The following is a 72,089-nucleotide window of genomic DNA, read 5'->3' on the forward strand; positions in this document are numbered from 1 at the left end:
TCTGTGCCTTAAATCTGAACTAGGACACCCCTTACACCATGCCACTTTTAATGTGAAACTTTGTATTACCATACTCATTTATCACCTTCTCTTCACTAAACCCCTCTTTACTAAGCTGCACGGCAATGCTGACACAGCCCGTTCACTTTGAATGGGCTGTCACCATTAGTACATGGCAACCACTAGCGTGGCTTAGTAAACAGGGAGGGAAGTCTTTACCTGGGACTCCAAATTAATCCTAGCAAATTATATGGAACACTGAGGGATTTTTGTTTATTTTGATACTTTTGAATAGAAATTACTTTCTACAAAATTGTTTCCTCCTTTCCAAACAGTATTATGAATATCTTCCTTGTTTTGAGTGTCTTAACAATGCATATACCTAACCATACTTGGATGCGAAGTCACACCCAAGAGATATGACTTTGTTTTCTGCACAGACTATAAGTCATGGAAGAGACAGCCCAGTGCTGAAAAATTATCTTTCTGTTTCCTTGTTGTCTGAAGCTTAATTGTTATTTAAAAAATATGGCTTAAGGCAGGCGTCATGTGGATGAATTTGTACAGCTCTAGGATGACCCTTTCTTCCATATTTCTCTCTTACAAGGGATTAGAATGGTTTCTTTTGCTTATTTTGGCTCCCTCTTACCTTCTGCAGACATCAACAAGACCTTCAGCCTAACCTTCCACCCTCCCTTCTCAACCCTGCTCCGCCTTGCCACATCAGAAAAGGTCACTTCAGTGGGGACTGATGAAATTCTTGTAAAGTCAGAGGTATAGTATTGGTTTCATCAGCCACAGCAGGACAAGGAGAGGTAGAGGGCAGGACCATGTGATATGTAGAGCCAGTGAGCACATTTAGACACAGTCATGAAATCAGGTGCGCTCTGCTAGAATACTTAAGCTGTTGCCTGATGACTGGAGCTAATACTTACATGTAAGAAGGTATAAATAAAACATGGCTCCATCGCTGACTGGACAGAAAACATCTTTTTAGGTGTCAAAGTCTTTTGAGTTTTTTTGCATCAGACATGATGACTTTCTTTTGCAAAGTCTAATTTAAATTAAATCGGCACTTATATTCTGCTTTTACCAGAAGCATGTTGGTTCAAGGCAAATTCCATCATAAATAAAATAAAACATATGTAACAACATAAAACACATTTACAACAACATAATTCACAAAAATCAATCCATAATTTCCATATCTGCCGATTTACTCACTATCATCTGAGGTGTCATGTGTATTCATTGCATCCTGAGTTTCATTTGGCTTCTTTTCCATAGCATGGCCCTATCTAACCCACAATGATAACATCTCTGCAACATACCTGTGTTCAAAGATTACACCCGCAGCTATGCAAAACGTCCTATGCCTTCAACAAATATTTATAGCACACAGATTGAGAACCCAATCCTCATGGGGGGACCCCAAAGATGTTTCTCTGCTGTGAAAAAACGTTCCAAACAGGAACTAGATGTCACTGGAGACCATAACTTAAAGCCTTCACAATTCCTTTCTCAACATCTGACCCAGTCATGACACCAGTTGCCACTGTCACTTTTCAGGCCTTACTCAAAGTCAAATATAGTGCCACGAATTGTTATTCTTTTAGGGTATTGTTATATCCTGGGTCACACGAGCTGGGAGTTCACCACCTAAGTCAGGGCTCTGATCTTCTGGCCTCTAAACCAGGGTAAGATGTTACAACATTTATCATTCCTTTCGTCTCTGTGGCTGGCAAAGTGCCTCTGTGTTTTCAGTTGGTTCAAGAGAAGGCTAATGAATCTTCTTTAGTCAGGGATGAAGGGGAGAAGCAAAGGTAAAAGACTTTCTGAAACCACTGGAAGATCTTTCAGTAACAGACTCTGCTGGATATGGTGGCACAGTACCACACATTAATTTCAAACTGTAATCACATGGGCAGAAAAAAAGATCTGTCTGCATACTTATGGTGATAAGTGACAGTATCCCAGTAACCCCATCCTTTGAATTAGTGGGGACTAAATGATAAAAGGAACAGGCTGATCCAGTTCATGGTTTGACCTCATTACATGCACCCAAATGCAGATCTGATATCCCAAAGAGCAGCAGAAATGATAAATCCATGTACCATTTAGCTCTGATTCTCTCCTTTACTTAGATTTTAGATTTTGATCATGCCTTTTTCGGTTGTACATAAATATTGCCATACTGGGAAAGACCAAAGGTCCATCAAGCCCAGCATCCTGTTTCCAACAGTGGCCAATCCAGGTCACAAATACCTGACAAGATCCCAAAAAAGTACAAAACATTTTATACTGCTTATCCCAGAAATAGTGGATTTTCCCCAAGTCCATTTAATAATGGTCTATGGACTTTTCCTTTAGGAAGCCGTCCAAACCTTTTTAAAACTCTGCTAAGCTAACTGCCTTTACCACATTCTCTGGCAACGAATTCCAGAGTTTAATTACAGTTGAGTGAAGAAACATTTTCTCTGATTCGTTTTAAATTTACTACATTGTAGCTTCATCGCATGCCCCCTAGTCCTAGTATTTTTGGAACGCGTAAACAGACGCTTCACATCTTCCCGTTCAACTCCACTCATTATTTTATAGACCTCTATCATATCTCCCCTCAGCTGCCTTTTCTCCAAGCTGAAGAGACATAGCCGCTTTAGCCTTTCCTCATAGGGAAGTCGTTCCATCCCCTTTATCATTTTCGTCGCCCTTCCCTGCACCTTTTCTAATTCCACTATATCTTTTTTGAGATTCCAAGGTGAGCTACATTCAGGTACAGTAGGTATTTCTCTGTTCCTGGAAAGCTTACAGTTTAAGTTGTGTCTGAAGGAATGGAGAGTTAAATGACTTGCCCATGATCACAAGGAGTCAGAATGGGATTTCAGTGAGGCTTGCATGGTTCTCAAGCTACAACTTAATAATTAATCTACTCCTCCACTTCTAGCCTTAATCACTGCTCTCTGTAGTAGTGGGGATCTTGTTCCAGCTGTGAGCTATACTGCTTAACCTCTTGCAGGAGGCTACTCCCTGTCTTATATGTGTTTTCTGGGATGTGTAGCCAAGCCATACTGCCAGTCATGCAGGCCCTCATTAATGAATAAACAAATTGTTTAGGCTTCCTCGGAACACATGACAAGAATTTGTGATCACACAAATCACATATTTAATTTGAAAGTGGAAGATGTTTAGGATGTCAGTGAGTAGATTAGTTTACAGTCTCTGGGGCAGAAGGCAGGGAAAGGGCATGTCACATCTTTCCATTGGCATTTGAATACTTATCTCATAAAGGATAGGGTGCTACTTTAATCCAACTTCCTGTAGAAATCCGTTTTGTTATGAGACAGACAGTCTTCTTTCCTTGCATTCCTGATTCACTGGCTACTCACTCTGCCTTGTGCAGACATTGTTGAGTTAGCTAAAGGGGAGAAGCAGTCTCAAAGTGAGCTCCAGAGTATCTTATATACCTGACCCATGTTACTGTAGGATATGGGCAGGTTGTGGACTATTCCAATGACTTCATGTCCTGGGTGAATATATCAATGATGCCTTCACTGATCCAGACATAACAGATGATGGTTTGCATTTTTAAGCATTGTTAGATTGACCCAATCCTTGGTAATTAATCCATAGTACTGTCACAGTGCTCAATGAGGCTGCCATTGGCACATCAGCACCTTCCATATAGAGAGCAACACATGGGATGCATCTGTCTTTACAGGTTAGCAATGTCACCGTATTTGAGAGATTTATGTACTTTGTAAAACTGTGGGGTAAGAAAGCTTTGCTGTAACTTTTATATCACTCCAATTAAAGGTAAGCGCTGCATACATCTAGTAGCACTATAGAAATGATAAGTAGTAGGTATTATAGCTTGCAAAGAACCCATGCCTGTTTTTTGCATTTGTTCTTCAAGATGAAGTTTTTCAGTGAGAGGTGGATGTGATTCAGCTATAGGAAAGCTGACCCACAGAGAGTATTTTAGAAAGACCCTGTGGTTGTTCCCACTCTACCTACTCTTTAAACAAGGAGCCTCTAAGACCAAGGACAGAGCACCTTCTTTTTCCTTAACAAGCATGGGAATGCTGATACTGCACAGCCTGTAAAGAGCACACAGTACTCAGATCATACCAACAACACCAGAGGACAACTGTAGTAGTGCACACAGCACTGTACATGAGACGTCACATGCTTACAATTTACAAGCCTCATTGTCTTTCAAAAAATAATTCAGGAGCACAAATCAGACTGAAAAGACCATACATCCTCGAGGAGTATACAGTCTAAAATTTGAGTGTGAATGCATGCCTATTGAGAGGACTGATAGTGGAATTAAAACGTGGGACTCCCAGTTCCGTAACTTGTAGTTTTACTCATTAGGCAACACTGAAAGTCTTTCATGCAAAAGTCCTAATCTGACCCTCAATAAAAAAAAAAAAGAGGGAAACTGGGAGTCTTACTAAAGAGCTCAAGTTACTTTGAATGAACTCTAGTCCAGAAACAGGGCAAAGGGCATAAGCATGTGAGGCAACACAGCTGACATCTGAATTAGGAATTTCACAGCACAGCGCTTAGAGAAAAAAGGTTTTATACATTTTTGACACCTTCCTAATTCAATGCTCTCAACATACCTGAGAGCCAAAATTTAGCAAAGGATCATTAATCCCAGGGACCCCTTTTTAACCTTATAAATTACTCCAAAGCCAGCAGGCAGCTGTTGGAAGCACTGACCTTAGCAAAAGGATTTCACTCAGTCTCCACAGATAAAGATAATGAATTTCACCTAAAAAGGATCCCAAACAAATTTATGGTGCTGGTGGCCCCTTGCCCTCCACCTGAAATGAATAATGGGTTTTCGAAAGAAGGATTTTACGAGCAATTATAGGAAACAGCTTATTTACAGTCCCCTTTGACCAACCACATAGCTACAAAGGGTATCTGGGATGAAATGTGTCTATAGGCACTATGACACTACTTTCTGCTAACAGATCTCAAAAAGATACATTCTTAGGAGGGGATTTCAAGAAACTATGAATTGTTCTGATAACACTCCAGCAAGTAAAAACAAGAAATGAATCTATTTAGGCTGATTAATGGTAAAAAAAATTTCAAAAGTAAGTTGTTCTTACAGCCTCTCAGTTTGCTGTAGAGTTGACTGTGAGGAGGCATTTCCATCCTAGAACATCCTCTCTTTTCATTTTCGCCTAGTTGTTACATAGCCACACCCTTTTCCCCTCCTTCTTCCCTCAATTACTTCCAAGTTGCTTGATATTATTTATTTATTTATTTGTTACATTTGTACCCCACATTTTCCCACCTATTTGCAGGCTCAATGTGGCTTACATAGTACCATAATGGCATTCGCCAATTCGGTTGATAACAAATACAGGTTATGTAGTGGTCTAATGAGGGTCGAAGGGAATGTAAATTGTATATTGTCCAGTAAGATCATTGGTTATGCTGTGTTGCTGGGTGTGGGGATTTATGGTGGCTCGGTGGGGTAAGCCTTTTTGAAGAGGTTGGTTTTTAGTGATTTCCTGAAGTTTAGATGGTCATGGATTGTTTTCACAGCTTTTTGGAGTCCATTCCATAGTTGTGTGCTTATATAGGAGAAGCCGGATGCGTAACATAAATGGCTGGAGTTGGGGCTGGAAGCAACCAGGGCTTTGCTGCATTTTTAAGGGCACTTCCAGCACTCCTGGGGTTGGTGGGTGCATTTCTTGATGAATGCCTTGGGGCCAGGCTTTGTGTCCCTCAGTCAAGGATTGCCAACTCAGTGACTAGGAAGCAATGAGGCACTTCACTTTTTTTTCAAAGATGGAGAAGCTATAGAACATGAAGTAAAGGCGCAAGGAGGTAAATGCAAAAGTACCATCAGGGAATATTTTTTCATGTAGTGGATTCCTGGAATGCCCTTCTGATGAAGGCAGAGCTGGTGTTATACATGTGACGGGGATGGGGGCTCCAAAGACCATCCTCAGGCTATGCTTCCATCTGCATGAAGCAAGCTTGGGGCCTCCTGTGGCATCGGGACCCAGGGCAATTGCCCTAGTTGCCATCCCCAATGCCAGTCTTGGGTGGAGGTAGAGGGGACAAAAATTGTGTTGGAATTTAGAAAAGCATGAAATAAACATGGAGGACTCATATAGAGCAAGAGGGGGGTCAAAGGAGAACACAACACAAAACTCAGCAGAAAACTGGTGAATTGCTGTGTATCTTTGAAGGGAAGGGAATACTTTTTCTCCTCAAGTCTCGCTGAGTACTTTCATGAAACAAGAGGACATGAAATGAGATTGAAGGGGGGCAGACTCAAGAAAAATGTCAGGAAGTTATTTTTTCACGGAGAGAGTAGTGGATGCTTGGAATGCCCTCCCACGGGAGGTGGTGGAAATGAAAATGGTAATGGAATTCAAACATGCGTGGGATAAGCATAAAGGAATCCTGTGCCGAAGGAATGGATCCTCAGGAGCTTAGTCAAGATCGGGAGGCGGGGCTGGCGGTTGGGAGGCGGGGATAGTGCTGGGTAGACTTGTACGGTCTGTGCCAGAGCCGGTGGTGGGAAGCGGGACTGGTGGTTGGGAGGCGGGGATAGTGCTGGGCAGACTTGTACGTTCTATGCCAGAGCCGGTGGTGGGAGGCGGGACTGGTGGTTGGGAGGCAGGGATAGTGCTGGGCAGATTTATACGGTCTGTGCCAGAGCCGGTGGTGGGAGGCGGGACTGGTGGTTGGGAGGCGGGGAATCCTGTTGGGCAGACTTATACGGTCTGTGCCCTGAAAAAGACAGGTACAAATCAAGGTAAGGTATACACAAAAAGTAGCAAATGTGAGTTATCTTGTTGGGCAGACTGGATGGACCGTGCAGGTCTTTTTCTGCCGTCATCTACTATGTTACTATGTGGTGACCCAGCTGGATAACATCTATACCAAAACTAAGTAAGGTGACACTACTGTAAAAGTTTTGAACATATGTATAAAATGGTGTCCACCTCTGGCTCAAACATTAGGGTTAATGATGGCGGTAGGAACAGTACAAATCCTTCAGGAGAAGAAAACATCCTTGGAGCAGCCATATCCATGTTGACCTTGTTCATGGACCCACTGCAGCTGGAGATAAACCACAGAAACCAAAGAAAAAATTAAGAGGACTAAAAACTGTTTGGTGGACTCCTGAAGATAAAAAGGAGATAATACTATTATTATCTTATAAACCCTGTATTTGATTACAGGAAATACACAGAGAGCCTGCCAGAAAAAGGAGGAAAGAAGAACTATATAGAAAGAAAAGCTGCAAAAGGCAACTGATGCCAATCTAAGATGCCTGATTTGACAAATTAAGGAATGATACCTGAGTGAGGATGTTTTTAAACAGCTGAGCAGTGCCACAGAAAGGGAAATTGACAGAAAGAAAAGGGATTCAACCAGGAGTGCAGAAAGAGAGATGCCACAGCATTTAGAGGCGGCAACAGGGAAGGTATCTGTGATGGATGAGGTGGAGATGGAGAGATAAGTTCCAGAAACAAGCCCCACCCCTGATAATGCCTACATACAGATTACATAAAAATAGGTGCACTTTTTCTATGCATCTACTTTTTATAGGTGTGTGTGGCCCCTTTTTGTGTGTAAAACCTGTGTAGAAAAACCTGTATAAAATTACTCCAAATGCATACAGGTATTCACTCCCAGTCCATGAGAGCCAGCAATGGGTCAGGTTTTTAGGATATCATGAGTAAATATGAGATTTGTATATGGTAACATAGTAAATGAAAGCAGATCCAGAAAGATCTGTTAGATCCATCCAGTTTGCTCACTGTACCTATTACTTTATGCATTCAATGGAGACTCTATTAATCTTTGTGTTTGATTCCATCTGAGCAGGGATTTCATAGACGCACTGACTATTTCATGGTTACATTGTACATCTCTGCAGCTTTTGATACTGTTCACCATGAGATAATCATTACCTGTTTAATAACATTGGGGATTGGTGGTTCTTCCCTGGTTTATGCCTTTTTTTGCCACTTAGAAGTTTTGTTTTCAACTTCAGATGCAAAATGATTTTTCAGATTGGATGAGTTTACCATCAGGAGTCTCGCAAGAGTCTGCCTTGTTTGACAGTTTATTTAACACCTACATGAATCCTATTTGTTGAATTCTTTATTGTTTAGATGTACAGTTTAGACTTAATGCAGACAATTTACAAAATTTTGTTTCCAATTCATGGATCATTTGGCAAAGATTTACAATTCCTGATGATAAGTTTTCAAGTGATAAAAGCCTGGATGACTGCAAATAGATTCATGTTAAATGTTTCTAAGTCACAGATTTTATTTCTCTCTGGGGAAGAATCTCCTTCATTTGTTTCTGAGACCTTACTTGTTGACAGTTTGAAAGTCCCCATTGTTTCTAGCATAAAGTATTTGAGTATTGTGGTTGATTCATCCTTATCACTGTGTTTTCAACTTAAACATACTATTCACACAGTATTTTTCAAACTGAAATTGTTTAGAAGACATAGAGGGGCATAATTGAACGCGAACGCCCATCTCCATGGGCGACTATCTCCGAGGACGGGTACGCGAAGGGGCGGGACAGACTGTATTTTCAAAAAAGATGGGCGTCCATCTTTTGTTTTGATAATATGGTTGGTGCCGGGCAAATGCAATGGATTTGGGCGGATTTGAGCTGGGCGGTATCGGTTTTCAGCAATAATGGAAACCGAAGCCGCCCAGCTCAAAAACGAACAACTCCAAGGCATTTGGTCGTGGGAGGGGCCAGGATTCGTAGTGCACTGGTCCCCCTCACATGCTAGGACACCAACAGGGCACCCTAGGGGGCACTTGTAAAAAGTAAAAAAAAAAATTAAAATACCTCCCAGGTGCATAGCTCTCTTCCCTTGAGTGCTGAGCCCCCCAACCCCCCCCCCCAAAACCCACTACCCACAACTCTACACCAGTACCATAGCACTTATGGGTGAAGGGGGCACCTACATGTGGGTACAGTGGGTTTTGGGGGGGGGTTGGAGGGCTCCCATTTACCACCACAAGTGTAACAGGTAAGGGGGGGTGGGCCTGGGTCCACCTGCCTGAAGTCCACTGCACCCACTAACAACTGCTCCAGGGACCTGCATACTGCTGTGATGGAGCTGGGTATGACATTTGAGGCTGGCATACAGGCTGGCAAAAAAAAGTTTTTAAAGTTCTTTTTTTTTGGGTGGGAGGGGGTTAGTGACCACTGGGGGAGTCAGGGGAGGTCATCCCCAATTCCCTCCGGTGGACATCTGGGCAGTTGAGGCACTTTTTGGGGACTTGTTCGTGAAAATAAAAGGGTCCAAAAAAGGCGGCCCAAATTCTCGCTTCTGCCGCCCTTTTTTTTCCATTATCAGCCGAGCACGTCCATCTCTCCTCGGCCGATAAACAAGCCGAGTCTTGCCTTCACCATGCCTCCGACACGCCCCATCAACTTTGTTCATTCCTGCGACAGACTGCAGTTGGAGGGGTCCAAAATCGGCTTTTGATTATACCGATTTGGGCGCCCACGGGAGAAAGGCGCCCATCTCCCGACTTGGGTCGAAATATGGGCGTCTTTCTCTTTCGAAAATAAGCTTGTTGGGTCTTTTACTAAGGTGTGCTAGCATTTTTAACTTGTGCTAAAAATCAGCTGGTGCTAAATACTGAAACGGCCATAGGAATATAATGGGCATCTCAGCGTTTAGTGCCAGTTGATTTTTAGCATGAACTAAAAATGCTAGTGCACCTTAGTAAAATACCCCCATAAAGATTTGCTCTCACAATTGAATTTCAGAGTTTGATCACTCCTCTATTAGACTACTGTAATGAATTGTATCTAGGACCACCTACATATAAATTACGTACACTGCAGATCTCGTAGAATGTTGTCACACATCTTTTAGCCAATGTACCTTGATTATACCCATATCTCTCCTATTGTAAAAGAGTTGCACTGGCTACCTAAAATTTAAAATATTAACCTTGATTCACAGGGCATTGCAAATTCACCAAAGAATTATCACTCTGCACATGCCTTACCATCTCCAGATAAATTTCTGCTTGATGTACCTTCCTTCCATCACATAAGGTTAAATGAATATTGTTCCTCTGTCTTTTATATTGAGAGTGCTATGTAATGGAACACACTACCAACTGAGCTATGTAAAATTGCTTATATTATTCAGGTTAGAAAACAACTCACTGAGGCTCTTTTGCTACATCATCACAGAAAACAAAACATAAACATGAGGGTAAAATATGCCTTTCATACATCATTTCGTTTTATTGTTAGGTTTGTTTGCAATTGTATTTTTAATAAAAATAAATATGTCCTGTTTAAAGTGCGGAGGTTATTTCATTTTGCTTTGATTCCATACTCTGTGTTTATCCCATCTGTTTTTGAATTCCATCACTGTTTGTGTCACCACCAACTACATGGCCTCAAACGGAGGTAGTATGCTAGCAAACGAACTAGGGAATGATTGAAGAATTAAAGAGAAGTGCACAGAGTACTGCAGGCATGGTTTTAGAGGAAAGAAAAGTTACTGTGTGAGTCATGGAAAGAGATCTTTAGTAGCATCTAAATGGTGTAAGCAACATGCAGGATTGAACAGTAAAAGGTTCCGTCGGAGGGAGGAAAAACTTGTTTGCGAATTGCAATATTTTTGGGACTTTAAGAAGATTGTCTTTCCAACAGCAAGTCTTTTGAGGGCATCATGCATATAAACCACCTGACTTACATGGTGAACAGATTTTTCAATATTAGGAGGAGTTATGTTTCCTCTCTGGAACACAACAGTAGAAAGCACCGGCAGTTGAGAAAGACCTGATTTGATTCCAGTGTACAAGATAAGTACATTTTTAAAAATATTATTTAGTCAAGTATAAGCATAGCTGGTGGTGCAATGATTATCATCCATTAACCATCATGTTCCAGTTTTGTAATGATGGGGATGCACTGAGCACTATTTTCACATTTTTGAGGTATTAGTTTTCACAATAGATGTATGAAAGTAAAGTTATATGTAGTATATTCATTAGAGATATTCAGAAAACCTGACCCATTGGCAACCCCTGTGGACTAGAAGGGAATACCACTGGCCCTGTGAGTCCAGTTTCCCTATAAGAAACTAGGTTAAAGAAATTAGTCCTGTATTATTATTATTTTTTTTTGGAGAGCAGTGAGTATTCTTAGCTGTGGGGAAACCTGAAGAAAGCCAGAGACAGAACACAGTAGAAGATGGCAGATGAAAATAGCTGCAGAACACCATAGAGAGGGTCCAAAGTACAGAACAAAGTCCAAATTGCAAAAAGAAGCACCAGGAGCCTTGCCTATAAAACTATTTTGGGCAATCATTCCTAAACGTCTTCTGGGTAACTCCCAGCCAGTCCAATTTTCAGGATATCTACAATAAATATGCATGAAAGAAACTTACATGCAATGGAGAGTGTATGCAGATCTAATTCATTCATATTCATTGAGGATATCTTGAAAACCAGACTGGCTCGGTGTCTTCCAGAAGGGATTTATGAACCATTAGTTTAGAGCACTGTTTCCTAAATCGGTCCTTGATTACCCCCTTGCCAGTCAGATTTTCAGGATATCCACAATGAATATGCATGAAAGAGACTTGCATACAATTGAGGCAGTGTATGCAAATAAATCTCAAGCATATTCATTATGGATATCCTGAAAACCTGAGTTGGAATGGGGTACTCCAGGACTGACTTGGGAAACACTGGATTAGAGCAGGGATTCTCTATCCAGTACTTGGAGCACACAGAGCCAATCAGATTTTCAGGAGAGCTGCAATGAATATGTATGAGAATACATTTACATGCACTACCTCCATTGTATGCAAATCTATCTCATGCATATTTATTGTAGGTGTCCTGAAAACTGGCTGGGTTGAAAACCACTGGAGTTTTAACTGCTGCTTTATGCAGGGTTATTTTATTTATTGGGATGTATTAACTGTCTTTATGAAGAAATTCACCCAAGGTTACTTCAATGCCTTCAAGAAGAGTCTGCAATATTGCCACTGGTGAATGGTGAACAGGAATGGGGTTATGAAATGGGTCTTCCTGTAAATTTTTTTTTTTTTTTTAATCAATTACTTCTCCTATTCAGAGATTCTTGATGTTTGGACTGCTCCTGAACATAAAATCAAAACTAAAGCTTTACAAAAATGAAACCGTGAGATTACCACCCACCAGGTGACAGGTGACAGCCCAGACTCTGCCCATAACATGTTTCAGTCCCTCTTCCCTAGCCAATCAGTTGCTCAGAACGTCACCGCTCCTTGTGTTGTCGCCTCTTTGTTACTGTTGCCTTATATGGAACGTGTGGCCTTATTAGCTGAGAGTCTCCATGACCGCACTGTAACTGAATGTTATAGTAGAGTTGGACGGCTGCCACGTGATCGCAGTAACATTCTCTCCCACCTCCCGTTCTCCAAAAAGGGGCGGGGCAGGTGCAACAGGAAAAATCGCGAAAGTTTTCTTCATTTTGTGGGTGTATGTGCATGCTTTGCAAATTGATTTTATTCCTTTAACTGATACATTCAAGAAATATTCCAGGTAAAAGGAGAGCAGCCTCATTTCTGTTCATAATCTTCCGACCGGGGTGAAAAAGAAGGCAGGTCTGTACAATTTGTGTTGATGAGTAATTCTGCTACTATTTGATTACGTTCCTTGCCGAAAGCACTGTCCGGTTCTTTTGGTAGGACGACTCTCTCTCTCTCTCTCTCTCTTTTTGTCGTAGTGGGAGATAATTTCAGAGAAGTGCAGAAAGTCCAGCCTGATTCATTAATGTAATTATATTTTAAATCGAGGAATGTTTTCTTTGTCTTTATGAATGAGACTAAAGTAAAAATTCCACTGATGCTCAGCTTTTGCAAAGACAACTAAAAGAAGCGAGATTAACCTCCGTTCCCTCCAGTGTAAGAATAATCATAGTTTTATTTTCCTGCTAGCAATTGGTGCCTAACGTTTGCATGGCTACTCAAGAGCTTCTAAGAGGGGAGGATCTGATCCGACCCGACAATGTGCTCCACACATGAGGTTAGTGTATACACTAATCTAATATCACCCAAAACTTCGTAAATCTTTTGTGAGACACATTCTGCCCAGCAACCGGGCATGACTCGATCATCTGTATAGATTAATAATTGTTCCGATTTAGAATAATAAGTGTAAATGTATTAATTATGCATGCTTCCCAGAATTGTATTTGATTCTCCTTTTATTCTTTTTGTTTGTTCGTTTGTTTCATTTTTATAGACTCAAATGTAAAACTATTGGGATGCTTTTCTCCTTCTGCCAACTTTTAAAGAACCGGCGGATCTCGAGTTTAGCTCCAAAACTGCAATCTCATGTTTAATATTTTTAAAGAACAGTGGGAGATGTTTTTCAAAATAATTTGCCTTTGACTTGATTTTGCTGCATTCCTTCAAAATAAACTTTGCCGCACCTCTAGACCATTTAACTCTTGTTCCCTCATCAGAGGACCACACTTGTTGAACGCAACTGAAACAAAATCACTCTGCAGACAGAATAAAAACGAAAAATATATGTTATAACCTGCTGAATCCAAGCTGTACCGTTTTTTCTACATCAGTAAGAACTTTTTCTGCGTGCTCAATTCATTTTGTCCTCTCATCTCTGGATCAGTTGTGGAGAAAGAAAATTTAATTTTTGGAGGTTCCATCCCCAGATTTGGCTTTCTTCTTCTTTTTCTTATTATGGCAATGGTGGTGAATCCGTGGCAGGAGGATATGCCGGGGAATAACCAGGCAGGGCTGTGCAATCAGGACCCCGGGGGGACTCCTCAGCCTCCCGGCACTCCTAAAGGCTCTGGCGCCGGAATGGATGCGGTCCATTCGGGGGATAAGGGCGCCCCCAACGTGGACTGCATGGTATGTGGAGACAAGTCCAGCGGCAAACACTACGGCCAATTCACGTGCGAGGGCTGTAAAAGCTTCTTTAAGCGATCGGTGAGGAGGAACCTGAGCTACACCTGCCGGGGAAATCGGGACTGTCCCATCGATCAGCACCATCGCAACCAGTGTCAGTATTGCCGCCTGAAGAAGTGCCTGAAGGTGGGCATGAGAAGGGAAGGTAAGCCCGCGGAGAGATCTGGGGCAAGGGAGAACTATTCCTTGCCTTCAATGATTCTGTATGATTTCAATATTGGTAAGATCTCTCGAGATAGACAGAAAAAGTCAGAGTTAACAACCCTGTGATGGGTTCTGGAAGCTGGAGAATTGAGCGGAGTGAAAATATACATCTGTACATTTATATGCTAATGGAGAGGGGGGGGGGGGATAACTGTTAGTTTTAATAGGAAATGATTTTAGGGGAACTAGGAACATCCACTGCTGATGGATGGATTGTAAACATTTGCTTTGCCAGTTTTGCTTTTCCACCTTAAACTTTCAAATGGTTCGCACTCTAATGTATACAGAATAAATAAATTAACAAAATATATCAGTTTCAAATCGGAATAGCATTAATCGGATTTATTAGCAAACAGGCTTATTTTACAATGTCACCACTTCCTAACAGACTTTACCGATGTGTCCGAATCAATCTAAACCAGCAGCCCGTATGTAGAAGTTTGAGAACGGCTGGAAACCGTACATAGTGGATAAAATGTTCAAACGATACACTTTTTATCATGAGCACTTTACAGCATGTTCCTGAAACAATTTTAGGTTTGTATATATTCAATAAATAAAACTTAAAATCAAAGACACTTAAATAATTATTGGTGGAAAGGATAGGGTCTGACCTAACAGGATAACAAAAGAAGGCTCCACTTTGTATCCCATTTCATGTAATAATGTAGCTGTCATCTTTAGCTGGCACTTGAGATATTTCCTAACATATATGAGATTGGATACTCTACCCAACTCACAAAATAAATTTCACTGTGTAGATGTATTTTGAGTCATATAGAAGTTTTACCTGCTTGTCTCTGGATAAAAATGTAGTTTCGGACCAGGAGCCACTTTTCATCTGGAAAAAAAAAAAGTGAACGGGAGTTTTTTTTTTTTTTTAATTGAACTGTACACTTTATCATTATTGCTTTTATGATTACATTTCATTTCAAATGTTGAACATGTGCCCCCCCCTCTGTTCCTGAAATTCATTGGTATTTCTCCTGGGTGCCAGGTTTCTAAAATCTGGTTTCTTCTCCAAGTTCTGACTTTTCTAGGTATTTGAAAAGAAACTAGCAAATGCTCAGCTTCCCTGTCGATCTGAGTCTTTTGAGTGTTTTTTTCCCTGTTTTTTAAAGAAATTGAAAGTGGAGTGAGAAAGAGATACTTTAGCTTTGTTTTGTATGCTTCCTGCTCTAATAATATTATATTTGGATTTGACGACTTCCTATCCTCTCCCCCCCCCCCCCCCCACTATCTGGTTATTTTGCTTGCCGTCTAGTTTTAGGATTGCCAAAAAAGTACCATAGTTGATGTCTGCTTTTTAAATAACTTCCATCTCGTGCCTCCACCTACCCCCAAAACTCACAACTTCTCAGCAGAAAAAAAGGGAACTGAGGTACATCAAAGAGGGTTACATTAGTCACTAGATTAATTCAAATTACAGGCAGAGTTTTTACACAATTTTTAATCTGAGGATCAAATTTCGTTATTAGGTCAATTGAATTATTACACAACATTTCCTATTTTTAATGTAATCTGATTAAATATTAATAGTAAGGGAAATCTCTAATGGACAATTTGCAGAAATTATTATGAGCAAGAATACTAGGGAAAAGTACCTTATCAGGGGTATGGTGTATGTCAGGAAGGAATACATTTCTCATTAGCTTCTAAGCTAATGCCACCTACACTAAGTTCAGTCAGGTATATATATCTTTCACCTGTTTCATTTCCTTTACTACCCTGATAAGCTAGGTTTCTTTCTTTATTTATAGGGAATAGATTAAACAGCTAAGGTATAAGGAATGTTTCTACTCCACTAACAGTGGAATCCAGCTATTTTCCCACTTGTTTTTGAAATTTCCTCACAGATAACAGATGTAATTGGGGAGTTCACCCTGGGCATTGTGATAGCCAAACTACTTCTTTTTGTTTTCAACTGGGTACAGGCTCTTGGGATATAAATAGGAAGTATGTGTACAAGATAAAATTATTCTATTTCTGTCTGTATATCTCTCTGTCTAATATTCAGATATGTGTATGCATTTGTATGTATGTCAATTACGTACTCCAGATGGGAAAAAAATAAATGATTCCTATATCTCATACAAAAAATGAGATTAAATTCTTGGATCAATTTCAGTCTACCCAAATCCGATTCACCAGTAAATCAGAAAATGTCTTTAATATGATTTTATCCCATAAGCACCTTGATCACAATTATTTCAAATCTTGCTTGCACTTAAATACACACAATGTTAGGAATTCCTAAAATCTACTCTTTTGTTTCTTTTTAAACACTGTTTTTCTCTTTGCCTCAGAATAACCTGGAAGATCTGAAGGCTATTTCATGCTGACATTCTAAAGCACAAGATCTGAAGGGTTTTTTTTTCATGCTGATATTCAAAAGTACAGTTGGCAGCAATGTTCCATAAATTTTATTTTAATTCATGACAGGTAAATGTGTAACTTTGACTACTTTAATTACAAAACAGTCAACATTATATGTTTATGAAGGGGGTATGATTTTGGAGTGTGGGAAGTGTGGCAAAAAAAAAATCATACATTCAGAGGTGATGGATAAATAAATAGCATGTCTAACTTTAAAAGGATATGTACTTTCAAAGCAGCACTTTTATGTTTTTTTTCCACCATTGCTTTTTTATCTTTTTAGTGAGTAATTTTATAAAATTCTCCTGTGAATAAAATGGCTTTTTATAAAATTACCCCATGGGTTACCTCTGTAAAAGTAGGCACAGTTACAAGAAGGCATGTACTTCTTTGCGACACACATGTAATCATGTTCTGAACAGAGGTGGGGGTGGACTATGGGCAGAGTCACCAAGCGCATACATTCTTTACAATATATACATGATTGTGCAGATTATACACACTCCCATGTACACCTGTTCCCAAACTGCTGTAGATGTTGCTAGTTTCAGGTTACCGTTAGTATTTTGTAAAAATGGATAGACATCTGTGTGACTTTATAAGATAGGCTAAAAATAAGCACCTGCTTGGCCTTCATACATAAACAATCTGTTATAAAATTACTCAGTATTGAAACTTTGTTTTTTTTAAATTTCATACTAATTTAGAAATTGATGATATACTTTGAAACTGATACTGGCTGAAAATGATAATACAAACTGGTGACTTTACTGATTCTGGCAAACTTTCCCAGTATAAAAAAGCTTTTTAATCATTTAGGGCCCTGTTTACTAAGCCGCGGTATAGGCATGTTAAGATTTTTAACGCGCGTTAATGTGCGTTAACTCTGTACGTGCCTACAATATCCCTACAGGCGCCTACACAGTTAGCACGTGCGCTAATTGTAGGTGCATTGAAAACGCTAACGTGCCTTAGTTCCCAACTGTTATAATTCCATGCAGCAAAAATCTCTTTGTGATGACCCAGTGATGGGTGGCAATTGTTAGTTGACTATTCAAATGGGGAAAAAAATTCCTACATTTCTCTTTTGCTATAAATGAATAATCAAACAAAATTGTGAACAGCCAAGCAAGGCGGCATTATAAATACCTATATAATGCTCTTTGTTCTTACAGCCTTTACGTGTGTGTGTGTGTTATATTTTGGGTATTATTCAAAAAGAACTTTTCCACCATTTTGTGCCTGTGAAAATAATCTTTTTTTGAACAAGGCTTCTTCTGCTTTCTGCAATCACACACCACAGTTCAATCTAATAATGAATTAAATGCATTAATTCATTTTGACTCCATAGAATACCACAAATCCCCAATGGACTGTAGGAGCTGCTCTTTAGTACTGACAACTCTTCTAAGTATTATCGTGTATCAATAAAGCAGATTACATGAGCGGATTTGCTTTCCATTCTCAGTGATGCCTTTCAGAGGATCTATGCCAGACTTCCAATAGATACTTGGTAAACCCCTGATCCTTACACTTATTTGAGTCACTTTTTTGTTGCATGTAATCCCGGTGCTATGAACTAGTTCTATCGCTATTTTAGTGACCTGCTGTTTTTAAAGAGTACATGCAAAAACAGTACAAACTAGAATTTTAAGACCCTTGTTCTTTCTGTGATGTCTTAGGAACCCCACACCCCCTCAACACCTGCAAGATACCATGGGGCACATTTTCAAAACAGAAAAACATCCAAATCACTATTTTCAAAACTCATTTTTAAGACATTTTACTATGCAGTTTGTCTAAATCTCAAGGAGGCATGTTTTCAGTGGGATTAGGGTGGGTTTATGATTTGGATGTTTTTGGCTGGACCTGTTTCAGTAATTACTAAGTGCAAAAATGATACCCAAACTGACCAGATGACCACTGGAGAGATAAAGGCATGAACCCCCCCTTAATCCCCCAGTGGACACTGACCGCCCTTGCACTCCCTGAAGAGGTGAAAGTGACAGTACATACCAGGCTCTACGACAGCTGCAGATATAATGGCCATTCCTCTTACATCAGCAAGCAGAGGGCTTTGGAGTAGTCTAGTGGTTAATGCAGTGGACCGTAGAGAAGGGGACCTGGGCCCCTTTCTCAGTCTAACTGGTACACTTGTGGTGGAAAGTGTGAGCAGCCCACAAACCACAAAATACCTACTTAACCCACATATAGGTGACACCTGCAGGCATACCAGCTATTGCAGTGATATACAGTTGGGTACAGTACATTTTTTGCTATTCCTGGAGGGCTCACTTTACAATGTAAGGGGATAATGGTGAGATTTGTACTGGGATCTTTTATGTGAAGTTCACTGCAGTGCGCCCGTAGGCTGCCCTACTGCAGTGGAGGAGTAGCCTAGTGGTTAGTGCAGCGGACTCTGATTCTGGGGAACTGAGTTCGATTCCCACTGCAGCTCCTTGTGACTCTGGGCAAGTCACTTAACCCTCCATTGCCCCAGGTACAAAATAAGTGCCAGAATATACTATGTAAACCGCTTTGAATGTAGTTGCAAAAACCACAGAAAGGTGGTATATTGAGATTCTGTTGCTACTATTTGAGATTCTACATGGAATGTTGCTATTCCATTAGCAACATTCCATGTAGAAGCCTGCCCTTGCGGCCACGCAGGCTTCTGTTTCTGTGAGTCTGATGTCCTGCATGTATGTGCAGGATGTCAGACTCACAGAAACAGAAGCCTGCGCGGCCGCATTGCTGATCTGCAAGGGCAGGCTTCTACATTGAATGCCACCAGTGGAGGAGCAGCCTAGTGGTTAATGCAGCGGACTTTGATTCTAGGGAACTGGGTTCAATTCCCACTGCAGCTATTTGTGACTCTGGGCAAGTCACTTAACCCTCCATTGCCCCTGGTACAAAATAAGTACCTGAATATATATAAACCACTTTGAATGTAGTTGCAAAAACCTCAGAAAGGCAGTATATCAAGTCCCATTTCCCTTTCCCTCTGCTGGAATGTCTGTGTGGCCAGCTAGTAGGACTGCTAGCCCTCCAGACATCCCAGTGGCTTGTTTTTGGGTGTTTTCCCCTTGGACATTTTTTGTTTGAAAATGACCCTTAAAGAGAGATACACTGAGCATAAAAATATCTAAAATATGGTGATTTTTGAACCTAGAAATTTTTCTGATTCAATAATGACCATGTTTGACACTGGAGTTTTGGATGTTTTTTTTGCAAAATGTCCAAAATCAGATTTGGACAACATATCGAAAATTCCTTTTCAGACTGTATCTTTTTTGCGAGTCAAGATCTGATTCAACTGACACCTGATTCTGGACTCATTACTCTTTACTTTCTCTTCTTTTTGATTTCTTTTCCCTGCCTACTGTTTATTTGTTTAAATAATGTATTTATCTTCCCTCCCCTTCCCTTCTGCCTTCAACTGTCATTGTAATTGTTTTCTTTAGTTCATTGTAAGCCGCTTTGGGGCTGCTCTACGTGGCAAAAAGTGGGGTATAAATGATCTAAAATAAATAAATAAATAAATAAATATAGTAGCCATATCTTATTTAGGCTGCTGTTTGTGTTATTGTACTGATATATATCAACATAGTACTCTGTTCTTGTTTTTTCCTTCTTTCGTGTTTGTTGTAAACAACTAAAATCTCAATAAAAACGATTTGAACTAAGAAAATGCCCCTCCACTATTTCAAGAAAACCAAAAAAGGAGGTTGGGTAGGGCTGATGTTTAAGAATTTATGGTGTTGGGATTCCTATGATTGTTTCAATTCACGTGAGTGTGGTAAATCATGGTATTCTTCCACATTCCAGAAAGAAGGAAGACAGCACCATGCTAGCCCCCTTCCATAAAAGCAAAGCTCAGAGCCACCAAGTAGATAAGGCTAATAGGTGCTTATTTTTAGGACAACAGAAGAGTAACATTGGTGAAAAAGGGGAATGTTGTAGGTTAGAGTCTTTCAGTATTCATTTTCTAACTGCTTCTGTTGCTTCTCTATGAATCATTTTAAGTTTTGGTTGACCAACATGGTACTCCTTTTCTGTGCCATAGTTAAAAAAAAAAATCAAATTCATGAAGAAGAGCACAAAATTCTGGTCAGGAATTCAAGAAAGTGCGTTTTCTTTTCCATGGAAGCCTATTACTGGTTTTACGTGAGTTGCACGGGCATCCTGTTGAGCTGTGTTGTGAGTTTAAAACACTCTCTTTGGCACAGGAGTCACTTTAGAAAAGAATGCTGCATTATTTGGCAAGACTGTAGTGCCTAGTCACACCTCGCAATACTCGTACAGCTATAGGTCAGATGTAACAGTTTGCTGCCCATAGACATGACCAGACAGCAGATCTTAGAGAGCAGGAATGGGGGAGGTGGGGGAGAAGGTTGTTAGAGATCCCACAGATTGGAAAGCCAGAAGATTAAAAGAGAAAAGTCATAGTGCCACAGAGGCACTCCTTTATAAATTACAAAATGGATTAAAAACATTCTATGCACGTATGCTCCTCTTTGGTTAGGCGTCCTAGGCAGTTGGCTGTGTTGCCTCTGCCTATATCCGGACCTGATGCAGCTTCCTTATCTGTTATTCCTCTAGCCTCCACTCATAAAAGTTTCTTTCCTGTGTCTCAAGAGTTGAATGAAAACAACTTTCTGCACTGGAGGAAAGACCTAAATGCCTTTTCTTGCCCAGTGCTGTAGCCATTGTAATTGAGCATATCAAATGTGTTTCTAGTGTGGGTCTTCTTGCAGACTATGATCCTTCTTCTGGGTAAACTTGTTAAGAAGGATTACTGAACAAGTTTTTTTGTATTGTATTTTTTTTTATTAGTGTTGGGTTTACGCATTGAAGTTGATGTAATAGTACAATTGTACTTTTATTGTAAACTGCTTAATGCTTCTCTGAGAAGCATTTTATCATGCAAAACAAATTTCTTAAGGTCACGTTACATTACAGGGCTGACTCCACCTGTATTGGGGGTGGCTAGTGAACTGTCTTACATTTTAGGCCAGATTCTACGTGTATATATGGCACCTAGAAACTCCGCACGGAAAACATTACTGCCTAAGTGTATTCTATAAGGGGCGCCTATATTCAGGCATGGTATACAGAACACAATTCATATCCTAGCGCCTAAAACTATACATCTCCATTTAGACCAACAAAAAAACGTGGTGTTAATCCCGGCGTATAGATTTAGATGCATTGGGCTGTATTCTGTAACTTCATGTGTAAATTTTGGAATGCCTATGATTAAACACCCATTTCCCTGCCCATAACCATGCTCCTTTTTGCCTGCACGCATTAGAATTAGATATGGTGAGTTACAGAATACGCTTTGCAAGTTATGCACATAAATTCTAATTATTGCTAATTAGTGTTGATTATTGCTTGTTAAATGCTGTTAACAATGCTGATTGGCTTGTTAAGCCAATTAAGTTATGTGCATTGTTACAGAATACACTTGGATTTTGGCGCGGAACGCTAGGCGTGCTTTATAGAATCCGTGGGTTTATGCTTTCCCATATTGTTAAGCTTTCCTTCCTTTCTGCCTCCCACCCTCCCCAGATAATTTTGAACAATTTTGACAATTGTAACTCTTCCAGCAGAGCAGCGAAATATAATTTAGTCATGCGAGCTTTATCTTGAAAAGCCAAGCGATGTATATGAAGCGACAAGCTGGACAGCTGCCTGAGGCCCCAGCACAACAAGGTACCCCACTCTAGTTCCCGCACTGGGCTCCAATGCCTCTAAAGCCAGCCTGATGGTGTTGTTTTCTTTCCATGCTTCTTGCCTCTAATAAGATCAAGGGAACAACTGAGGCACATCTTTCCATCACCCTTGACCAAGCTAATACCACCTGATTGTTTATTTATTTATTTTAAAATATTCCTATCTCATCCAATTACCATGGTTCTAGGAGGGTTACAAGAAATGTAAACATTAAAAATTTAGATAAACAATACACGAGTAATAATATACAAAAAGGAAAATAAATCACTCAAAAATATGCCTATAAGCAATCAAAAAAAGAGCGAGAGACCAACTCACTTAGGGGTCCTTTTACTAAGGTACGCTGAAAAATGGGCTGCACTAGTGTAGGTGTGTGTTTTGGGCATTCGCAGATCCATTTTCAGTGTGCCTATAAATAAGGCCTTTTTAAAATTTTTGCTGAAAATCGACGTGCAGCAAAATAAAAATTGGTGCGCATCCATTTAGGGTCTGATACCTTACCGCTACCCACTGACTTAGCGGTAAGGTCTCACACGGTAACCGTGCAGTAATCATCTATGTGCATAGAATGATGATTACCACCCGGTTTCCGCCGCACGCAGGAAAATAAAAATGATTTTACGGCACGCGTAGCGGCTGCGTGTAAAAAATGAAATTACCACTCAGGCCACGCAGTAGCCAGGCGGTAACTCCAAATTGACATGCATTGGGCGCGTGTAGGTGCCTACGTGGTTTAGTAAAAGGGCCCCTTAAATAAAGCAAAAGAGAAACAGAATAATGGAGGAAAAAAGACTGAATCCCAGACAGCATAGTGTCACTAAGTTGGCAGTAAACCAAATCCCCTGAGGAAGCCGAGTGGTGCAACCGGTCCATGTTGGGATTATTCGGGGACTATCCAATTGCCTCAGATTGCTTTAAGATAAGTTCAGCTGTTTAGTAACATATCTTTATGTCCTATATGGAAGTTGTGCATATTGAAGAAAATTGACCGTACCATAAAGCGAAGATACTTACCTGTAGCAGGTATTCTCCGAGGACAGCAGGCTGATTGTTCTCACATATGGGTCGACATCCGTGTTGGCCCAGGAATCGGCATTTTGCAAACAAAATATTTAAAAAGTTTTGCCAGAGTCTTCTGGCGCGCGTGTAGTGCGCACCGCGCATGTAGCACACACCGCGCATGTGCGGACTGATTTCCTGCCCATTGCATGAGCACTTCTCCTCAGTTGAATCCAAAAGCATATAGAGAAATAAATAACAACTCCAAAGGGGAGGTGGGCGGGTTTGTGAGAACAATCAGCCTACTGTCCTTGGAGAATACCTGCTACAGGTAAGTATCTTCGCTTTCTCCGAGGACAAGCAGGCTGCTTGTTCTCACATGTGGGGTATCCCTAGCACCCAGGCTCACTCAAAACAATGAACATTGGTCAATTGGGCCTCGCAATGGTGAGGACATAACATAGATTGACCTGAAACCATAAACAACTAACTGAGAGTGCAGCCTGGAACAGAACAAAAATGGGTCTAGGGGGGTGAAGTTGGATCCTAAACCCCAAACAGATCTTGCAGCACCGACTGCCCAAACCGACTGTCACGTCGGGTGTCCTGCTGAAGGCAGTAGTGAGATGTGAATGTGTGGACTGATGGCCATGTTGCAGCCTTGCAAATCTCCTCAGTGGAGGCTGACTTTAAGTGAGCCACTGACGCAGCCATGGCTTTAACATTATGAGCCGTGACATGGCCCTCTAGAGTCAGTCCAGTTTGAGCATAAGTAAAGGAAATGCAATCTGCTAGCCAGTTGGAGATTGTGCATTTTCCAATGGCGACTCCCCTCCTGTTGGGATCGAAGGAAACAAACAACTGGGCGGACTGTCTGAAGGGCTTTGTCCGCTCCATGTAAAAGGCCAATACTCTCTTGTCCAAGGTATGCAAACTGCTTTCACCAGGGTGGGTATGAGGACGGGGGGGGGGGGGGGGGGGGGGGGGGGAATGTTGGCAAGACAATTGACTGGTTCAGATGGAACTCTGACACCACCTTTGGCAGGAACTTAGGTTGCGTGCGGAGGACTACTCTGTTATTTATTTATTTATTTGTTGCATTTGTACCCCACATTTTCTCACCTATTTTATGATGAAACTTGATATAAGGTGCATGCACTACCAAGGCCTGAAGCTCACTAACCCTATGAGCTGAAGTAACAGCCACCAAGGAAACAACCTTCCAGGTCAAGTACTTCAGATGGCAGGAATTCAGTGGCTCAAAAGGAGGCTTCATCAGCTGGGTGAGAACGACGTTGAGATCCCATGACACCGGTGGAGGTTTCAGTGGGGGCTTTGACAAAAGCAATCCTCTCATGAAGCGAACAACTAAAGGCTGTCCAGAGATAGGCTTACCTTCTACACGACGATGATAAGCACTAATCGCACTAAGGTGAACTCTTACAGAGTTGGTCTTCAGACCAGACTCTGATAAGTGGAGAAGGTATTCAAGCAGGGTCTGTGTAGGACAAGAAAGAGGATCTAGGGCCTTGCTGTCACACCAGATGGCAAACCTCCTCCATTTAAAAGAGTAAGACCTCTTTGTGGAATCTTTCCTGGAAGCAAACAAGACTCGAGAGACGCCCTCTGAAAGACCCAAGGAAGCGAATTCTAAGCTCTCAACATCCAGGCCATGAGAGCCAGGACTGGAGGTTGGGATGCAGAAGTGACCCCTCATTCTGGGTGATGAGGGTTGGAAAACACTCCAATCTCCACGGTTCTTCGGAGGACAACTCCAGAAGAAGAGGGAACCAAATCTGACGTAGCCAGAAGGGTGCAATCAGGATCATGGTTCCCCAGTCTTGCTTGAGTTTCAGCAAAGTCTTCCCTACTAGAAGGCCTGTCCCCCAATGCAGGAGAAAAGCATCTGATGCTAGTCTGTCATGGGCCTGAAGCCTGGAACAGAACTGAGGGACCTTGTGATTGATCTGAGTGGTAAAAAGATCCGCCGAGGGGGTGCCCCATGCTCAGAAGATCTTGCGGACTACGCCTATGTTCAGTGACCACTTGTGAGGTTGCATTATCCTGCTCAACCTGTCGGCCAGACTGTTATTTACGCCTGCCAGATAAGTGGCTTGGAGAAACATGCCATGATGGCAAGCCCAAAGCCACATCTGGACGGCTTCCTGATACAGAGGGCGAGATCCGGTGCCCCCCTGCTTGTTGGTGTAGCACATGGCAACCTGATTATCTGTCTGAATCAATATAATTTGGTTGGACAACCGATCTCTGAAAGCCTTTAGAGCGTTCCAGATCGCCCGCAATTCCAGGAGATTGATCTGAAGACCCTTTTCCCGAAAGGACCAGGCTCCTTGAGTGTGAAGCCCATCTACATGACCTCCCCACCCCAGGAGGGATGCATCTGTCGTCAGCACTTTTTGTGGCTGAGGAATCTGGAATGGACGTCCCAAGGTCAAATTGGATCGAATCGTCCACCACTGAAGAGAATTGCGAAAGTCGTTGGAGAGTTGGATCACATCCTCTAGACTCCCCGCAGCTTGGTACCACTGGGAAGCTAGGGTCCATTGACTAGGGTCCATTGAGCCGATCTCATGTGTAGGCATGCCATGGGAGTCACATGAACTGTGGAGGCCATGTGGCCCAGAAGCTTCAACATCTGCCGACCCGTGACCTGTTGAGATGCTCGAGCTATGGACACCAGGGACAGGAGGTTGTCTGCCCTTGCCTCGGGAAGATAAGCTCAAACTGTCTTTGTGTTCAACAGGGCTCCAATGAATTCCAACTTTTGGACTGGACTGAGATGGGACTTGGGGTAACTGATTATGAACCCCAGTAGTTCTAGCACCTGAATAGTCATTTGCATGGACTGCTGAACGCCTGCCTTCGAGGTGCTCTTCACTAGCCAATTGAGATAAGGGAACACATGTACTCCCAGTCTGCGTAGCGACGCTGCGACTACCGCTAGACACTTTGTGAATACTCTGGGTGCAGAGTAATCTTGAAAAACCTTGATTGATTTGCCCTGGTATTGCAGTGAATCACGTTATTGAGATGTGTGTGTAAGCATCCTTTAAGTCCAGAGAGCATAGCCAATCGTTCTCTTGAATGATGGGAAGAAGGGTGCCCAGGGAAAGCAACCTGAACTTATCTCGAACTAGAAATTTGTTCAGGCCCCTTAGGTCTAGGATGGGACGCATCCCCCTGTTTTCTTTTGCACAAGGAAGTACCTGGAATAGAATCCTAGCCCTTCTTCCCCTGGTGGAACGGGTTCGACCGCTTGGGCCTGTAGAAGGGCGGAGAGTTCCTCTGCAAGTACCTGCTTGTGCTGGGAACTGTAAGATTGAGCTCCCAGTGGGCAATTTGGAGGTTCAGATTCCAGATTGAGCGTGTATCCTAACCAGACTGAAGAACCCATCGGTTGGAGGTTATGAAAGGCCACCGGTGAAAAAACATCAACCTTCCCCCTACTGGTGAGTCATCCGGAATGGACACTTTTACTGAGGTTATGCTGAACTGGAGCCAGTCAAAAGCCCGTCTCTTGCTTTTGCTGGGGAGCAGAATGGACCTTAGTCGCACACTGTTGACGAGAACCAGCGCACTGGGGTTGAGCCTGGGCAGGCTTCCGAGAAGCAGGAGTGTACCTATGCCTAGAGTAGGTATAGGGCACTCCTCCTCCCTCCTAAAAACCACCTAGATGAGGAGGCAGTAGCAGAAGGCGCCCGGTGGGAGAGAGAATCCATAGCATCATTATGCTTCTTGATTTGATCAACTAGATCCTCTACTTTTTCTCCAAAAAGATTGTCCCCCCCCCCCTGGCAAGGAACATCCACCATCTGCTGCTGGACAGAATGATCTAGGTCAGAGACACGCAGCCATGAGAATCTGTGCATCACTATACCTTGAGCAGCGATTCTGGATGTCATGTCAAAAGTGTCAAAAGTACCCCTGGCCAGGAACTTGTAACACGCCTGACCACCTGGCGAAAAGGCTCGGCCAGCTCCGTAGGGAGTGTGTCAACCAAGCTGGACAGTTGAGTATCGAGTTCCGCAAGTGTACGCTCGTGAGGAGCTGGTATGACTGGATCTTGGCAGCGAGCATAGCGGCCTGATACGTCTTCCTCCCAAAAGGATCAAGAGTCCTAACTTCTCTGCCTGGGGGCGCTGAAGCATAGTCTCTAGTACTCCTGGTTCTCTTTAGGGCGGAGTCCACCACCATGGAATTCTGGGGTAACTGAGACCTCATCAACCCAGGTTCACCATGGATCCGATACTGGGATTCAGCTTTTTTCGGGACCACGGGGCCAGACAGAGGGGCTGACCAGTTTTGCATAAGGACTTCCTTCAGTACCTTATGCAGAGGAACTGTCACAGTCTCTTTAGGTGGAGAAGAATAATCCAAGACCTCGAGCATCTCAGTCCTGGGCTCATCCTCAACCTCCACAGGGAAGGGAATAGCCATAGCCATTTCCCGGACAAAAGAGGAAAAGGACAGATTCTGCAGTGAAGACAGTTTCCTTTCTAGTGGAGGGGAAGGATCAGAGGGAATCCCAAAGGACTCATCAGAAGAGAAGTACCTGGGATCCTCATCTGACTCCCACAAACGCTCCTGCTCAGTGTCGGATAAAACCTGAGTTAAGGTGCTTCGACACTGGACCTGCCTCGATGCCAAGGAACGATGTCCTCTATGGCAATGTCGAGATGTTGATGCCCTGTCCGACTGCGGTGACGCTCCCTCCACCGATGTTGAAGGGGAGTCAACCTGGGTGGCAGCCGATGCCGATGTCGCAGGTGGCATCGCGGTCGGGGACCTCACCACAGGTAAAGGGTAGACACCGCTGCAGCAGATGGTACAGAAGGCGCAAGCACCCTGACACCGAAGCTGACTGACGTAGCAGGTCCTCCAGAAGTGCACTTACTGATGGGGTGATGTAAGCCCTACAGTGAGTAGCCCCACAGCCCGCAAAGACATGCCAGAACTTACAACTGGTGAATGGACAACTTGCCCTGTTGAACCTCCAGCACAGGTCTGCAGGAGCCGTTCTACCGACAGCTTTGGCTCCACTGGCTATATGAAATGAGCGCTTACCACCCAAAATTGGAGCCCCAGGGAGCCGCATAGTACCTGCGATGCTCGATACTTTCTGCATGTGGGTTAGCCAAAGGTTAATATCCTACGTACCCCAGGACATATGGAGACTTTCCTCTATACAGTCTCAGAACTCGTCATAGTTAAGCCAGCACCAACTCCCATATCGCTGATGGTGTCAGGGTAGCACAGCAATAAACCATAGTGCTGCGCAGGTGTGTGGTACTCCCACACACTGGCCAAACGCAGGAAGGAATGCAGATGGTGTTTTAGTGTTAATAAAGTCCTGAGCAGCTTCGAAGGATTCATAAGCTTGCCACTGTCTGTTCACAAAATCCTTCAAGGTAGGTGGATACAGCAACATAAACCTGTAATTTTTCTCATGGAGAATGGCACATAAAGGTGTGAACTTTCTGCGACATTCTTGCAGCACCATCGAGTAATCTTGAAAAACCTTGACTGATTTGCCCTGGTATTGCAGTGAATCACGTTTCTGAGAATATCCTCTAAGAAACTCTACCTTAAGAAGGTAGTTGTGGACTTTGATGATCACTGGTCTTGGTCTGCAATGGCCATCTTGCAAACAGCCTATGTGGTGCGCTCTTTCCAGGCATATGGGACCCATATGGTCTGAGAGGGTAAACTCTGCCACAAGACAGTGTTCTAGCTTAATGGGGAAAGTCCGCTACGCAACACTTTCTGGTAAGCCGATTATACACAAGTTATTGCGGCGGGACCTATTTTCTAGGTCCTCTAGCTTCTCTAAGTGTTGTTTCAAGTGTTGCTCATGAGCTAAAAGGGTTTGCTGGTATGCAGAGCCACATCTTCAATATTCCAACTCTCTTGGATGCAGAGTTGTATCCACCAAAAGTGTTTCCAGTTTAGTCAGTTGATCTGCAATTTGCCCAAATTTAGGTTCAAGGGCTCTGCTGACAGCATTAGTAAGCTGCTGCAATTGTTGCTTGGTGAACTTCAGGGCTGGAAGCGATGGCTCCTCCATTTTGGTCTCAGATGGCTTTATTTTTTCTCTTGCTGCACGGTGTCCCTTGTCAGTCATTTCTCCACCCGATACCCAGAGAAATTTGTCCCAGGTGTAAGGAGGAGGGGATTTTGTTGTAATCTGGGAGAGTTTTGTTTAAAAAAATTAAAGGAGAGAGACGCAGGTCCCCAGAGAGGAGAAATCTAATCTGACTCCTCTCACTGCATTGCGTGGTCTCTTCCCCCGTGTTAAAAATGTATTTGCAGTCCCGCCAGCCAAAGAGATTTGCTGCTGGAGCCACCCCCGCTCCTCCTTGTGTTGCAGCAGAGCAGAAGAAATTGGTGGCATGCCTCCAGTCAATGATGCTGGGACTCCTTGCACATGCCCAATTTGTACAGGAACTGAGCATGCGTGAGGAGTCATGGCAATGGCAGTTGGATGCATGCTGCTGACTTCATCTTTCCTGCAGCAACACAGGGGCAGAGGAAGAGGAAGACTTGCCATGAACCTACAAGAGAGAAAACACTTTTAGGGAGTGTTTTTGTATAAACCTGAATGTAACTCACCTTGAGCTACTACTTGAAAAGGTGTGAGCAAAATCAAATAATACATTATCTCTTCATCAAGCAGTTTTATGTGCTGAAAAGGCCTTTTATAAAGTGCAGTAATTTGCCTGCATGTATATGTGCCTATAGATCATACATAGGCATTCCCAGGGTCGTAGTTTGAACAGAGCACAGGCAGAGCAGATGTCAATGTGTGCACTGGCATTTGCACACTATAGCTGCCTATGTTGCTTGCAACATTTTGCTACTTGGACACAGGCATTGTCTTGTAAAATTACCTCTGACAAGTCTAGTTCTTGAAAGATAAATGGCTGCCTGGTTCTTCAGCTTCATGGTTGGGCCTCACTTATTGGGAGTATAGGGCACAGCCCTGAAAAGAAAAAAAAAATAGAATCGATAATGAGGGTCCATGATAGTGGATAGCTCAGGGGAATAATGAGGGAGCCTTTCACCTCTGGGTCATCAGTTCAAATCCAGCTCAGTCACTAGTTGGTGAACTCAGTACAGCTCCAGGTCCTAAAGCAGAAAAAGCATGTCACAGCCCCTCTCAGACATGCACGAAGCTGGGAATTCTGCTGTTCACTGATTATTCATACTATATTCTTCTTTTTACTATTAAAGTACCATGTGATGCTTCAAAAGTGAAAAAGACAAATGATAATGGATTTCCTGAATTGATTTAAATTAAAATAGTGATGCATATTTTTAAAACTCTTTTAGCTGCTTCAACCTAAAAACTGACTGGGAAGTGGTAGCTATGGGGCCCTTTTACTAAGCTGCCTTAGGAACTAAAGCATACTTAACACAGCAAAAGTGATGAAATGCATGGTGCGCTAAAGCGTTCTGTGTTAGTGTGCTCTTATTTATTTTTTCTTTTTGAGGGGGCATGTCAGGAGTAGAGAATGGGCCTGATTAATGATGCATTAATCAGCTGGTGTGCTGACATTACCACCACTCTAACTGGTTAGCGTGTCCATAATGTACGTGTCCATAATGTATGAGCCCCCTGTGCCTCCTAAATAGGAGGTGGTAAATGCTCCCATAATATTTTTTTACATGGCTGCGTGCTAATGCTAACATTAGGGTATGGCCAGAAATAACACAAATAGAAAAAAATGCTTTTTGATGGTCACACTAGAAATGGGCTGACCTCATGGGAAAGGCCGCACTCTAAGCCCATTTACTAGCACAGCTTAGTAAAAGGGCCCTTATATTTGGAACAGGTAAACAATGGCCTCACTATACTAGTATCTGATAGGTTTATACTGGCTATGATATCATGAGTTCAGTTTTGGAGGCCGTATCTTACTAAAGATGTAAAAAGACTGGAAGCGGTGCAAAGAAAAGCTACAAAAATGGTATGGGATTTGCGTTGCAAACTGTACAAGGAGAGACTTGCTGACCTGAACATGTATACTTTGGAGGAAAGGAGAAACAGGGGTGACATGATACAGACGTTCAAATATTTGAAAGGTGTTAATCTGCAAACGAACCTTTTCCTGAGTCAGGAAGGTGGTAGAACTAGAGGAAATAAATTGAGGTTGAAGGGGGGCAGACTCAGGAGTAATGTCAAGAAGTATTTTTTCACGGAAAGGGTGGTAGATACGTGGAATGCCCTCCCGCGGGAGGTGGTGGAGATGAAAATGGTAATGAAATTTAAACATGCATGGGATAAACACAAAGGAATCCTGTTTAGAAAGAATGGATCTACGGAATCTTAGTGGAGATTGAGTGGTGACGCCGGTATTTGGAGAGTAAAACCGGTGCAGGGCAGACTTCTACAGACTGTGCCCTGATGGGAAAAGAATGGGACAACACTTCAAAACCTTATATGCTACTGGATCTGAGTCTTCTGATGGACCTTCGCGTATTGTAGAGTACTTGTCCTGGTCTGGTATGCCTACTCTGTCAGTGGAGTTGATATCTCATCTGAATGCACCGTTGACAGCTAAGGAGGTTCAAGGGGCTATTCACGCATTAAAACTATATTATGCCCCCGGACTGGACGGGTTTACAGGAGAATTTTATAAGTTGTTACATTCGCAGCTGGTTGGGCCTCTGGTGGTTTATTTTGATACTGTAGTGAATACTGGTTGCTTCCCTCCTCAAATGAATTTCACCCTTATCAGCTTAATTCCTAAACCAAGGTGGGATTGCACCCTACTGGACTCTTATCGCCCAATGTCTTTAATCAACGTTGATGTGAAGATTCTTTCATGTATTTTAGCTGACAGATTGGCAATGGGTCTGCTGGCGCTGGTTGCTGATGATCAGGTGGGATTCATTTGGGGCCAACACTCAGTGGTTAATGTGAGGAAATTATTACTAGCAATTATACGAAAAACAGTATGGGCTGTTAATCTTCCTTTAGTAATCTAATACCACAAAAAACAAGAAACAGCCAACCACAATCTCAAAGGGTTATATAGAGTGAACAATGGTAAATAGGTGAGAAATACCCTCAGAAACCCAGGATTTCACCGAGGACTCATCATCAAGACACTATCATCTATATAAGATTTTGTGTCAGTGATCTCATCTCTTTCATTGGGTAATTTCTCCCACCTGTTCACAATCAAAACTGTTCAAAAATAGAACCAATACTCCAAAACCTTTTACGAGTATGAAATCTTTGCAAGCTGCAACATAGCATAAATACACTTAGTTTTTCTCATTGTTGGCTTGAAAACCCCACATTTCAACTGTTATTCAACGGGTCCCAGATCGTTTCACCCACTTTAGGGCTTCATCAGGAACCACACATTTTCACCATAATTTTAGGGGTATGAATTTTCAGCTAACTAGACTTTTCCAGGAGCAGTGCCTTTACCACATTCTCTGGCAACAAATTCCAGAGTTTAATTACACATTGAGTGAAGAAACATTTTCTCCGATTCGTATTAAATTTACTACTTTGTAGCTTCATTGCATGCCCCCTAGTCCTAGTATTTTTTGAAAGAGTAAACAAATGATTCACGTCTACCTGTTCCACTCCACTCATTATTTTATAGACCTCTATCATATCTCCCCTCAGTCATCTTTTCTCCATGCTGAAGAGCCCTAGCCACTTCAGCCTTTCCTCATAGGGAAGTCGTCCTATCCCTTTTATCATTTTCATCACCCTTTTCTGCACATTTTCTAATTCCACTATATCTTTTTTGAGATGCGGTGACCAGAATTGCACACAATATTCAAGGTGTGGTCGCACCATGGACCAATACAAAGGCATTATAACGTCCTCACTTTTGTTTTGCATTCCTTTCCTAATAAAATATCTAACATTGTATTTGCTTTCTTAGCCGCCACCACACACTGAGCAGAAGGTTTGAATAGCTTCTCCTAAAATAAAAGTCCATAAACCATTATTAAAATGGACTTGGGAAAATCCACTGCTTATTTCTAGGATACACAACTAAATGATGGATGGAGCACAACCTGCTATATGTATCGTTATATAATTAAATGGAAGTGTCTCATACAGTCACTGAAGCACCATTGCAGTGTGCTGTATCAAAGCGTATGCTTATGTGACGTTTTCTAATCATAGACAACCTCCAACCTCCGATAGTGCACACTATTGCTTAATCAGTGCCCTTAAAGTCTTAGTCCAAGTGAAAAAAAACGAAGAAAAAATTTTTTTTTGTTATTTTTTTAAGCACTATTGGTATACATAAAGCTTAAAAAATATATCAGCAGGAAAACACACTTATCTTGATATTAGAAGTTCTGTAATCTTGTTGTGGTTTAAACTTCCTGCGTTTTCAATTCTCATTAATCATCTTTCTGTTCTAGTCCCGGTATATGCCAAGTCCCGACAGGACAGGTATTTCTAGGATAAGCAGTATAAAATGTACTGTTTTGGGATCTTGCCAGGTACTTGTAACATGGATTGGCCACTGTTGGAAACAGGTACTGAGCTTGAAGGACCTTCGGTCTGTCCCAGTATGGAAATACTTATGTACACGCATCCATTTACACCAACGAAAATGTGGTGTAAATCCCAGCATTTAGATTTAGGCGCACTGGGCCATGTTCTATAACTAGGCGTGCAAATTTGGAACATCCATGAAATGCTCATTTCCCCACCTATAACCATGCCCCTTTTTGTCTGCACACATAAGAAGTTTGGTGCATATCGTTAGCAAGTTGTGTGCCTAAATTCAAATCAGTGCCAATTAGTGCTCATTATTGCTTAAGTGCTGTTATCAGCACTGATTAGCTTGTTAAACTTGTTAAATTACGCGCATTGTTATAGAATCCAAGGCAATTTTGGAACTAATCTCTAGGTGCGCAATTTAGAATCTGGGGGATTGCGAACAGTGCGAGAGGTATTGGGTGTCTGTTTGAAACTGGCCTATGTGGACGACCTATTGTTGACTCTAGGAGATCTGCATAGATCTTTAACAGCATTGTTACATTCAATATGGTGAACTAGCAGGGTTTAAGCTTAACCTGTGGAAGTTTCAGACTTTCTCGGTGCCCCCAGCAATGCGTGAGACCTGGAGATTGTCTTCTTAGCTGGGCGGAAGTCCCTATTAAATATTTAGGTGTGTGTATACATCTCAACTTTACAGTTGTAACGTGTGTGCGCTTCTGCAGGACACAACCTGCCTTCTGCAGCTCTGGCTCGCCTACTCTCTTGGGACAAATTAATCTGTTTAATATGATGTTAGCCCCTCATTGGCTGCATGTCTTTCAGCTGCTTCCATTGTTTTTGAAGGCTCAAGATGAGTGGTTCCTACATTACCTTTGGCATGGGCGGTGTGCCAGATTGCCGATAGCTGTCCTTCAGAAGCCTAGGGTACATGGGGGCCTGGGCTTATTAAACATCCGCTATTTAACAGTTGCTTGTATTATATGTGATATTAAGAGCTCATGTTTTTTCTCTGCCACCCCGTTAGAAGTGAGATTTAATGGCTCTAAACATTTTAGCTGGCTGCTTTGCACGTTGCCCAAGTGCTCTCCAACAGCTTTATGACATAATCCCTTTCTATTCACTGCATGAGCAGCATGGATATGGCTGTATAAATGACATAATTTCTCAGCAGCGGTGACGTCTTATCTTTCTATTCATCATAACCTGGACTTTCCTCCTGGCATTGGTTCGCCAGTGTTTGCTCGCTGGTGTTCCTAGGGACTATGTTATTTGTTTCAACTATTGACTGACGATAGTAAGCTACAGCCCTTTGAGGAGTAGCCTAGTGGTTAGTGCAGTGGACTTTGATCCTGGGGAACTGAGTTTAATTCCCACTGCAGCGCCTTGTGACTCTGGGCAAGTCACTTAACCCTCCATTGCCCCTGGTACAAAATAAGTACCTGAATATATGTAAACTGCTTTGAATGTAGTTGCAAAAACCGCAGAAAGGTGGTATATCAAGTCCCATTTCCCTTTCAGTCTAAATATTCTTTCCCATCCATGGATTATTTTGCATGTTTTCAACTACAACACTATGTGCAGTTTGGGCTGCGAAAACCTCAGCAAGGATGTCCAGGACACATTGAATGAAGCACTGACACTTGGCTCTCAGTCCTCGTTGCCACTGGCATATCATCATTGATTCCTGAAAGACACAATGGAGTATCTTGAATATGCACAGCTAGTCTCCCTCTGGTTGGAGGACTTAGCGGTGGACATTACAATGGCTCAAATTCAAGATGGCATCCAGAGTATACAATGTTGGATGAAGAATGTCACGCTCTGAGAATTACAATATAAATTTATGCTTTGATTGTATATTGCACCCGCAATGCAGGCTTTGCTCATCGAGATTATGCGTAAAATGTACAGCTTCTCCTGCTACCCTGAGTTATATGTTTTGGCATTGCCCGGAGATTCAGTCATTTTGGTTGAAAGTGGTTCAACATGTCATGCATCACTCAGGGCCACTGAGAGTCTGAGCCGGGCCCAGGGCAAGGCTGCTGCCACCCCCAGCAGTTCTTGGAGGAAAAGCCCATAATCTGTTGTTGAGATACACATGAGGGAAGTCACTGCTGGGATTGGTAGAATGGAATGTTGCTACTATTTGGGATTCTATCAGGTACTTGTGACCTGGATTGGCCACTGTTGGAAACAGGATACTGGGCTAGATGGACCATTGATCTGACCCAGAATGGCTATTCTTATCTTATGTTCTAGAAACAGGAAAACACCCCCCTTCCCTACTACTACTACTACTATTTAGCATTTCTATAGCGCTGCCAGGGTTACGCAGCGCTGTACAAGTTTAAACACGGGGAGGGACGGTCCCTGCTCAAGAGAGCTTACAATCTAACGGTAACAGACTACGTAGTCAGTGTAGGTAACAGGAATGGGGAAGGTGTTAGGCGCCAAAAGCAAGGGAGAAGAGATGGGCCTTGAGTAAGGACTTCCCCCTCCAATTATTCAGGAAACATACTCTCCCACGTTACACCTTTCTATTTTAAGTCTTAGAAAGGTAGTAAACTGAATTATTTCCATGGATTCTTATGGGACTAATATAAAAATAACCCAGAAATGTTATAGTATGAGACCTGTCAAGATTTCACTAGTCTCTTCTTCAGATGTGACTTACTCCTCAGAGTAAGTCACATCTAAGAGGAAACCATTATGGAGTCATAAGGTCATGTACTACAGCTTCTTTGGTTAACTTGTGGAGGCTGTGCAGTGCTGTATATATTGTTTTTGCTTTAAAAATAATCATTGCTATGCAACTAGGAATGACTTAATAATGACCATATAGTTTTCACACACACAATGTGGGCTTGATTTTTATAACTGGGCACATATTTGGAATGTCAAAAAGAACCAGTTCCCAACAGCATGCACATTTTCTTGCACAAATTTACATGTGCTCTAAAGCACATTCTCTATGCATGTATCTACACATTTTATAAAATATGCATGTATATTGCAACTCCACCTAAGCATGCATACTTATATGTACCAATACAGCTACACAGTTTTTTAATAGCTCTTTTTCTGGTGTAAAACGTGCTTTACTTGTAGAAAATGCTCTATAAAATTATCCTTGATATGTTCTGGTAAGTAATGTATAAGCTTCAATTAATCATTACCCTTCCTAGTCATGTAAATGGTTTATGATTTATTAATTTATATTCTGCCTGGACCAAGGTAATCAAAAAATAAAACACATAAAAACATCACAAATAGTGACAAAATATAAATGAGCCAATGGTATCTCTTTATATCAATGAAAAGCGTACACATCTCCATGAAAAATTGTTTCATTCATAAAATAGTATCCCGCTAATTCTCTAAAAAGTGTTAAAGGAACTACCAATGATGTCACTTCTGGTACTGGGAGAACAGGGCTAGTACAGTTCTGAAGTCTGGAATCCACAGAAGTGAGCTGATGACGTCACTTCTGGTATTGGGCAAATGGGGCTGGTACAGGGATAGTTTATAGAATACTGCCAGTATTTTTTATGCTGATTTTTTAGGCACAATTTATAGAATTCCCCCCCCCCCATATGTCCTGTGTAACATAGTAGATGATGACAGGTGAAGACATGAATGGTCCATCTCCCGGTGCTACCATTGAGATAACACACAGGTCCGCTATACCAAATTTTCAAATGCTTAGGCAAATAGAAATCTCTTCAATGATTTTTATAAATTCCTGTCAGAAATATCAGTCTAATTTGTGATGGGAGGTGATTCCATACATCCTGTCCCGCAATAGAAAAGTACTCTTTCTGTTTTCCTCAAAATGTATTTTTCATAAAGTAGGAATTATCAGAAAGTATGCTCTTTCTAATCTCAATGATCTGAAGTAAGTATTTGAGGAATGGCATAACATGCCCAGATTACAGCTTTCTAAATAACCTGTAATGATTTCATGCTTGTCATAGATAAACCAAGATATGAGTTACAATATTCCATTCCACTAAGAATGCATAACTGTTCTAAAGTCTTCTGCTAGGATAATGTACTTCAGTTTATTTAGTAGCCATAATTTGAAAAAGATCTTGATTATTGCATGAATTTGAGCCTTAAATGAAAGGCTGAAGTCCAAATGATTCCCTTCCCTCATGTTGAACCTACTGAGCAACTGAAATCTGTTGGCCACATAATTCGATTTTGTAAGGCAAATACTCATTCATTCTAGAACTTCGCACCTATATTTAGGTGCTGAGTATGCACATTATAGAATACTAGCACTTATGTATATGACTATTACAGTTACATATGTAAGGGCTGGTTGAGCGCTAAACAGTATTCTATAACTTTAGCAAGCAAATGCAAGGGGTGTGCATAGGAGGAGACACATGGGCAGGTCATTTACTAAGTTATATGCTAAAGTACTGCATTTAGAGAAAAAGTCTGAAAAATGTCATAAAGTGGCAGAAGGACATTTTTCTCACAAAAACCTCTAAGTTGCGATTTTCATAACTCTGATTTGGGATGATTTTCTTCAGTTCATCCAAATTTCAAGAGGGTGTGTTGGGGGCATGTTTTGGGTGAGACTTGGACATTCCCAAAAGTTAGAAGTTTTTCTGCCATAATGGAACAAAACCAAAATGTCTGGAGAACAAATTGAGATGGTTTTGTCTAGACCTGTTTCAAACACGATTAAGAGGCAGATGCACTAAAGCTAAATGAGCCTTTAATGACCCTCCAACGAGGAAAATTTGATCCATTGCATGCATCAAAGGGCTTTTACCGAGGAAGCCAGCAGCTAACGAAAACGGAATGGAGATGAGCAATTAGTGTGAAAACCCCATTGAAACGACATGCACTAACCTTTTCCGATTGCATTTACTCAGGAAAAAGGCAGGAAATCTAACGAGAGGTCTGGACCTCTCGTTAGGACAGCTCTGTGCCAGGAAATATCATTAAGTGAAAAAATAAACAAACTTTGAGCCAATCCCAGCGCATTAGCAGAGCTAAAAGCGCTGTGATTGGTCCAAAGGACGTCAGAAAACACATCAAATAAAAAAAATAAAAAAAGGATCAGGAGGGGGCAAGGGCGCTCATCAGGAGCGTCCTGTATGGATGGCCTTGCCCCCCCCGCTGCTCCCCACTTTCCGCCGCTCCCCCCCCCTGAAAAAGCAAAATTCTAGCAGCCCCGGCCCCCCTCCCTTCCTCACTACTCTGTCTCCCCCCAGCTCCCGACATCCTCCGCCCTGTGACCCGCCCCCTCTTGGGGTCGTCACCGCCATTCCCCTCCTCCATCGGGCCCCCCTCCCTCTTACCGGGCCCGTGCAGCGCCTCTCTCCTCTGTCTGAAGGCGCTGCACGGGCAAGAAGAAAGCTGATGCCTGCCTTCGCCCAGCTTCTGTCGCGCATCTCTCTCCTCCTGCGCCCGCCCCTGTCTGACGTCAGTAACCTACGTAGGTTACCGACGTCAGACAGGGGCGGGCCCAGGAGGAGAGAGACGCGCGACAGAAGCTGGGCGAAGGCAGGCATCAGCTTTCTTCTTGCCCGTGCAGCGCCTTCAGACAGAGGAGAGAGGCGCTGCACGGGCCCGGTAAGAGGGAGGAGGGGAATGGTGGTGACGACCCCAAGAGGGGGCGGGGCACAGGGCAGAGGATGTCGGGAGGCGGAGCTGAGGGGAGACAGAGTAGTGAGGAAGGGAGGGGGGCCGGGGCTGCTAAAGGTACGTTTGCTTTTCTTCTTGCTTTTTAATTTAGAATGCAGGGGGAAGTGGGGTGGGGGGAACGGCGACCACGGGTGGGGGGGGCAAGGACGGCCATACAGGACGCTCCTGACCAGAGCCTTTGCCCCCTCCCGACCCTTTTTTTAAATTTTTGTTTTGATTTGGGAGACATGTGCTTGTGATTTGACTGTGTTTTGACTGTTTGTGGCATGCGCAGAGCAGCTAACATAACGCTTGGCTGCTCTGCGCATGATTTGGGGGGCCGATTAACGATGTGTATTGTGATTCTTTGATACATTGTACGTTTCAATACCGATCTCAGCATGTGTGACTTTTTTTTTTGGTGCATTTTTCGTTATTTTAAATCGTTAGGGACTTTAACGATTTAGATTTTTTTACGTTTGGTTGCTGCATCTGCCTCTAAGTTCCAAAAAGGTTCCCTAAATAACCAGATGACCCCCCCCCCAATCCCCCAGTGGTCACTGACCCCCTCCCACCCCACAAAAATGTGACAGTAAATACCTGGCTCTATGACAGCTTCAGATATAATGGCAATTCCTATTAGAGCAACAAGCTTGGAGTGGACTGTACAGAAGGGGGCCAAAGAAATGCACAAGATGGGAACAATGATACAATCTTTAATGGGGACCCAGGGCCTTATCCCACTCTAACTGGTACACTAGTGGTGGAAAGTGTGAGCTCTCCAAAAACCACTAAATACCTGCTTTACCTACATATAGGTGGGCACTTCTAGTTAGGTGTGCTGAGTGACAAGATGCCATTACAGAATGTTAGTGCAAGTCAGCATCACTGGTCTAGAGCTGGCATATGCACACTACCCGAATGCGGCACTTTATTGTATACTCTCAGTTTTCTCTAATGACACACATAAAAGGGAGTCACCACCTAAGCCTCTCTCATTCTCCTCCCCTGTGAATGCCCCCCTTGCATTTACATGCTAAGGCAATTGTGCACATACTTTATAGAATACTGCTGAGACCTCTGCTAGCACTTACACGCGTAAATGTACATTTACCCACATAAGTGCTAGTATTCTATAAATTGAAGTGCATATATGGCGCTTAAATTTAGGTGCCCTATTGTAGAGTGAGGGGGACAGTTCCCACACAGTGCTTCTTTATGCTCAGGGCCAGTGCACGAGGAGGTAATGAGCTGGCAGCAGCATGCCCAGTAGGAGGAAGGCTCTTGTACATGCCAGAGTTGTGCCACTACTGCTCAAATTCTGCCACCCTAGGCAATATCTAGCTCGCCTAGTGGCAGGGTCAGCCCTGTCCATAAACATTTCTATCTCTTGTATTGCACTGTATTCACACACTGCAGGGAATGAAAACCATCTCCAGGTGTTTTCTATCCCTTCTATTTCAATTTATTACACAATGCAGTGAAGAAAGACAAGCCCTCACCTCTTCTGTTTCTTTATTCCTCCTATATCACACAGTGCAACGAATAAAGACCAGTCCTCACCATTTCTGTAGCTTCTGTTTTGCTGTATCCTGTGTACCTGTTTGGTGAGCTTCTGCGATTAATCTTGAGCTTTTGTTTCTTCACAGCAGTCCAGCGTGGACGCATGGCTCATGCTCAGACCAGCCCTGGCCAGTATCCATTGAATAATGGAGATCCTTACAATGGTCACTCCTACCTGACAGGATTCATCTCTTTACTTCTCCGGGCAGAACCATATCCTACCTCCCGCTATGGTGCCCAGTGCCTGCAACCAAACAATATCATGGGCATTGAAAACATCTGCGAGCTTGCTGCTCGCCTGCTCTTCAGCGCAATTGAGTGGGCCAAGAATATTCCATTCTTTCCTGACTTCCAACTCTCAGACCAAGTGACCCTGCTGCGCATGACCTGGAGTGAACTGTTTGTCCTTAATGCTGCCCAGTGCTCCATGCCACTCCATGTAGCACCATTGTTGGCAGCTGCAGGCCTGCATGCCTCGCCCATGTCAGCGGATAGGGTGGTGGCTTTCATGGACCACATTCGGATCTTCCAGGAGCAAGTGGAGAAGCTGAAGGCTCTTTATGTGGATTCTGCTGAGTACTCCTGCTTGAAGGCCATTGCCTTATTTACACCAGGTGAGTGAATGCTATGAAGCAAAAACACCCATTGAATGCCACAGAATGAACATCACTATATAACAGAGTAAGCATCCACTGTATTCATATTATGGCACTATATCTTATGATATATGATATAATGTATACATTAACAGGTGGATGACGGCAGAAAAAGACCAAAGAGTTCATCTATTCTGCACAGGATATATCCCAGCTGCCAGCCATAGATTGTGCCTGCCTGTAGGATAACACTTGTTATCCAAAACAGATTTTGTCATCTTCCTTCACTGAATTCCATTCTCTCGGGTAGCTGAATACACAAGATTGTTGTTTAGTTTGCATCCTTCAGTCCTCCCCTCCCATTCCAATCACATAGTCCTACAACAATGCACACAGCCATCAACAAGACTGTGACTGTCACCTGCACATCTGGCCTTGTAGGTCCCCAAGGCCTTTCCATGATTTGCATCCTTCAGTCCTCCCCTACCATTCCAATCACATAGTCCTACAACAATGCACACAGCCATCAACAAGACTGTGACTGTCACCTGCACATCTGGCCTTGTAGGTCCCCAAGGCCTTTCCATTAAAGTTTTTTTTTAGGTCTTTTACAACATCCAGCTATAACATTATGTCACATTGTTTCTGCATATCATAAGAACAAACCAGTATACAACTTAACAATCTAAGAGCACACAAAACTCCCCTATATCTCCCACACCTCACTCCATCTATCCTCCATAGCCTTTCTATATGATGGTCTGCTACCACCAGCTCAGTGCTCTGATCTGGCCAACGGAACATGCATGTTGCTTGCCACACAGACCCAACTATGACGGTACTTGAGTTTCCACTAGGACTTACAGTTATTACCATACTAGAAGCTTGCCAGACATATCAGTCTAGGAAATGGTGACAGAAAAAGACCAAATTGATGCATATAGTTTGCCCAGTTGCAATTCTTTTACAATGGGTAGATAAGCATATAAATTTCCACACCCTTTCTTTATGGGGAATTCTATAACATGGCACCTCAAGTTAGGTGTCTCATTGCTGCACACTGAGCTACAATTCTAATGGCATCTTGGTGCCAAGATTCTGTTATAGAATACTTGCAGTTACTTGCGTAGTGAACTTGCACTCATAAGTGCCAATTAAGGTTCCACTTATGCATGCCAGGTTATAGAATTGTCCTGTGTATCTTTTACCTAAAAATTTCAACCCTTTCTAATCTAGGCAAATTAATGGCTCTCCTATATTTAACTGCTTTCAGGCCGCAAAATTTAGATGACTCTCAACTGAAAATTTAGGGGTTGAGTCCTCTTGCTTGGTTAACTGGCGCTGAGCAAGTTTTAAGGGACTATTCAGTGGTATTTACCCCAGTAGTGCTGCTCAATATCCCCTCTAACTGCTAACACCGAAACCAGCTATTGTGTGGGTGGTCTGGGTGCAGAGTTGGCATTTAACCAGATAAGTTCTGATATTCAGCCCTTAACCGGTTAAGTTAACTGGTCAAGTAGGACAATATAAATAGCAGTCCTATCTGGTCACTTTAACTTAAGCTGAATATCAACACTTATCTAGTTAAATACCAGTAATATAGTAAATGACGGCAGATAAAGACCTGTACAGTTCATCCAGTCTGTCCAACAAGATAAACTCATTTTACATGGTATGTGTTACTTTATATGTATACCCGAGTTTGATTTGTCCTTGCCATTCTCAGGGCACAGACCTCAGAAGTCTGCTCAGCATTCTTCTTGTACTAAAAGTTCTGAAGCTAACGTCGAAGCCCCTTAAAATTTTCACTCTACCCATCCCTATCTATTCAGTCATGATCAGGGCGTAGACCATAGAAGTCTGCCCAGCACTGGTTTTGTTTCCCAATTACTGGCGTCACCACCTAATCTCCGCAAAGATTCCGCAGATCCATTCCTTCAAAACAGGATTCCTTTGTGTTTATCCCATGCATGTTTGAATTCCATTACCGTTTTCATCTCCACCACCTCCCGTGGGAGGGCATTCCACATATCCACCACCCTCTCTGTGAAAAAATACTTCCTGACATTACTCCTGAGTCTGCCCCCCTTCAACCTCAATTCATGTCCTCTAGTTCTATTGCCTTCCAGTCTCCAGAAAAGGTTTGTTTGCGGATTAATACCTTTCAAATATTTGAACGTCTGTATCATGTCACCCCTGTTTCTCCTTTCTTCCAAGGTATACATGTTCAAGTCAGCAAGTCTCTCCTTATACAGTTTGCAGTGCAAATCCCATACCATTTTTGTAGCTTTTCTTTGCACCGCTTCCAGTCTTTTTACATCTTTAGCAAGATATGGCCTCCAAAAGTGAACACAATACTCCAAGTGGGGCCTCACCAACGACTTGTAGAGGGGCATCAACACCTCCTTTCTTCTGCTGGTTATGCCCCTCTATATGCAGCCTAGCATCCTTCTGGCCACGGCCATCGCCTTGTCACATTGTTTCTTCACCTTCAGATCCTCAGACACCAACACCCCAAGGTCTCTCTCCTGAGTCGAGCTTACTAATCTCTCCCCTCCTATTCGGTATCTCTCTTTAGGGTTTCTGCACCCCAAGTGCATCACTCTACACTTCTTGGCATTACATTTTAACTGCCAGACCCTTGATCATTCTTCTATGGTTCGGAGATCCCTTCTCATCGTTTCTACTCCCTCCAGGGTATCCACTCTATTGGCTATTTTCATGTCATCCGCAAAAAGGCACACCTTTCCTTCCAACCCTTTAGCAATATCACCCTATCTGTATCCCTGGTGGTCCAACGGAGTCATTGGGGGCAGGAGCACAGCCCCTCATTCTTGCCCCTTGTGGCACCTGTGCCAAGAGGTCACAACATCCATTTTGGACAGGTGCTGCAAGGGCCAGGAATGAGGGGGCTCCACTCCTGCCTCCAACAACTCCACTGGACTGCCATGGATACAGGTAGGTTGAGAAGCACTGCCCTATTTCACCTTTGCTCTAAAGCAAGGGTTCTCAACTCGGTCCTTGGGGCACACCTAGTTAGTCAGGTTTTCAGGATACCCACAATGAATATGCATGAGATAGATTTGCATGCACTACTTCTATGGTATGCAAATTTATCTCATACATATTCATTGTGGGTATCCTGAAAACCTGACTGGCTGAGTATGCCCCAAGCACTGCCCTATTTCACCTTCACTCTAAAGGCATATGTATTTAGACCTGTAACCATATACTATAGAGTAGGGCTTCCCAAACTTGCCCTGGTAACCCAGCAGTCAGCTGGATTTTCAGGGTATACACAGATAAATTGCCTATATATGCATATTCATTGTGGATATCCTGAAAACCTGACTGGCTGTGAGATCACCATAGTAGGTTTGTGAAGCCAAGCTATAAAGTAAGCATTCACTGTATACCACAGAGCGCACATCCTGTTACATATGTAGCTACTATATAACACCACTAGGGATCAGGCACTGCCATTATACAAGATAAGGGTGCCAGGGACAGAAGTGAGTGGGTGTGGCTCCTGCCTCCAAACTTTTGGAGGTGGGAGCTCCAGGAGGTCTTGAAGGGGGAGGGGTGGCCACTGGGACCACTAGGGCCTGGCACCAGGTAAGGGATGTGGAGAGTTAGGGAGGGAACCCATTTAAGTCACCAGGGTCTGCTTTTGTGGAGTCAAGGTGAGGTTTCACTTGGGCCACCACAGCCTACTTTTGTAGGGTCTGGGGGTGGGTGTCCAGGGATCTACATGGGCCACCAAGGACTGCCTTTGTATGGTCAGTCCTGAGGTTCACTTGGGTGATCTGAGATAAGGAGCTGCACTTCAGATTATCATTTGCTCCTACACTGCAGCTTCAAATCAGCCTGAACTGGCATAAAGTTTCAGTGCTACAAGAGGAGTGAAATGCGCTAGGTTTTAGTGAAGTTTTTTACACTGGGAGCAATTTTTAATTTAGTGATTTGTATGCATTTTCCACGTCTACTGCACTACCCTTTAGTACGGTGGTTTTATGCTGATTTTCCTGCACTAATCTTTCTTCCTGCATTGGAAGTAATATTAGTGCTGCAAAATCAAGAGTAAACCACTGCACTAACGGTTAATGCAGCTTTCTATATCAGCTTTTCAGTGCTTGGAAAGCTTCAGGGCTGTGTTTATAAAACTCTTGGTTACATTCTGGCATGAAATAAGTGAATGAAGATTTTCATTTTTAAAGGCCAGAGTAGTATCTAGATCAGTGGTTCTCGACCCAGTTCTCAGGACACACCCAGCCAGTTTGGTTTTCAGGATCCACAATGAATATGCTGAGATAAAATTGCATATATTACCTTCACTGCATGCAACTCTATCTCATGCATCACGGGTATCCTGAAAACCAGAGGACTGGATTGAGAACCAATGATCTAGATATTTCTGTGGATCACTCTACAGAAAGAGCTACCTTTTTGACCTTCTCTTTTGGTTTTCTATAGACTCGGTGGGATTGTCTGACTTGGGTCATGTAGAGAGCATTCAAGAGAAGTCCCAGTGTGCTCTAGAGGAGTATGTTCGTAACCAGTACCCCAATCAGCCCAGCAGATTCGGACGACTCTTGCTACGCTTGCCTTCCCTACGCATTGTCTCTGCCCCAGTCATAGAGCAACTTTTCTTCGTCCGTCTTGTAGGCAAGACACCTATTGAAACTCTAATTCGGGACATGCTTCTCTCAGGGTCCAACTTCAACTGGCCATACATGCCAATACAATGAGAAGACTGGGACTTTCAGCGGACTGAAGAAAATGCAGTGGATTAAGAAAAGCCTTAGAACACGGCTAGCAAAACCTCCTCAAAATACATTTATCCAGTTTTGTTTGAAACCATTGAGATTCTTAGGAGCATCACTTAATCCATGGTAAAGTTGAAAATGTACTTTTTTTCCTATGGAGCTGAGTCTGCAATTGGCCTTCATGAAAAAAAGCATTAAGGACCATATTCATACCATGTACAGTAAGTGAAAAATAACCTTCAATTTATTCCAGCCAGCATCTTTATCTTCTCTGTCTGTGTCCATACTGAGATCTAATGACCAGGATAAAATGCTACCCAGTCTTCACAGAACTCTGTCCTGATGACTGTTTGTAATGTTTTCATTGGTCTAGCAGCCACTTAAAATGGCCTTTGTTGAAGGGTTTCATGCCACTGATATCCAATACATGCCAGGATAAGTTCATCTCATACTTTTGATGTTCAGAAACTAGCACTGAAAACATCATCACAAAGCACTGACTTAGGGCCAAATTTTCAAAGTCTAAGCCACCTGTTTTGCAAAGTAAAAACAGAATAATGTAAGTTGCTTATGAGCATACTTTCATTATGACCACAATCTTGCCCACATGAAAATAAGGCATGTGCAGATGGCATGCCTCTGATGCTCTTATCTTTATACCTCCACTTCTCTGCATTATTTTACTTTGGACCCCATATTCAGCCTGTAGTAGTCAGCAGTTTTTAAGGTGCTGACCACTTCGGACAGAATTTGACCTAGAAATTCAACGCTGGGCCTAATCCGGGCACTGGCACTGAATATCCAGGTCTTGCCTGTCTACCAAACATTATCTGGGTGCCAGCCAATATTCAGACCAGTACCCAGATAACCACCTGAATAAAGTTAGGACAGTCTTACCTAGTTAGTGGACTGAAAATTGCCACTAGCAGGGTACATTCCAGCTCTGCCCAGACTGTGCTAACATTTACCCACAGAACAACCTGATTTTCAAATGTGGAGGGCAATTCTATAGGGTGCCTATGTGGAGCCTACTCTATAAAGGAAAGTAAGCACTTACTTTCCTTTATAGAATACTAGCATAACCAGGTATACATGCACATACATGTTAGGTGTGAGTAAATATGTTAGTCAAGGAATTGGTGTAAATACTCATGCCTAGATTGTTACAAAATGCATATAAATTATAATATTCTATAATTTATGCACATAACTATGTGCCTCACTCATGTCCCACCCAGACTCCACCTATATGTACACCCACCTTCAAACTACGAGCCATTGCATTTAGGCACCAGGTTATAGAATAGTACATAGCTGTAATAGTTTTATGCGTGTATGTGTACATGTATATGCTGATTTTATGATCATTTACGCATGTTCCTGGTTCCTAAATATTGGCACCTTCTTTGTAGAATTATTCTCTTAGGGGTCTTTTTACTAAGGTGTGCTGAAAAATGGGCTGCGCTAGTGTAGGTGCGTGTTTTGGGCATGCGCAGTTAGTGCGTGTCCATTTTGGGTCTGAGACCTTACTGCCAACCATCGACTTAGTGGTAAGTTCTCAAGTGTTAACCATGCGGTAATCGTCTATGCGTGTAGAATGATGATTACCGCCCGGTTTCAGCAAGTGCAGGAAAATTAAAATTATTTTCCGGTGCACGTAGTGGACACGCATAAAAAAACAAAATTACTGTCTGGGCCACGCGGTAGCCAGGCAGTAACTCCAAATCTGCGCACATAGGACACGTGTATGTGCCTACGTGGCCCCTTAATATCTATAGTATCTTGTATTTGAAAATGATCTTGTACTGGGCTGGCTGAAAATTACACATGTATCTTTGCAGTTAGGTGCTTTACTGAAAAATTTATCCCTTTGTGATCCCATTGAAGGGATATTTATAAAACATAAACAAAGTATAAACTAAGCTCTTTTTCCAGAATGTTAATGTATTATTTTCACTTTTTTTTCTTGTTGTTGTGGTTTTTTTTTTTGTAAGTGTGTAAGATACTTTTGGTGTGAATTGTGGACTTATGGAAGCAAACAAGGAAACCATTTCTTGAGGTGGATCTGTGTTATAATAATAATTGTTATTGTTATGAATAAACAAGATTGTTAAAATATTTTTCTTGCCCTTTGCTTGAGCTTTGTTATCTTGGACACATTTTTGCTGCCCCTACTGTTTGGTGGATGCGTGCCCCTGCTGTGGTTTGAGTTTAAAAAATGGAAGCAGGTGTGCTATGATGGGACTAGCTCCCTAACTGACTTTCCAAAGCAAACATCTCCTTATTGAGAAGGATTTTCCCAGAGCAGCAGCTGCATAGTAAATAACCTCAGCCCCAGGAATGTCTGTGTGCTCAGAGTATATCAGCAGTAGCCATGCCGGAATGCTACTGGTGATTCCTTCTCATGTTGCATTGATCTTCCTCTCTTCCTACCCCCATCTACCACAAATTTGTGCAAGGGGCTGACATAGTCCAGTACTATCAGGCCAAATGCACTGAACCACAGATCCTTGGTGTAGGCAAATCTTGATGTGAAATGACTCCCGATTTGGCCTCACAACTCTTCAGCATGGTTTAGATCCATGCCCTTCACTCAGCTGTATAGTTAAAATATCATGGGATTGATTCAATGGTGGTTTATTCTGTGAAGGAGGTGAACAGGGTACCCCCATAAGTACATAGTACATAAGTGATGCCACACTGGGAAAAGACCAAGGGTCCATCGAGCCCAGCATCCTGTCCACAACAGCGGCCAATCTAGGCCAAGGGCACCTGGCGAGCTTCCCAAACGTACACACATTCTATACATGTTATTCCTGGAATTGTGGATTTTTCCCAAGTCCATTTAGTGGTGGTTTATGGACTTGTCCTTTAGGAAACCGTCTAACCCCTTTTTAAACTCTGCTAAGCTAACCGCCTTCACAACGTTCTCTGGCAACGAATTCCAGAGTTTAATTATGCGTTGGGTGAAGAAACATTTTCTCCGATTTGTTTTAAATTTACTACACTGTAATTTCATTGCATGCCCCCTAGTCCTAGTATGCTGATAAAACTAAAGGCCCTGTTTACTAAGGTGTGCTAGCATTATTAGCATATGCTAACTGTCCATACAAATATTATGGGCATCTACACGATTAGCACACGCTACAATCGCTAACGTGCCTCTAGCACGGTTTAGTAAACAGGGCCTTAACGTATGAATAGTAAACCAGATTCTATTCCAGATTCTATCTATATTAGCCAAACTGAATATAAGCTGTTTACTTTAATAAAGATCATGGCTGTACTAGTAGATAGCGCTGCCTCAATGGAAGCACAAGTTGCCTCCTTAGTGAAAAAAAATCTTTTTTTCTTATGAGAAAACCACACTGTCTTCATAGTTATTTTGAGACAGCTTCATTTTGTCTACTGATACAGGCTCTTCTCTTTTCACAACTAGATTATTGTAATATAGCATATTTGGGATGTACTAAATCTCAATTAAAAAGAAATCAAACCATTCAGAATACTGCGGTACACTTGATATTTGGTCTAACCAAATATGTTCATTCTTACTATATCAAACTTCACTGGCTGCCTTTTGAGGCCAGAGTTCTGTTTAAATTAGCCTGTTTTCCTTGTAAACTATTGCACAGCTTAGACCCCAATTATTTATACTAGCACTTTCAATTTGTAATTATTTGTTCTCTTTTCCTTCACCCAGAGGAAAAAAGAGGTTAATGCTAAAGTTCACCTTAGCACTCCAAGCTGCTCAGCATTGAAAAGAGTTTGCTCAGATATTTTTCTCTTTTAATTTGTATATGATGTTTAGGAGAAAGATTAAGACCTTATTGTTTCAGAAATTTGTTTCAAAATAATTTTTACTTTAATTTGATATGCTTTCTTTTAATAATTTCCCAGAGGTCTGCTCTGGTTTGCCTTGCTTTGTTACCCACTTTCAACTGTAAGGTATTAGCAGGATATAAGCTTGTATGGTATGGTATGGTGTGGTATGAAATGAGGTAAAGCGAGGACTAGAACAGCCTTTTCTGCTGATCTGGGGTGAAATGGCAATGCTGATATATGGGGAGATATTTCAGAGACACTGTTTGATGCGACCTGAGGATATTATGACAATGAAAAGGGAAATGGTGCAGTCTGGCTAATCTCTTTCTGTCTCGTATAACTCTTCACAATGTAATCCATAACCGAATTGTAACAAACTGTATTTCCATCATTCATAATGTATTGTAAGCCACACTGAGCCCGCAAAAAGGTGGGAAAATGTGGGATACAAATGCAATAAATAAATAAATAAATAAATTATGTGCTTATATTTATACCTGCTCTTTGGGGCTAACAGTTTTTCTGGATAAACTAAACGTAGATTCATTTTCAAAAGTGTGCATAAAGGCAAACCCTTCACTCACTCTGCTGTCGGGAACAATTCTTCCAACAGGTATATATACACTGTACATTTATAAGTTTACCTGCATATCAAACAGATACTTTTCTAAAAGCTATTTCAATACATTCTTGTGTTGTAAGCCACCCTAAGTCCATCTTAGAGAAGAAAGGCATATAAATCAAAAATCTTAGCATAATGTGACAGAACAGCTATATACTGGTCAAAATCTCCTTGCCTTAATCCTTATCAGAAAATTTTTTATTTAAATCGAATCACTGCACAAACATTACTGATCACTGCATAACATGGCCCTTTGTATGCTATTAAACTGCTGAATAGAATAAAAGTGGGAGAGCGACCAAGGATAGCAAAGTCTGAGAAGATGTATAATAGTAGAGAAATGTTTATTGAAGTATATAGACTCGACACAACATTGTGTTTCAGCCTTTAGGCCTGCATCAAGAGTCTAAAATAAAATTTAATACACAGATAATAAAGAAACATGATAAAAATATAAATAAGTTACTTACATACATTTATAGTATGTAAAAATTGAATATATATATATGAAAAAATGAATATATAGATATGTAAAAATTTGAAATTTTTTGAAATATACCTATATTTTACTTAAAATAAATTTAAACACATGTATATAAAATAATATAAAATAATAAATAGATATCAGAAAGTGAATGCATAAAAAGACATACAACCTGTATCCTATATATTAAAATGACATCACATACTTTTAAAACATATTGAAAAAAATATTTAGAGCATAGCAAATAAATTGGTGTGCATGTGCAAGTTTTGAAGTGTATATTATTTTGGTATTTTAATAAAGATAAAAACAATTACATTTGTTTGCCACCAACACATTCAAAGATAAATTTAAAAGTAGTCTTATTTAGATAAATGAATAATGTTTATCTAATACAAAAAGAACCATATAAAATAAAAAAAATAAAAAATATAAATAAATAATATAACTGCGAATTTTGGTAAAAGAAGACGATAAATGGCTTATTTATGGATGAGGCAGACATAGGTGTAAATATGATAACACTGACCTTATTTTTCAAAAAAACCTTCTTAGACAGAAATGATGTAAAACCTTCTTGAAGCAGGGATGGTCTAGTCAAAAGATAAATTGATGAGCAGGCATGAAACGGGTATAGATAGGAGATATATAATTATATGATAAAAAATTATAGAGATTAAATAATGTTGTGGAAAAATAAAAATGAATTGAATAAATTGAAGTGAGAAATGGAAAAAATAATAATAATAGACCAAAATTTTTTTTATAAAGTTTCAAAGTTGTATATTTGAAAAAAATGAAAGAAACTTACTAAACAATTGTCACAGGTAATGGGCAAAAAAACATAATGTCAACTACAAATGAACAAAAAATAATTTTGAAGTTGCGTGTTTTAAATAGGACAAGAACTCAAAATGTCAAACTAAATGCAAATGTGCAAACCATAACAATAAATCATATAATACAGGGATACTATACCTTTAAAAAGCCCGTTGTTGAATAAAGAATGCTTGTTTGTCACGTTGCACTGAACGCTCGTAGCGCAATGCTTAAATTTGCAGAAGTGGCTTGCGTGGACAACAGATTGTTATAAAGAGGAAAAGGCGCCAAAAGGGGAAAAAAGGGGAAAAATATAGTTACCACGAAAATCTATATATTTTCTAGATCGCCCTTTAACTAAGACGTCACTGCCTCTCTGTCAGCGGTTTTTTCGTGCCGTTTTTCATGGCGTTTTTTCCCCTTTTGGCGCCTTTTCCTCTTTATAACGATCTGTTGGCCACGCTGGCTTTGTCTCATTAATCCATGCTTTGAATATGCTCTGTAATTTTGTTCTTTAGGATCTGGGCGACATTCTGGGAAAGGGGGAGACTGTTCCAAAAGGATGGGCTCCACCTTAACTGGGATGGAACCAGGCTGTTTATGCTAAGTTTTAAAAAGGAGATAGAGCAGCTTTTAAACTAGAATGGGGGAGGGGGGGGGGGGCGACAGTCGCCAAGGAGCACATGGTTCAGTGTGGAGTATCCTTGAAGGATACTATTGAAACAGGACATTTTTAGGGAATTACAGTAGAGAGGTTTCAACAATGCTTAAAGTTAGGCAGTTGTGCTTAATGAGAGAGCAGGATAAAGAATGCACATTATCTCTTTCAACTTCTAAGAAGCTTATAGATCAAAAGAAAAAGTACAGTTTGAAGTGCCTGTATACAAATATTAGAAGCCTAAAAAATAAGATGGGAGAGTACAGTGGTGGAAATAAGTATTTGATCCCTTGCTGATTTTGTAAGTTTGCCCACTGACAAAGACATGAGCAGCCCATAATTGAAGGGTAGGTTATTGGTAACAGTGAGAGATAGCACATCACAAATTAAATCCGGAAAATCACATTGTGGAAAGTATATGAATTTATTTGCATTCTGCAGAGGGAAATAAGTATTTGATCCCCCACCAACCAGTAAGAGATCTGGCCCCTACAGACCAGGTAGATGCTCCAAATCAACTCGTTACCTGCATGACAGACAGCTGTCGGCAATGGTCACCTGTATGAAAGACACCTGTCCACTGACTCAGTGAATCAGTCAGACTCTAACCTCTACAAAATGGCCAAGAGCAAGGAGCTGTCTAAGGATGTCAGGGACAAGATCATACACCTGCACAAGGCTGGAATGGGCTACAAAACCATCAGTAAGACGCTGGGCGAGAAGGAGACAACTGTTGGTGCCATAGTAAGAAAATGGAAGAAGTACAAAATGACTGTCAATCGACAAAGATCTGGGGCTCCACGCAAAATCTCACCTCGTGGGGTATCCTTGATCATGAGGAAGGTTAGAAATCAGCCTACAACTACAAGGGGGGAACTTGTCAATGATCTCAAGGCAGCTGGGACCACTGTCACCACGAAAACCATTGGTAACACATTACGACATAAGTACATAAGTACATAAGTAGTGCCATACTGGGAAAGACCAAAGGTCCATCTAGCCCAGCATCCTGTCACCGACAGTGGCCAATCCAGGTCAAGGGCACCTGGCACGCTCCCCAAACGTAAAAACATTCCAGACAAGTTATACCTAAAAATGCGGAATTTTTCCAAGTCCATTTAATAGCGGTCTATGAACTTGTCCTTTAGGAATCTATCTAACCCCTTTTTAAACTCCGTCAAGCTAACCGCCCGTACCACGTTCTCCGGCAACGAATTCCAGAGTCTAATTACACGTTGGGTGAAGAAAAATTTTCTCCGATTCGTTTTAAATTTACCACACTGTAGCTTCAACTCATGCCCTCTAGTCCTAGTATTTTTGGATAGCGTGAACAGTCGCTTCACATCCACCCGATCCATTCCACTCATTATTTTATACACTTCTATCATATCTCCCCTCAGCCGTCTCTTCTCCAAGCTGAAAAGCCCTAGCCTTCTCAGCCTCTCTTCATAGGAAAGTCGTCCCATCCCCACTATCATTTTCGTCGCCCTTCGCTGTACCTTTTCCAATTCTACTATATCTTTTTTGAGATACGGAGACCAGTACTGAACACAATACTCCAGGTGCGGTCGCACCATGGAGCGATACAACGGCATTATAACATCCGCACACCTGGACTCCATACCCTTCCTAATAACACCCAACATTCTATTCGCTTTCCTAGCCGCAGCAGCACACTGAGCAGAAGGTTTCAGCGTATCATCGACGACGACACCCAGATCCCTTTCTTGATCCGTAACTCCTAACGCGGAACCTTGCAAGACGTAGCTATAATTCGGGTTCCTCTTACCCACATGCATCACTTTGCACTTGTCAACATTGAACTTCATCTGCCACTTGCACGCCCATTCTCCCAGTCTCGCAAGGTCCTCCTGTAATCGTTCACATTCCTCCTGCGACTTGACGACCCTGAATAATTTTGTGTCATCGGCGAATTTAATTACCTCACTAGTTATTCCCATCTCTAGGTCATTTATAAATACATTAAAAAGCAACGGACCCAGCACAGACCCCTGCGGGACCCCACTAACTACCCTCCTCCACTGAGAATACTGGCCACGCAATCCTACTCTCTGCTTCCTATCTTTCAACCAGTTCTTAATCCATAATAATACCCTACCTCCGATTCCATGACTCTGCAATTTCTTCAGGAGTCTTTCGTGCGGCACTTTGTCAAACGCCTTCTGAAAATCCAGATATACAATATCAACCGGCTCCCCATTGTCCACATGTTTGCTTACCCCCTCAAAAAAATGCATTAGATTGGTGAGGCAAGACTTCCCTTCACTAAATCCGTGCTGACTTTGTCTCATCAGTCCATGTTTTTGTATATGCTCTGCAATTTTATTCTTAATAATAGCCTCCACCATCTTGCCCGGCACCGACGTCAGACTCACCGGTCTATAATTTCCCGGATCTCCTCTGGAACCCTTCTTAAAAATCGGAGTAACATTGGCTACTCTCCAGTCTTCCGGTACTACACTTGATTTTAGGGACAGATTGCATATTTCTAACAGTAGCTCCGCAAGTTCATTTTTTAGTTCTATTAATACTCTGGGATGAATACCATCAGGTCCCGGTGATTTACTACTCTTCAGCTTGCTGAACTGACCCATTACATCCTCCAAGGTTACAGAGAATTTGTTTAGTTTCTCCGACTCCCCCGCTTCAAATATTCTTTCTGGCACCGGTGTCCCCCCCAAATCCTCCTCGGTGAAGACCGAAGCAAAGAATTCATTTAATTTCTCTGCTACGGCTTTGTCCTCCTTGATCGCCCCTTTAACACCATTTTCGTCCAGCGGCCCAACCGACTCTTTGGCCGGTTTCCTGCTTTTAATGTATCTAAAAAAATTTTTACTATGTATTTTTGCTTCCAACGCTAATTTCTTCTCAAAGTCCTTTTTTGCCCTCCTTATCTCCGCTTTGCATTTGGCTTGGCATTCCTTATGATCTATCCTGTTACTTTCAGTTGGTTCTCTTCTCCACTTTCTGAAGGATTGTTTTTTGGCTCTAATGATTTCCTTTATCTTACTGTTTAGCCACGCCGGCTGACGTTTAGTCTTTTTTCCCTTTTTTCTAATACGTGGAATATATTTGTCCTGAACCTCCAGGATGGTGTTTTTAAACAGCATCCACGCCTGATGCAAGTTTTTTACTCTGCGAGCTGCTCCTTTCAGTCTTTTTTTCACCATTTTTCTCATTTTGTCGTAATCACCTTTTCTATAGTTAAACGCTAGCGTACTTGATTTCCTAGTTTCACTTCCTTCAATGCCAATATCAAAACCGATCATATTATGATCACTGTTATCAAGCGGCCCTCGTATCGTTACCCCCTGCACTAGATCATGAGCACCACTAAGGACTAAGTCTAGTATTTTTCCTTCTCTTGTCGGCTCCTGAACTAGCTGTTCCATGAAGCTGTCCTTGATTTCATCAAGAAATCCTATGTCCCTTGCGTGTACAGATGTTACATTAACCCAGTCTATATGCGGGTAATTGAAATCCCTCATTATTATTGTGTTGCCCAGTTTGTTTGCGTCCCTGATTTCCTTTAACATATCCGCATCCGTCTGTTCGTCCTGGCCAGGCGGACGGTAGTACACTCCTATCACTATCCTTTTCCCCTTTGCACATGGAATTTCAATCCACAGTGATTCCAAGGAGTGTTTTGTTTCCTGCAGAATTTTCAATCTATTTGATTCAAGGCTCTCGTTAATATACAATGCTACCCCTCCACCAATCCGATTCACCCTATCACTACGATATAATTTGTACCCCGGTATGACAGTGTCCCACTGGTTATCCTCCTTCCACCAGGTCTCAGAAATGCCTATTATATCTAATTTTTCATTTAGTGCAATATATTCCAACTCCCCCATCTTATTTCTTAGGCTCCTGGCATTCGCATATAGACATTTCAAACTATGTTTGTTGTTCCTAAGTACATCATGCTTAGTACTTGACAGTATTAATTGGCAATCTTTTGTCTGATTTTTATTGTTATTTAAAGATACCCGATCTACTACAATCTCTTTTGCAACCTCACTATCAGGATACTCTATCTTCCTTGTTATGGTGATATCTTTGAAAGATACCTTATCCCGAACCATGCTCTTTTGAGCGACTGTCGGCCTTCCCCCCATTTCTAGTTTAAAAGCTGCTCTATCTCCTTCTTAAATGCCGATGCCAGCAGCCTGGTCCCACTCTGGTTAAGATGGAGCCCATCCTTTCGGAATAGGCTCCCCCTTCCCCAGAATGTTGCCCAGTTCCTAACAAATCTAAAGCCCTCCTCCCTGCACCATCGTCTCATCCACGCATTGAGACTCTGGAGCTCTGCCTGTCTCTTGGGCCCTGCGCATGGCACAGGTAGCATTTCAGAAAATGCTACCCTGGAGGATCTGGATTTCAGCTTTCTACCTAAGAGCCTAAATTTTGCTTCCAGAACCTCTCTCCCACATTTTCCTATGTCATTAGTACCCACATGTACCAAGACAGCCGTCTCCTCCCCAGCACTATATAAAATCCTATCTAGGTGACGCGTGAGGTCCGCCTCCTTCGCACCAGGCAGGCAAGTCACCAGGCGATCCTCACGTCCACCAGCCACCCAGCTATCTATATGCCTAATGATCGAATCACCAAGTACAACAGCTGTCCTAACCTTTCCCTCCCGGGCAACATTTGCCCGCAAGGTCCCCCTGCTCCGGAAGGCACATGTGACGGCCCGTCTGAAGTTTGCCAGTGAACACCTGGATGATGCCGAGAGTGATTGGGAGAAGGTGCTGTGGTCAGATGAGACAAAAATTGAGCTCTTTGGCATGAACTCAACTCACCGTGTTTGGAGGAAGAGAAATGCTGCCTATGACCCAAAGAACACCGTCCCCACTGTCAAGCATGGAGGTGGAAATGTTATGTTTTGGGGGTGTTTCTCTGCTAAGGGCACAGGACTACTTCACCGCATCAATGGGAGAATGGATGGGGCCATGTACCGTACAATTCTGAGTGACAACCTCCTTCCCTCCGCCAGGGCCTTAAAAATGGGTCGTGGCTGGGTCTTCCAGCACGACAATGACCCAAAACATACAGCCAAGGCAACAAAGGAGTGGCTCAGGAAGAAGCACATTAGGGTCATGGAGTGGCCTAGCCAGTCACCAGACCTTAATCCCATTGAAAACTTATGGAGGGAGCTGAAGCTGCGAGTTGCCAAGCGACAGCCCAGAACTCTTAATGATTTAGAGATGATCTGCAAAGAGGAGTGGACCAAAATTCCTCCTGACATGTGTGCAAACCTCATCATCAACTACAGAAGACGTCTGACCGCTGTGCTTGCCAACAAGGGTTTTGCCACCAAGTATTAGGTCTTGTTTGCCAGAGGGATTAAATACTTATTTCCCTCTGCAGAATGCAAATAAATTCATATACTTTCCACAATGTGATTTTCCGGATTTAATTTGTGATGTGCTATCTCTCACTGTTACCAATAACCTACCCTTCAATTATGGGCTGCTCATGTCTTTGTCAGTGGGCAAACTTACAAAATCAGCAAGGGATCAAATACTTATTTCCACCACTGTATATAGCACTAAATGATGAGGTAGCTATAATAGTCATCTCAGAGACTTTGTGGAAAGAGGACAATCAATGGGACACTGTTAACAGGGTACAAATTGTATCACAATGATAGAGAGGAACAAATTGGATTGGGGGGGGGGGGTTGAACTATATGTTAAAGAGGGAATTGAGTCAAATAAAGTAAACATTCCACATGACACAGATAGCAGCGTGGAATCATTATGGATAGAAATTCCATGTGTGAAGGGAAGGAGCATTCTTTTAGGGCTGTACTACTGTCCGCCGGGACAGAACGATCAGATGGATGAAGAAATGTTTACAGAGATTAGAAAAGCTAGCAAATTGGGCAATGCTGTAATAATGAGTGATTTCAATTACATAGTAACATAGTAACATAGTAGATGACGGCAGAAAAAAGACCTGTACGGTCCATCCAGTCTGCCCAACAAGACAACTCATATGTGCTACTTTTTGTGTATACCCTACTTTGATTTGAACCTGTGCTCTTCAGGGCACAGACCGTATAAGTCTGCCCAGCACTATCCCCGCCTCCCAACCACCAGCCCCGCCTCCCAACCACCGGCTCTGGCACAGACCGTATAAGTCTGCCCAGCATTATCCCCGCCTCCCAACCACCAGCCCTGCCTCCCACCACCGGCTCTGGCACAGACTGTATAAGCAGTGCTTTTTTGGTAGAAAAAAAGGTGCCGGTACTCATTGTGGGCGGGGCCACCACATATGGCTCCACCCCTATGATAGCCACACCCCTTATACCAGCCATGGCGCATATAAACAGATATCATTGAAAATATATTATACTAGTATAGAAGAAAAAAAATAACATGATTATTTTCATTATAAATAATTTCTGTAAGCTCTTACAGCTCCAGTATACCCAGTGCAAAATAAGACAGCAGATGTAAATTCTCAAATTGGACATATTCCAAACACTAAAATGAAAATAAAATGATTTTTTTCTACCTTTGTTGTGTGATGTCTTTGTTTTTTTGATCATGTTGGTCCCAGTCTCTGATTCTGCTGCTCTCTATCTGTTCTCTTAACTCCCTTTCCAGGGCTTCCTTTCCATTTATTTCTTTACTTTCCTCCTTTCTTCTTCATTTCTTGTCCTGCATCCATAAGTAAAAGCTGGGTCCTCCTCCGTGGAATTGACTGGAGGAGGTATAACGTGGATCCAGTTTTTGCCTATTTTCTCCATCCATGTGCAGTTTTTCTCCTCTTCCCTTTCCCTCATCTCCATCCATGTGCATCTTCTTCTTTTTTCTTTTCTCCCCTCCACCCATGTCCAGCACTTCTCCTCTCTCTTCCCTCCCCTGTATCCATATAAAGCAATAATTCTTTCTCCCCTTTCCTCCATCCAAGTCCAGCATTTCTCCTCTCTCCCCGCCAACCCCTCCATGTCCAGCAATTCTCCTCTATCTTCTGCTCTCCCTCTCCATCCATTTCCAGCATTTCTCCTCTCTTCCCTGCCCTCCCATCCATGTGCATCTCCTTCCCTCCCCTCTATCCATGTCCAGTGATTCTCCTCTGTCCCGTCCTCCCCTGCCATCCATGTCCAGCGATTCTTCTCTGCCCCCTGCTATCCATGTCCAGAAATTCTCCGTTCCCTGCTCTCCCCTCCCAGCAATGTCCAGCAATTCTCTGTTCCCTTCCCTCCCATGTCCAGCAATTCTGTTCCCTTCCATGTCCTCCCATGCCCAGCAATTGTTCCCTGCTCTCCCCTCCCAGCGATGTCCAGCAGTTCTCTGTTCCCTGCCATGCCCTCCCCTCCCAGCGATGTCCAGCAGTTCTCCATTCCCTGCCCTGCCCTCCCAGCAGTTGTCCGTTCCTTGTCCTCCCCTCTCCCATGTGCAGCAATTCCTGGACTAGTCAGCAGCGCGAACGATGCAGGCAGCGACTGAAGGAGGCTGTTTGCGACGGAGCTTCCCTGTGCGAGTCCCGCCTATGCGGAAACAGGAAGTTGTAACAACGTAGGCAGGACTCGCACAGGGAAGCTCCGACGCAGACAGCCTCTTTCAATCGCTGCCTGTATTGTTTGCGCCTCTGCGTCTTAAAAAAAAAAAGTAAGTGCAGGTCTTGTTGGGAGGGTTGCCAGAGGGGGGCAAAAAAAGGTGCCGGTACGCCGTACCGTTGCGTACCGGCACAAAAAAAGCACTGCGTATAAGTCTGCCCAGCACTATCCCTGCCTCCCACCACCAGCTCTGGCACAGACCGTATAAGTCTGCCCAGCACTATCCCTGCCTCCCAACCACCAGTCCCGCCTCCGACCACCGGCTCTGGCAACAGACCGTATAAGTCTGCCCAGCACTATCCCCGCCTCCCCGATATTGAATGAATAAATGTTACATAAGTAGTAGTAGTAGTAGTACATCAGGGAATGCCAGAGAGATAAAATTTACATCAGCTTCTTGGAGCAGCTGGTCCAGGAACTGACGCAAGGGGGAGCTATTTTGAATCTGGTCCTTGGTGGCATGCAGGGCATAGTGCAAGAGGTGGTGGTGTTGGGTCCCCTGGGAAACAGTGATCATAACATGATTAAGTTTGAGCTACTATCTGGGATAAACCCGCAAAATAAATCTACTGTAGCTGCATTTAATTTTTGAAAGGGTGACTATAATAAAATGAGGAAAATGGTTAAAAAAGAAACTAAAAGGATTGGCTGCAAAGGTTAGGACACTCAATCAGGCATGGACATTATTCAAAAAGACCATCTTCAAAGCCCAGTTCAGATGATTTCCATGTATTTGCAGAGGTGGAAAGAAGAGAAAATGTCAGCCAGCATGGTTAAAAGGTCAAAGCAAAAGAGGCCAATACAGCCAAAAGATTGAAGAATGGAAAAAGGACCCAAACGAAGAAAATAAGAAGCAACATAAGCACTGGCAAGTCAGATGCAAAGCATTAATAAAGAAGGCTAAAACAGAATATGAAGAGAAACTTGCTGCAGAGGCTAAAACTCACAGTAACAACTTTTTCAGGTACATCAGAAGCAGAAAGCATGCGAGGGAATCCGTGGGACTGCAAGATCACGAAGGAGCAAAAGGGGCTCTCAGGGAGGACAAGACCATAGCGGAGAAACTGAATGAATACTTTGCTTCTGTCTTTACAGAAGAAGATGTAAGAGATCTGCCTGTAGTGGAAATGGCTTTCAAGGGTGATGATGATGAAGAATTGAAAGAAATATCGGTGAACCTGAAAGATGTACTGAGCAAAATTGACAATTTAAAGAGTAGTAAATCACCTGGACCGGATGGCATACATCCAAGGGTACTCAAAGAACTCAAGCATGAAATTGCTGATCTGCTGTTAGTAATATGTAACCTGATGTTAAAGTCATCCGTAGTACCTGAAGATTTGAGGGTGGCCAATGTGATGTCGATTTTTTAAAAGGGTTCTAGGGGTGATCTGGGAAATTATAGACCGGTAAGCCTGACGTCAGTGCCGGGCAAAATAGTGGAAACTATTATAAAGAATAATATTATAGAACAAATATGGTTTAATGGGACAAAGTCAGCATGGGTTCAGCTGAGGGAAGTCTTGCCTCACCAACTTGCTTCATTTCTTTGAAAGTGTGAATAAACATGTCGATAAAGGTGAGCCGGTTGATGTAGTGTATCTAGATTTTCTGAAATCTTTTGATAAAATTCCTCATGAGAGATTCCTGAGAAAAATAAAGAGTCATGGTATAGGAGGCAAGGTTCTTGATTATTGGACAGAAAACAGAGGGTAGGGTTAAATGGTCATTTCTCTCAATGGAGGAGACTGAACAGTGGAGTGCCACATGGATCTGTACTGGGACCAGTACTATTTAATATATTTATAAATGATATGGAAATCAGAACAACGAGTGAGGTGATCAAATTTGCAGATTATACAAAACTATTCAAGGTTGTTAAAACATGTGCGGACTGTGAAATATTGCAGGAAGATCTTAGGAAATTGGAAGACTGGGTGTCCAAATGGTAGATGAAATTTAATGTGGACAAATTCAAGGTGATGCACATTGGAAAGAATAATCCGAATCAGTTACCTGATGCTAGGATCCACCTTGGGGGGTCAATGCTCAAGAAAAAGATCTGGGTGTCATTGTAGATAATACGCTGAAATCTTCTACTCAGCATGCGGTGGAGGCCAAAAAAGCAAACAGGATGCTAGGAATTATTAGGAAAGGGTTGGTGAATAAGACCAAAAATACTATAATGCCCTTATATTGCTCCATGGTGCGTTTGCACCTTGAGTATTGCGTTCAGTTCTGGTCGCCGTATCTCAAAAAAGATTTAGCGGAATTAGAAAAGGTTCAAAGAAGAGCGTACTAAAATGATAAAGGGGATGTAACTCCTCTCATATGAGAAAAAGCTAATGAGGTTAGGGCTCTTAAGCTTGGAAAAGAGACGGATGAGGGGAGATATGATTGAGGTCTACAAAATCCTGAGTGGTGTAGGACGAGTAGAAGTAAATTGATTTTTTTACTCATTCCAAAAGTACAAAGACTAGGTAGACACTCGAGGAGATTTCATGGAAATACTTTTAAAACAAATAGGAGGAAATATTCAGCGAATAGTTAAGTTCTGGAACTCTTTGCCAGAGGAGGCGGTAACAGTGGTTAGCGTATCTGGGTTTAAAAAAGGTTTGGACAAATTCCTGGAGGGAAAAGTCTATAGTCTGCTATTGAGACAGACATGGGAAGCAACTGTTTGTCCTGGGATCTTTAGTATGGAGTGTTGCCACGATTTGGGTTTCTGCTAGGTACTTGTGACCTGGCTTGGCCACTGTTTGGTAAACAGGATACTGGACTAGATGAACTATTGGTCTGACCCAGCATGGCTACTCTTATGTTCTTGTGTTCCCTACTGCATCATAGCTCCCCCTCTCTCTATCCCCCTTATATGGATTTTGTGCACCCTACCTTATACAATTTCTCTCTTTGTTACTCTCTCCCTACATAGCTTTGCGTGTTTGTAAACCACTTTAATATCTATGTATAGGCCCATAGCAATATAATGATTTTGCTGAAGTGAATAAATAAGTAAGTAAGTAAGTAAATAAATAGATAGATAAATAAATAAATAAATAAGTATTATCCTCCCAGAGATCCACAGAGGCAGTAATATCTATTTTGATCAATATTTTGTGGTTTTAAAACAGGAAATGTAGAAAAGGCAAAAGTGGAGGAGTAGCCTAGTGGTTAGTGCAGAAGACTCTGATCCAGAAGACTCTGATCCTGGGGAACTGGGTTGAATTCCCACTTCAGCTACTTGTGACTCTGGGCAAGTCACAACACTCCATTGCCCCAGGTCAGTGGCGTAGGAAGGTGGGGGGGGGGGGGGGGCGGGAGGGGCGGTCCGCCCCGGGTGCATGCGCTCGGGGGGTTCTGGCCCCGCTGGTTCCCTGCTCCTTCTGCCCCGGAACAGGTTACTTCCTGTTCCGGGGCAGAGAGAGCAGGGAACCAGCGGGGCCGACGCAGCTTCGAGTGACGTGCACTCGGAGCGGATCGGCCCTCCTGCAGGTAAGAACGCGGTCCGGGGGGGGGGGGGTTGCACTCCGGGGTGGGGGGTGCGCCGCAGAGGGGAGGGTCGCGCCGTGCTGCACCAGGGGGGGGGGTGTGCGCAGCGGCGATCCGCCCCGGGTGCCGTTAGCCCTCGCTACGGCACTGCCCCAGGTACAAAATAAGTACCTGTATATAGTATGTAAACTGCTTTGATTGTAACCACAGAAAGGCAGTATATCAATTCCCATCCCCTTCCCCCTTTTAAAAAAAACCCCAAATAAAGATAAACAGGTATTATGCAGCAAAGCGTTATGCATGTATAAAGTAGATAAGTACATAAGTGTTGCTATACTGGGACAGACTGAAGGTCCATCAAGCCCAGTATCCTGTTTCCAACAGTGGCCAATATAGGTCACAAGTATCTGGCAAGATCCCAAACCAGTACAATACATTGTTTGCTGCTTATCTCAGAAATAAGTCTGCCCAGCACTATCCCCGCCTCCCAACCACCAGCCCCGCCTCCCAACCACTGGCTCTGGCACAGACCATATAAGTCTGCCCAGCACTATCCCCGCCTCCCACCACCGGCTCTGGCACAGACCGTATAAGTCTGCCCAGCACTATCCCTGTCTCCCACCACCGGCTCTGGCACAGACCGTATAAGTCTGCCCAGCACTATCCCCGCCTCCCACCACCGGCTCTGGTACAAACCTTATAAGTCTGCCCAGCACTATCCCTGCCTCCCAACCTCCAGTCCCGCCTCCCACCACTGGCTCTGGCACAGACTGTATAAGTCTGCCCAGCACTATCCCTGCCTCCCAACCTCCAGCCCCGCCTCCCACTACCGGCTCTGCTATCCAATCTCGGTTAAGCTCCAGAGGATCCATTCCTTCTGAACAGGATTCCTTTATGTTTATCCCACGCATGTTTGAATTCCGTTACCGTTTTCATCTCCACCACCTCCCGCGGGAGGGCATTCCAAGCATCCACCACTCTCTCCGTGAAGAAATACTTCCTGACATTTTTCTTGAGTCTGCCCCCCTTCAATCTCAATAACTAACCCTCTAACTAAACTTACAATAACAACAACTCTGTCCATATCCACATTCTATCCTAAGTCTTACAAACATGTTATATGATCAGGATTTCATGTTATGCTGTTATTAGTAATCATACCTAAACCTCCACTACCCAAGCAGCAAAGGACTCAAATACAAATCCACCTATGCATCCAGCTTTTCCTACTTAAGCGCATAACTAAGGAACGCACTGCTAAAAGCAGTAAAAACTACGCTTGACCACCTAAATTTCCGGAAAGCACTAAAGACAGACCTGTTCAGAAGAGCATACCCCACTGACCCAACATAAAAAGACCTGTATACCTGCGACACAACATAACCATAGACCGTAATGGACATTACCTGACTCTTTCTCTCCCTTTCTAAGTTCCCCCTAATTATACCTACTATACATGAACCTCATTCTACCAAAACATCACCTTGTATTCATTATACCTGTATTTGTTCAGACCGGAATTGGCTAATGCCGTTAACGGATATATGTAAGCCACATTGAGCCTGCAAAAAGGTGGGAAAATGTGAGATACAAATGTAACAAATAAATAAAAAATATATATCTATACTTTGTTCTATTGTTCTATGTAATCAGAATGCCTTGTCAGTTCTACTTTGGTTATATTGTAAGCCACACTGAACTTGAATCCTATTTGAGATAATGTGGGATATAAATGTAAGAAATAAATAAATAAATAAATAGATTTCAAATCAAGTCCTATATACATTTTGCTTTCCTTTCCTAATAATACCTAACATTCTATTTGCTTTTTTAATTGCCACTGCACACTGAGTAGAGGCTTTCAAAGTATCATCAACGATGACACCTAGATCCACTTCCTGGTCAGTGACACCTAATGTGGAACCTTGCATCGCGTTTGTATAGTTTGGGTTCCTCTTTCCCACATGCATCACTTTGCACTTGCTCACATTAAATGCCATAGGCCATTTGGATGCCCAGTCTCCCAGTTTCATAAGGTCGTCTTGCAACTTTTCACAATCCTCTTGCGATTTAACAATTTTGAATAACTTTGTGTCATCAGCAAATTTAATTACCTCACTAGTTATTCCCATCTCTAGATCATTTATAAATATGTCAAAAGCAGTGGTTCATTCCAGTACAGAGCAGTCCCATTACAGACCCCTGAGGAACCCCACTATCTACCCTTCTCCATTGAGAATACTGACCATTTAACCCTACGTCGACACTAACTTTGACCCCAATGATACATTTGACCTTATTCACTAATCCCCTTATATTCAATCTCTTATCTTCTCCCCTCCATCCTTTACCATTTCACTCCCAATCTTCTTTTTTTTTCTCAGTTCATAATATTCTTTTCACATAACCTTTGTAAAACTTTTCACAATGTAAGTAGCTATGATCATTACAGTTTATAATACCATGTAAAATGCTTTCTTTTTACTATGTAAGCCGCACTGAACCTGCTGTATGTGGGAAAGAGCAGGGTACAAATGTAATACATAAATAAATACACACATGATGGATTCTTGCTCTCAAGAACGTACAGTCTGAGTCAGAAAATAAACTGGATTAATGTAAACTGACATTGTTCAAGGTAGAGTACAGCATTGAAAACAACAATAAAATGAATAAAATGATGTTATTTCGGTGCTCACCCACTTCTTGTTATATTTTCATTGTCTACTGGTACGCTTTCTGGTGTTCTTCATGGACCCTGCCCCCTATAAAGTTGCATTCACTTTTTATTATCATGATTTTAATTAATAAAGCCAGCTGGAACTGTGAAGATGGAGGGTCCAGTGAGATACTGTGACAAGCTGATAGCAGCAGAGCTGGGATTAGAACCCATGATACCTCAGGTATCAGTTCCAGCATCCAAGGAGAGATGGGTAATTGCAATTTGGGCAGAAGGGTAAGGCAAATGCTCCAGCCTATCTACCATTCAGATATTTACCACTGAGGATTGTTTTTTTTTTGGGGGGGGGGGGGTGGTGGTGGTTAGGGGAATAACATAAAGTCCTCAGCTCTATCTTACTGAAATTTGTACTTCCGCTTCTTTCTTTGTGCATAGGGGAAGAGGGATAGGGCCTCAAAATTCCTCCCCACCTCCCTTAAATAACTGGCCAGTTATGCAGCAGCCCTTTTCTCCTTCTCATCTCTCTCCTGGCCCTCTCAACCCCTACCTCGGGCATCGTTCTTTCTGTCCATTGTTCCCAGGCAGAAGGTTGGGGAAAACTCAACCTATGGCAGTAATAAACAGCCTCATATCACTGTGAACATGGGAAAGGAGACAGCTAGACTTCAAGTCTCTGATATCCCTTTTGGAAATGGATCAGCCCCTGGAGACTGCTGAAGAGTCCCCATGTTTTGCAAGTGGCATTTTCTCATTTCCTTTTGTTCTGATTACTCTAAGAATAATTGTTTATGATGGCTGGGGGGGGGGGGGGGTAGGCAAACAAAGCAGGGTAAAGTAAAAAGTAAAAGCATTAATTCTCGAACGCACCCTAATGCAGCAGTCATTAGCTTTCCCGGCATTTGGAGGGTTTTAGCTATAAGGTACCACGTAAATACCCACCTTCAAACATCTCCAGTCATTCGAGGTGGCATTTTTACAGCTTAAAATCCATTAGCAGTTCCTTTTATTCTAAATAGAAGAGTAATTACTAGGCAGCCTCTGTCTTTTCTGATAATGGTGTTTTGGGTTCCCTGTTCAGCCCATTCTGCCAACAATTTTCTGCATCTGCGGCTTGAACATTAGAAGTGTTCACACAATGTCCTGCTAAAGTCTGCCAGCTCTGAGCTGGTATCTCCCTCTCTCTTTTCTTGCCCTATTTCTTCTATGCTCACCATCCCTTTTCATTCAGCAACGGAAAGTGGAAGGTTTATTCCTGAAGGAATGCTGCACAATGCAGAATCTGCATAGTATTGTGCACTTGCCATGCAGAATCTGGCAAAAAGTCTAGGAGTCAGCAGCAGTGGTGGCGGCAGATAGCATGGCACACTGAGCTGAAGATTTGGATGTATTATCCAAGAGCCAGTGGTGGGAGGCGGGGCTAGTGGTTGGGAGGCGGGGCTAGTGCTGGGCAGACTTCTACGGTCTGTTCCCTGAAATGGCAGCCATTGAGGTCATGCTTCCAATGCTGATGTCGATGTATCAGCCTTCGAGGAGCCAAAAAGCTTCTCTTGTTGAACCTGCTGTGCCCTCTGTGTCCTCAGCTGCATTTGTAAACAGAGAAAACAAGAGTTAGGCTTATGGTCAGGTCCAAGGTACCCGATGTACCAGCTGTGTGAGTCTGTCACGGAAATCACTTGATTACATTGGGCGCACCTTTTAAAGCCACTGGGGATCTTCTTGGACATTAAGTAAAGAATCGCTGCCAAATTAAATTCCTCAATTTTGAACCGTAAAAAGGGGAGAAATTCAAACTGAGGTCAGGGCTCCGGCCTAAAAAGTGCCTACCAGTACATTAAAAAAAATAAAGGAAACTTTAATGGCCAAAAAAACTAAAAGAAATTAAAGGGAAACTGAAGAAAAATTAGATAAGAAAAATTATCCAAATGGACGGGAAGTCACTATTAGAAAGCACTGTGAGGAGAACACGATGATGCATCCTCCCTGCTCCATGGAAAAATTAAGACTGAGGGACCTGCACTTGCTCGTCAGGAGGAAAGTCACCAGTGTATGCGCTAGTCAGTGTCCACTTCGGGCTCCGTTGGATGATGTCACCCAGCTGTGAGAATACAACGGCCTGCTTGTCTTCAGAGAAGTCTGCTTACAGTATATCAAATCCATAACCTTTTCCTCTTTAAGCTTTACTTACCTATTGTGTGCGTAAATGTTTATAATACCAGCACTTAATTGTATATGTACGCACATACCTGTGTAAGTGCTCTCAGGGTGTCTAAGCGCTATTCTGCAAATACTTAACTTACAGAGTTGGTATTTGTAAGAAGGCATATTCAGGGGCAGAGCATAGGCAGGACTCCCACTTCCATGTGTATCTTACAGAATATGCATTCCTGCTACATTTGGGCACCTCCACTTATACAAGCTCTAAGGCTGATGTCAAAAACAGGTGGCTAAAGGTTAGAAGCACCAATACTGGGTTACTCCAGTATTCTGTAATAGAACCTAGGTGCCTAGGTTTCACCACAGAATAGGCTTTTACTGCACAGCCTTGGGGCACCAAACTGGAGGTGCCCAATTATAGAAATACCCCCTTAGTTTGCAGCAAGAACTGCCATTTTAGAAAGAAACACGTTAAAAAAAAGAGTGAGAGGCATTCTAATATTCTTTATTTTATTTTCTATTCCTTTCCTAATAATTGCTAACATTATGTTTGGTTTTTTTGGCTTTCACCGAGGATCGAGCAGAAGATTTCAACATATTGTCCATGATGACACCTAGATCTTTCTTGGGTGGTGACACCTAATGTGAACACTAATCATGTAGTTATAATATGGGTTATTCTTCTCAATGTGGAGGAGCAGCCTAATGGTTAGTGCAGAACCAGGGGAATTAGATTCTCACTGAAGCTCCTTATGACCCTGGGCAAGTCACAACCCTCTGTTGTCCCAGATACAAAAACTTAGATTGTGAGCCCACTATGGATAGAGAAAGTACCTGTATGTAATATGTAAACCGCTTTGGTTGTATCATAGAAAAACAGTATATCAAGAATCTAATAAACATAGCACATGCATCACTTTGCACTTGCCAGATCTTTACAAAACAGGATGTTCAAGGGGAGCCAACTAAGAAGCAAAACTAAAAATCTCCAAGGGGGTAATATTTAACCTGTAGCAGTCACTATATTTTAGACACTGACCACTTCAATATTTGGCGCCAGGGCATACCAAGATGGTGGCCCTGAACATCAAGGCATTCAATGGTTGACGGATGTTATCTGGAATGGATGCTGCTGATACTCGGATAGCTATCCAGGTACTGATGCTGAATTTCAGCTGTACCCAGATAACTTCTGCCCAGATTTTTGGTAGTACTGCTGAAGATTTGGGATGAGCCAGTCAGTCCCAGGTAGGAGCTATTTCTGGGATCATAATTCTGCTAAATTCTTGAAAAGCTTGAATTATGGTGACCAGATTGCTCCATATCTTGATGGACAGGCATTGCCAGTCTTGGGTCATAATCCTACTTTATCTATAGATCTGCAATCCGTTTTTTTAAAGACAAATTGAATCTAAAAGTGAACCCAACACTGGCTCAACCTAACGTTAATGACCTGGAGACATCTGGTAACTCTGCTTTATAGTGACTGCAATTTAAGATAAATAATAGCTTTCCACACTGCTTTACTAGAACCTGGTGAATGTCTCTATTATGGATTGTGGATCTGACCCCACTCACATGCTGGAGTTCTGAGTCACAGCTGGCTCACCCTATGAAGCAGAATTTTGGGTTACAGAAAAATAATCATAATAAAATCATGGACTGATAGAGTATCTTTCACCCATGTGCATACAAAATAATGTTACAGTTTAATGCTTCAGAACCACACATTCAGTGAATGGACTGGCAGCACACACTGCATAAAAGCTTTGAAAGAACAAAAGGAGATGAAAATGTATTTTTCCACGCCAAGAGCTCCTCAAAAGACAGGTTCTCTCAGAGCTAAAATTTACCAATGCTAGTATTCAGATCTGAGGTCCAGCAACATCTCTATGGCTTGCATTAAAAACCCGTGTATTTGAATTTATTAGCCAGGAAATGATGTACTGTAAAAATAAATAAATAACAGCCAGTGTCACTGAGTGTTGAGGGAAGACATAAAAGTTCCCATTAGTAAAATGGACTGGGTGGAGGTCAGTGTCAGAGTAACCCCATTTTTAAAATTGAGTTCAGGTTTAAGAGCACCCTGTCAATGTACTAACTATGCACTGACTAGAAAGCACCAGTCGGCCCAGCTGAGTGAGTGGGTGTGCAGGGGAAGGGGGAAGCAGAGAGGAGATGGGGTGGGGGGAGTACAATAATGTTGGTTGCTAAGAAACAGAAGAGCTAAATGGGACACGGATCTGACCTTGCTATAAGCAGCTTGTCATGAAAAGCAAAGACAATTTTATTCATTTACGTGCTGCAAAAGAGGATTCTTTTTTGGCTGGGGATGGAAGTGTGGGGGAGGGAGACAGAGAAAGAGCCAGGGAAACAGCAAGTCTACATTGCTTTGTCTTGTGTTTTTTTTTAATGCCCAGAAATTCAGATGCCATGATCAACTATCATTTTCACCCTTGTCGTGCGTGCCCTACCTTCAACGGAAAGGAATGGGGGGGGGGGGGGGGGGGGGAGAAATTGCTACTTCTATAATGGATCAAATTGCATAAAACCATCTGTGGGTTTTTGATTTCTAGTTAAATTCCAGTAAACGGGCTTCCAGTATTGTTCATTAGTCTGAAAAAAAAAAGATGAATCACTACAAGAAGAGTAATGAGAATGGAAAAGAATCTGAGAACTGAGTGCTTGGAAACCAAGTCATGTTCTTCCCATAGGCATCAATTTTTCAATAAATAGACCAATAGAAGACTTATCCAAAGATGATGCCGAACAGCAGATGAGCTTTCAAAACCACTTTGGGATGAAGGGCCCATGTGGTTTCCTGAGCTCACATGTAGTATCACTTTTCAACAATTTTTTTGGTGGTCCACAAGAGGACATCATAGTGTACAGAAAAGGCAGTTTTATCCTGTTTTCCTCATTAAAATTAGTGGTGATGGGTAATCTTTAATGGTTGCTTAATAATTTTCAGTCTCTAGGACTCAAAATGAGGGAATCTCATTTGAGTTTAGAAAATAGCTAGAACCAAGGCTGCTCTAACAGACATTACCCCACTTCATGTTCAGGTAACACACTTACCTAGTAGTAGGACAGTTCATAAGCCATCAAGGTGCCTCTGCAAGGCCTAATGTACATCTCATCTGTGAACCTATCTGTTATTTTACCTGAGTCTTTTGCTTTCATGTTAGGGAAGGAAAGGAGAAGTTAAGAAGCTAGAAAGAAAGTTATATTTATGAGATCCTGTGCTGTTCTCCCTTTTAACATGTAGATGAACAATTAGTAGGGGGGTCATCCTTCATTAGCAGATTAGTGACTCAATAATAGAGTTTATAAATAGGGCTGCAAATTAATTTCAGTTAACTCTGTGATTAATGCATTATTAATCACGAT

The 72,089-nt window shown here is 42.4% G+C and overlaps 1 protein-coding gene across 2 annotated transcripts; it reads left to right on the forward strand.

Moving 5' to 3' along the window:
* The first annotated feature begins 12,484 nt into the window (after positions 1-12,484).
* LOC115457787 (nuclear receptor subfamily 2 group F member 5) lies at positions 12,485-47,821 on the forward strand. Of its 2 annotated transcripts, none has more exons than XM_030187382.1 (3): positions 12,485-12,646; positions 41,096-41,623; positions 46,079-47,821. In XM_030187382.1, exons 2-3 carry the CDS (start codon positions 41,113-41,115, stop codon positions 46,351-46,353), a joined length of 786 nt encoding a protein of 261 aa, XP_030043242.1. In that variant the 5' UTR covers positions 12,485-12,646; positions 41,096-41,112; the 3' UTR covers positions 46,354-47,821. The 2 variants fall into 2 exon arrangements, with proteins under 2 accessions (XP_030043242.1, XP_030043241.1); XM_030187381.1 differs by lacking the exon at positions 12,485-12,646 and adding an exon at positions 13,735-14,123.
* The last annotated feature ends 24,268 nt before the right edge of the window (positions 47,822-72,089 follow it).

The sequence above is a fragment of the Microcaecilia unicolor genome, chromosome 14 (genome assembly GCF_901765095.1).
Source record: "Microcaecilia unicolor chromosome 14, aMicUni1.1, whole genome shotgun sequence".
Classification (NCBI taxonomy): Eukaryota; Metazoa; Chordata; class Amphibia; order Gymnophiona; family Siphonopidae; genus Microcaecilia; species Microcaecilia unicolor.

Coding starts and splice junctions, on each gene's coding strand:
- LOC115457787 (XM_030187381.1), top strand. CDS start 13,748: ATGGCAATGGTGGTGAATCCGTGGCAGGAGGATATGCCGGGGAATAAC. Junction 14,124..41,095: donor GGTGGGCATGAGAAGGGAAG/GTAAGCCCGCGG, acceptor GTTTCTTCACAG/CAGTCCAGCGTGGACGCATG. Junction 41,624..46,078: donor CATTGCCTTATTTACACCAG/GTGAGTGAATGC, acceptor GGTTTTCTATAG/ACTCGGTGGGATTGTCTGAC.